This window comes from Anabrus simplex, chromosome 1 (assembly GCF_040414725.1).
Source record: "Anabrus simplex isolate iqAnaSimp1 chromosome 1, ASM4041472v1, whole genome shotgun sequence".
NCBI classification, from domain to species: domain Eukaryota; kingdom Metazoa; phylum Arthropoda; class Insecta; order Orthoptera; family Tettigoniidae; genus Anabrus; species Anabrus simplex.
The window spans coordinates 633,058,917-633,126,174 of NC_090265.1; the positions used below are offsets into that span (position 1 = coordinate 633,058,917).

Here is a 67,258-nt window from a genome sequence, read left to right on the forward strand (position 1 = left end):
AAATTTTGCCTGCCATTCATTCACTCGTTTGTCTAGTCCAACCGCCCTCATTTTCGTCAGTAGTCTCCCATTGGTTGATATGGGGCCGCCGGAGCGGCCTACTCCCACGGTCTACCCTATCAAAAGCCTTATATAATGAACCGTTCTGTTCATGGGCCATTGGAAGTAATATTAATGCAATTAGCATAAGCAGATGAGACCACAAAGGGATGGTATAATATTGTATAACATGACGCAATAGTGCGCGTTTTTGGGAGCATCATAGCTTCAGCTGGGGTACGGTTCTCTGCCAAAAAAGAGGAAGATAAATCAAGCCAACCACTTCACTTCGGAGATTTTCTGATGCCAAGATGTGAGAGAGAAAAAGCGGGAGAATCCAGGCCTGTCAGAAATAAAACTTGAGAGGTCCACAGATGGAATCTAGAAAATATAAAACGATAGGAATGTTGAGAGTAATTTGATATGCCTCATTAAGCTAATTATAATCTCCTCGAATTAATTGATCTTTATCTTGAGCACCGTGGGAACAAAGCCAGCCCCAAACAAGGAACTCAAAGGCCTAAGCGGGGAAAAACTTGGCGTGGCTTGGGATAGTCACTCAAATAAATACTGAGCTGAGAGGACGCGGAGATCATTCTCTACACTCAACTCTGACCGTGAGGTACATGTCGCGTGCCGATCGCGCTTAGATAGAACAAAGCAATTTATACTTGTGGTTTGAAGTTGGAGAACTGTTCTTTGGTCTGTGTGTTTAAGCGAACAGCAAATACAGTAAACGTGTGTCATAAACTGAGCAGAAAGCCGATTAAGATGAAACGAAATAGAAACAATTTTATTCACTACAATTATTCTTCTAATAAGTAGAAATCCAGTGTAGTCTGAACGCTAACTTGTTCTTAAGTCGGTGTATGCTCGAACTGAACAGTATAATCGAACTGCCTTATAATGGATCATTTACACATGGGCAGAAATTAATCTACCGAAACATTAGGCGGTTGTCTCGGAGAAACGCCATAAAATTGTAAATGAATCGTTTTTTTTGAAACAGCACATGTCAATAAATCTTAGTTTGGAGATATCCACCTAAAACGTACAGTGACAGTGACAAGTGCTGTTTCTCCAACAAACTATTATTTCCCAGGCAGAGCTACCAGATAAAGCAATGCAGTGACGTGTGTAGTTTCTGCAGAAAACGATAGATCTATACTTAAAGACTGTATTACTTGCCTTAACTCAATTGTGGCAAAATCTTGACATGTGTCGTTTCAAAAAAAAAAACAACGATTCAAATACATTAATTAGTGTGGCGTATTCGAAAGAATGAAGTAGCCCAGAACTTTATTTGTACGTGGTATTAGGAGTGAAATCCGTGTGTGATCTCACATAATTTTCAGTTTCAAACTTTATGCAAATAAACGTCAGGAGTGCGCTGATATGCGAAATAAGGAAATATGCATCTAACCAGATACAAATATTAACACTGCATTTCCTTCCAGTTGCATTAGATCGCACGAACGCTCGCCCGCAAGTGCTAATAGATCACGGCGTGTGCCCAGCTGTACAAAAGGCGAAGGGAGACTTAAGTAGCTGCAGGGAGAAGAAGGTCCATTATTGTGCGGCGTTGGGTCATCACGTCCGATCAAGACATCAGTAGCTGCTGGGAGAAGAAGATCCATTATTGTGCGGCGTTGGGTCATCACAGTCCGAACAAGACATCAGTACTAGGTGTTCCAGTTAAGAAGACAGAAGACCATGATGAGATTGTTGGAGTGGAACCTAGGAGTGCTGCCCTGTGTCAACGGCAGTAGCATGCCCTGCTAAAAGCTTCAGTCCGCCATGGAGGATCGTTAAGATGAGCAACTAATTAAGGGCAGACAGATTCTGACATTTAAGCATGATATAGAGTTGTAAATAGAATTTTTGCCCTTCAGGCGACTATGTAAATAAATTTTGCGCTCATGACAAGCATGTACTGGTAGTGTAGTTTATTTATTGGTGTGTCATTCTCTATTGGTCATTGTTCTAGGTTGTTTCTTTGTTTGTGTATATAAATTTGTCAGTGAATTGAAGGAGGGATTATTCTGTAAAATCATCAATAGAGTGTGACCTGCGCGGTCTAGTAAATGTGAACGGCAGAACTTGTGTCTTAGGTAACTAGTTAGATAACTGCAAATGTATGCCTTAGAGATATAATTTCATATTAGTGATCAGCGTTGTAAGCTTTAAGATATTCGTGACAGCTCCTTCCAACACTCTCACAGACAATGAGCGGGATTCGAACGGCAGACTATTCAATGCAGAGAAGTAAGGCCCAGGCAAGATATAAGTCTAATCAGTCCAGATATGCTGAGACAGAATGAGCCCTAATTTGTGTAGACACGCAAGTATAAGCTTTTGGAACGAATGTAAATTAATAGTTCTGGTTTGTACGCTCTCATTGTGGGGGTGGGGGCAATAATGGTCTGATAAATTGTTTGTCGTCTACATTTTTGGCGGGCACTTTGAGATGTCAGGGGTAATATACATTTCTGGCTATACAGCAAGAATAATATCCAGAAGGATAAGCTGTGATACATGTTTAGGTCTTCTGCAGAGTAATGAAACAGGTGACCCCTATTTTGAAGAACTTCAGAGAGGTGGGTTACTGGTGCCATCAGATATGATATGAGAGGTTAAATGGCCTGTAATGAGCTCTGAAGATGAGCAATATCGCATGCAGAAAATGAGAATAATAGTTAAGTTTTCGCGATTGATAATGTTATAAAAGGGCCAGGTAATTCAGTTTATTATTTGTGGGCATGTAATGAGTGAAAGAAATCTCGCAGTTCCGAGCCGTTAAGCCGTCAGCTGTGTGGGCCCATAAATCAAGTGTGGAATCCATGATGGCCGCCGTTACTCCCAGTGTCTGGAGTTGTGTCGTGGGGGTGATTTTCTGACGTCATTTGTTTGGGTGTTCAATCCCCTTGCAGAGGAGAAGCTGGAAAGAAAAAACGCTCCGCATTTCTTTGTGTAATTTATTTTACAAGAATTTGGCGATATATAGACTACTCCGTGCATTGTCATTGTGTTGTAATCGCATTTATATTTGTTTGAGGTATTGCATGGATCCAAGACGGGTCGTAGGTTCATCTCCCGAACAGTAAGCGGCGAGATTTGCATGTATAGTTTTTGTACTTGTCTCATAGGTTAGAAACGTCTGATTCCATCTAGACAGGCGGCGTTAGGCCCAATATGGAAGTAATAAACAATTTAGATTCACTTTTATCGTGTGAAGTTTTTGGCAGGCATTTTGAGATGTCAGGGGTAATATACATTTCTGGCTATACAGCAAGAATAATATCCAGAAGGATAAGCTGTGATACATGTTTAGGTCTTCTGCAGAGTAATGAAACAGGTGAACCCTATTTTGAAGAACTTCAGAGAGGTGGGTTAGTGGTGCCATCAGATTGAGTAGTGTGTCTACATAACAGTTACAGGAACATTTACTTTGTTGGCATCTGAAGAGCGAAGACTAGATACCTGGACTGTGAAAATCAAAAATAATTTCTCTTCTCTCTATCCAGAGCTGCTTTTGGAAGGAATGTAAATTAATAGTTCTGGTTTGTACGCTCTCATTGTGGGGGTGGGGGCAATAATGGTCTTATAAATTGTTTGTTGTCTACATTTTCCAATGTCGTGTAAAATAATATTATAGAAAGTAGATCAAGAACACGAATTATGTCGGCAGTGAGGATAAAAAATGGAGGAAGCTGTCAATGTTCCACAATAATTGACCTTGTGAGTATTGTTCTTAATGTGTTCTGTTTTTATTCCTGTAAAGTGTGTATTTATAACTTCTGTGAATGCATTTACTGATGTGTGCGTTTCTTAGTATAATTTTACGAGGAGTGTGCATTTATTATAATCATCGTGTTGGTCTAAATGTAGTGAATATGCGTTAAGTCATTCAAAGTCAGACAACCCTCCGCTTGACATATGGGAACAGCGTTGCCAAGCGTACCTTCCGGCTTTAACTGTAGATGGCTCTGTTTTCAAAACACATTGTTACGTGCCAGCCCTGTCGTAGCCTCCTTCGGTACTTTTTGGACGGGACTAACGAATCAGACCGGTAAGCTCCCGTCCGGTCTAGAGGGCACGGCCAGCCTTTCCGTGTATTGTTCTTGTTACGGGGTTACCCGTGGAATGCAGAGGTGAAAGAAGGTGCGGGCTGGAATGGGTCTATCCGCAATATGAAACCAAAACTTAAAATTGAACCGAAGATTATATTTTCAATAGACAACAAGATTTTACAAATTTTCACTAGGTGAAATAACAAAATCAGGTACAAGATATACTTTTTACAAACGAAAGCACAAGTTCAGGGATCTTAACCAGTTCTGGGCTTTGAACCCCAATTTACAATCCTTGAGCTACCAGCCCAACTTTACTCAGGCATACATTTGTTCAAAGGGCAGAAAACCCCTTCATTCAAGAAGCACTTGCTGCCAACTTTTAACCTCAAGCCTCCCAGAGGCACTTTTCAAACACAAGAAAGAGCTGACCCGCTCTCAATTTTTCAAGCCTATTAAAGGCAATACCAGCCTTTTACACTAAATTGCCATCAAGGCACCGCTTACATCAAATGAAACGGGGGTATCTCGTACCCAACCTACTGGGCCTCAGTGGAAAAGAACAGATTAAGTAAATGTCCCAAAATACCAAGATGAATGGAGGCGTTGCTTGCACTCCTACATGAAATCTTTTAAAACCTAAGGGGCACTAGGCCGATGAAACAGGGGCTATTCCCAAACTATGGAAGTGGCTCGTATGAGAAAACTTTAAGACATTACAGAAGGGAAGAAACAGTTACAAAACTTAGTCACCTCAAACCAAAAATGAAGGGGAGCTCAAGAGGGTAAAGCACTCTCTATCCCCGTTTTACAGTTAAAGATATGTGAAGTTTTACAAAAGCGACGGCAAATTACATGTTTCAAGATAGGTTACACAGTAGAGGTTTCGGACCTTCCCCGCGGTTTAGACTGCTGAGCTAGCGTGAAATAAAGATGTTAAGTGGCCATTACCTTGTTGAAGAGCTGCTGCCGGATGAAAGAGGCGCTTCCCGCCTCCTGCTACACTTCCATACACTAGGCTAGATGTTGATCGAGTGGCCGAGAGACAAGAAAATCAGCAGTTTTTATACTCTCGGGGAAGATTCGAGACCTTTCATGAATAAAACAGCCACACCCACAGGCTTTTATTGGCTAGCTAACAGTTACACATCAAAATTGAAGAAGAAAGACACGATTGGTAAAAAATTAATTTAGAAAAATTTGATTGGCTAACGTCAAAACTGGCTGAAAGAAAATCTTAATATTGCCAACCCACAAATGAAAGAACGAAATTTAGTTATAGGAAAACTTATGAGTACAAAATATCTTCACGAAAAGTTCCTTCACTTCGCACCAGGGTGCATGATCATAGTTTTTAGTAGAGACATCTATAAGAGAATGTCCACACTCCTTGATCAATGGAAAACAAAACAAGTTGAAATCCACACAGTATTGACAACTACGTAATCACAAAATTTACGGTAGTGACATCTTCTGAGAAAACTTATGAGTTGATACAGTTGTTAAAGTTCAGAGTTTCTCCTGTTTAGAGGAGTACTTAAAGGCGGAAAATTCAAATGTGCGGCGTATAGGTGTACCAGCCTGTACAGCCCTCCCCCCCCCTCCCAATGTCCTTCCATGGGGTGACACAGAAGAAGTATTTTAACAAGATTTAATCATCAAAGAAGAAAATTTCTGCTTCTTTGCAAATAGATGGTGGAAGAATATGGAGGAGACATTAAGAATTTCCAAAGTTTGTAGAAGAATTTTGAAAAACCATTTAAAGCATCAAAATATTTTTAAGTCTCCTTTGTTTTGAAGTAGACAGTTAGGAGTTGGTTGAACTCCGGCTTGAGAGTGTCTTTGTTGCCGTAGAATGCCAACCACACGATGAAAATTTTGACGGCAAGACCAGGCGCCGCTGCCGATGTCCAGCCGAGGTCCTCCGGACCCCTCAAGTGCCCTGAGATACCTCTCTCCCGCACTATGAGAGGGGTAGTCGTGGTGAAGGACGCCGCAGATGCGAAGTTTGTTTACAGTCCCCAGATAAGCTTGCGGTTGGTGCGCCGCACTTCAGCCTCCTGGGAGATAGCCTCCGGCGCGCCGTACACAGAAGGACATCACGGGAGTGGAGTGGGCCCTTACCCCACCCCGGTGGTGGTAAGGCGACGAACGGCTGCGGGGCACTGAAACAGTAAGATCTCGGCGGCAGAATAGTTGTTGACATATGTTTTTAGGGTACGATCTTGTTGGAGAGGCAGAGGGGCTAGCGGCGTGGAAAATTTTTCTTTTTGCCACTGATATGGTTTTAGCAGGAGACGGGAGCTTGGTAACGGCCGCGAGGAAAGGACAGCAGAATAACCAGAGGGGAAGATCGTACAATTAACACATAGACACAAGGAACGTAATCCAAGGGCAGAAGGCCTTAAAATAAAACAAAAATATAACCTTCAGGGTTCTTACAAAATGTTAAAGACTAAGTTAGCAAGGATATTACACAGGTTTCACCTGAGACAGGTGAACCCTAAAGATCCTCTCGGTGACTGAATTGCTCACTAATAATGTTACCGGAGTTAAGAAATCCAAAACGGTGCACGGCCCATGAAATCTGGGGGCAAGCTTGCCCGCGGGAACAAAGTTTTTGACCATAACTTGATCTCCTACCTTTAAATTGGTGGGCCTCCGTCCACGATCATATCTTTCCCTAACCTTTTCATGAGAAATTTTAAGATTGTCCTTAGCCTTCTTCCATTGATCTCTAATATTATCTGGATCTATTGTCTCAGATAAAATATCACTAAGAGACCAAAGGTTAGAGAGCGGCGTGTTGGGTACGAACTTAAACATCAGTGAAGCTGGAGTGAAATTATTAGATTCATGAACCGCCGAATTCAAAGCAAAGGCTAACCAATGCACGGACGAATCCCACCTAGAATTATCATCATCATGATAGGCAATTAGAGCCGACCTCAGATTACGATTGATCCGTTCAGCCAGAGATGGTTGAGGAAAGTATGCAGAAGAAGTTACATGAGAGATGGCCAGATCAAAACAGAATTTACGGAAGAGATTGGAGGTGAAAGCTTTAGCATTGTCAGAAACAATATATTGACACGGACCAAAAGAAGCAAAGATGGAATTTAAACAAGAAATGGTGGACTGAGCGGTAGCCAGTTTAGTCGGAAATAACCAGAAAAATCTTGTGAAACCATCTACACACACAAGGATGAATCTGTTGGCATTCCCCTTTGATTGGGGGAAGGGTCCCACGTAGTCGATATAGAGGCGTTCCATGGGGCGCGACGCTTGATGAGAGGACAATAGCCCTTGCTTAGTGGACATGGTAGGTTTACAAAGCCAACAAGATTTACAGGCTTTTACCAATTCACGAATTTCGCCGTCCATATCTTTCCAAATGAACATTTCTCGGATCTTTTCTCTAGTTTTGAAGATGCTTAAATGTCCCCCTAATGGGGTCTCATGGTAGTATTTGAAGGTCATAGGTACAAGAACAGCTGGAACCACAACTTTCATCTTCTGATCATGCCTCGACGGGCAACATAAAATACCATTCCTCAATACATAAGGCACGACATGTTCCCCAGAAGAAAGGGTTTCCATAATAGGAGCCAGCACTGGATCTTCACTTTGATATTTTTCAATATCCCTAAACAGCATGGGGGCATCAGTTAGAATGGCATTAGCCCCCGCAGGTATGAACTCGGGAAGTGAAGAATAGTCTTCCTGTTCAGAGTTCTCTACGTCGTTAGAAAACATACGGCTTAGTCCGTCTGCCACAATATTTTCAGACCCTCTTATATGCCTAACATCAAACTGGAAGGCAGAAATCCTGATAGCCCAGCGGGCTATGCGACCAGTACGACGCGGCCTAGCTAAGACCCAACTTAAGGCTTGGTTATCCGTTTCCAAGTCGAACTTGACGTGTTCCAGATAGAGGCGGAACTTATCTAGCGCAAATAAGACAGCCAAACCCTCAAGTTCATAGATGGAATAATTGACGCGTCGGTTTGGACGATGAATTTCTTCGAGAAATCAGGCATAGCAAGGACAGGGGCATTACAAAGAGCTAATTTAAGATCTTCGAAAGCGGCTTGTTGAGAAGGCCCCCACTCGAATTTGACGCCTTTCCTGCGGAGTAAGTTCAAGGGCGCCGCTCTATTAGCGAAGTTAGGAATAAGTTTCCTGAAGAAATTCACCATGCCAATTAATCCGGCAATACCTTTGAGGTCCTTGGGAGGTTTGAAACCACGGATGGCCTGTGTTCTAGAATGATCCACTGCGACACCATCGGGCGACACAATATGCCCTAGAAATGACATAGAAGGCTTAGCGAAAGCAACCTTGGATAGCTTCATCGTTAACCCTGCCTTACGAAGACGACTCAGGACCTCTTTCAGATGATCTAGATGTTCTTCAAAGGTCTCAGAAAATACGACGACATCATCACGATAATGGTATAAGTACTCGAATTTGATGTCGGAGAAGACCCTGTCTAGCAGTCTCGTAAGCACAGATGCTCCCGTGGGGAGCCCGAAAGGCACGTGGTTGTACTCATACAAGTTCCAATCCGTGGCAAAAGCTGTCAGATGTTTAGATTCTTCGGCAAGAGGGATCTGATTATACGCCTGATTGAGGTCTAAAATGGTGAAGAATTCAGCTTTCCGAAACCATGAGAAACAAGAGTGAAGGTCTGGAAGGGGCACAGATTGTAACACCACCTTCCGATTTAAAGCCCTATAGTCAATCACAAGCCTGAAGCCACCTTGGGGTTTCGGAACTAGGAAAATAGGCGATGAATACGCCGACTTAGAGGGTCGAACAATACCATCTTTCAGCATCTGATCTATGATCTCCTTCAGAGCCTTCATTTTAGGTGGAGATAACCTATGAGGTGGAAATCGAACAGGAATCGAATCCGTAACCTCAATCTTGTATTCAATAAGGTCAGTAACAACAAGAGTATCGGAGAAAACCCCTGGAAACGACTGACACAACTCACGAATACTCTCAGCCTGCTCCTCAGGTAGATGTCTAAGGTCCTGGGTAAGCGAAATAGATGAACATGACACAGAATTACATTTCAATAAGGGGATTTTATAATTACAAGCAAATTTGAACCTGCACGACTGGCTCTGAACGCCGAGCACAAGACCGGTGTGAGACATGAAGTCCGCTCCTAACATGATGGGGCAAGACAAATGCTTAGCCACAAACAATTTTACTTTCCAAGTAAATTTAGCAATCCTAACTTTGGCCAAGATAAGACCTAAAATTTCTAATGGAGAAAGGTTGGCCGAAATGCATTGAACCGAAGACGAACAATACTCAGATAAGTTACAGGCAGACTTTAATTTAGAGTACCATTCAGCCGAAATAATTGAACAAACACTGCCTGAGTCTAATAGAGCGGTGACGGGTTCATTATTTAATTCAATTTTTAGAAATGGTACAGGTGCGGGGGAATCCGCCGCAATCCTAAGACATTCTTTAGGGCATTCAAATTTGGGGTTGGAAGACTTTCTACCATGTTCCGAGCCTGAGATTTCGGATGGTTTACTTGGAGCTGAGCCTTGAAAAGATGAATTTGCCGGCTCAGCCGAAGCCACTAGTCACTTTTGACTATTGGTGGAAGTTGCACCAGAAGTTGAGCAGGAGGGGGTGCTATTAGTATTAGGGCAATTCTTGGTTATATGGAAAAACGAGCCGCATTTAAAACAGCCTTGGGATGACCCTGCTCCATTCCTTGTCCCGCTAGATTTAATCAATGGACACATTGTTCCGAAGATGGTCAGGCGACCCACAAGCATAACATTTGCGGGGTGTGAAGGTTCGGCGGGGAGGAGGCCGAAAATTACTTGACGACGGAGGGGGCTCCTTCGCGACGCGTAAGGTGTCGGCATATTTAACTCCTTCGGCCGAGACAGCCATAGCCTCTAACTCGGCAAAAGTTTGGGGACGCTACGCGAAACACAAATATGACCTGTAGGATGGTGAAATTCCTTCCACAATGGCGTGAACAATTTGATCTTCTGGGAAATGAAGAGCAAATACCCTAGTATAGAAATTAATGTCTTGGATGAAGTCGGCAAGATTTTCATCCAGACGCTGTACTCTGTAATAATACTTCTGTATTGGAGAGGACCTTGCCCTAGCCGGAATGAAATTTGCCAGAAGGTGTGCATGAAAATCTTCAATAGTGGATTGTTCCGCAATTGCTCTAACTATTTTGTCTGAGAGGACACCAATGGAATAAGAGTAAATAATATGAAGGATTTGACATGGGGAAAGAGAAAAGACAAGGGCATGATCCTGGAACTCGACTACAAATCTTAAAATTGAAATGACATCACTGGTAGTGTTAACAGAAAACTTGGAAATACCCCTAAGCAGCATTGCTAATGGATGAGGCAAACTACTGAACCCGGGTGACATAGTAGGTAACGGCCTAGGGGGTGGAGAAGCTGTTTCAGAGGGTGCATTATTCAACACAAATGGAGGGATGGATGTACGACGAACTGACTCGGTTTCTAATGGGGCAGATGTTTGTTGGACTCCTACGGATTTCCTACTTTCTTGCCCCTTGGAAGACTCTTCCTCGCTAGCGATGTTTACCACAGTGGGCTGGTCGGTTTGGGGAGCCGCTGCCCCAGTTAACAATTGATTAACCTTACTAGACACTTTAGAAAGGTGTTCAACAAGAGCACTAGCCTCCATCCCATGAATGTCACTCAACTTAAGAGACAATAGATCACTAACTCTATTGGAAAAATGGTACAATCTAGCCTGTACTCTTTTGAGTTGATTTGGGATGTATCACCTACTTCAAAAAACTAACTACGGATGCTAGCTCAGTAGTATTGTCAGTGATCGTGGAGAGAGCGTCGTCAATATCTTTCTCTCCCAAGGTTGGGATACTAATCGGCAAATCAAGGGAATCTTTAAGCTTGTTGGTGTCTACCGCAACCGTGCCTCCAGATTGAACATTTCTAATTGTTAATTCGTAAATCAATTCCTCCTTGTGCAAATAGCCGGGATGGAGGACATCGCGAGGGCCGGACATGATGACGAAAGATTGACCAATTTAGAAAAACCGGAAGGAAAATTCCAGCAACTGACAAAATTGTTACAGTTCAAATTAAACGCAATGTTTAGCAGTCAAAAGGGGCTTAAATGAGACCCATTCAACCACGCTCTGATACCACTTGTTACGGGGTTACCCGTTCAATGCAGAGGTGAAAGAAGGTGCGGGCTGGAATGGGTCTATCCGCAATATGAAACCAAAACTTAAAATTGAACCGAAGATTATATTTTCAATAGACAACAAGATTTTACAAATTTTCACTAGGTGAAATAAAAAAAATCAGGTACAAGAATACTTTTTACAAACGAAAGCACAAGATCAGGGATCTTAACCAGTTCTGGGCTTCGAGCCCCAATTTACAATCCTTGAGCTACCAGCCCAACTTTACTCAGGCATACATTTGTTCAAAGGGCAGAAAACCCCTTCATTCAAGAAGCACTTGCTGCCAACTTTTAACCTCAAGCCTCCCAGAGGCACTTTTCAAACACAAGAAAGAGCTGACCCGCTCTCAATTTTTCAAGCCTATTAAAGGCAATACCAGCCTTTTACACTAAATTGCCATCAAGGCACCGCTTACATCAAATGAAACGGGAGTATCTCGTACCCAACCTACTGGGCCTCAGTGTAAAAGAACAGATTAAATAAATGGCCCAAAATACCAAGATGAATGGAGGCGTTGTTTGCACTCCTACATGAAACTTTTTAAACCTAAGGGGCACTAGGCGGATGAAACAGGGGCTATTCCCAAACTATGGAGGTGATTCGTATGAGAAAACTTTAAGACATTACAGAAGGGAAGAAACAGTTACAAAACTTAGTCACCTCAAACCAAAAACGAAGGGGAGCTCAAGAGGGTAAAGCACTCTTTATCCCCGTTTAACAGTTAAAGATATGTGAAGTTTTACAAAAGCGACGGCAAATTACATGTCTCAAGATAGGTTACACAGTAAAGGTTTCGGACCTTCCCCGCGGTTTAGACAGCTGAGCTAGCGAGAAATAAAGATGTTAAGTGGCCATTACCTTGTTGAAGAGCTGCTACCGGATGAAAGAGGCGCTTCCCGCCTCCTGCTGCACTTCCATACACTAGGCTAGATGTTGTTCTTGTCTTGTCTTGTCTTGATCGTATAATTTAATGGGCTTCGCTTGGGAGCGGTATACCCAGCCACGCATCCTCTAAACAAACCCAAAAGATGGAGAAGATGAAAAAGAATATGTAGAATGTAAAAAAAGGGAATAAGGAATTCAACTACATATCTACCACACAGGAAAAGCACAAGGACACAAGGTACTAGACTTCACGCCAGAGTGACCGATACTTGGCGACTTCTACCAATCACAAACAAGACCGAGTCGACACATAAGGGGAAAAGGAAAAACAACAACACCGAACCTACAGTAAACAATTAGTGTCATGAAGGAAATTCGAGAGGGCAATTACCGTAGTAGGCGTGGGATCGAGTATCCAACACGTCAATTGAGTGGGTAACGCGAAGTGTGTACTAAAAAAAGGTTGTAACCATTTACGCCTACTAATTTCGAGTAACGGACATTGAAAAAGTAGATGATTAATGGTAGCAATCGACGTTCGACACTGACAGAGGTTAGACGCGACCAACTTCATCCGAAATAATTGATCCGGCGTGCACATGTGGTTAAGCCGCAAACGGACAAGATTCGTAATATGACGTCGAGTATAAGGATGTTTTGTAAACCACGGAGAACGTGGGACATTCGGGAGAATTGTGAATAAGTTCCGTCCTTTTCGACACGCGGGGTTACTCCACTCAGTCTGCCAAATCTGTCGTAGAGTCTCGCAACAACCGCTCCAAAATTCCATGTAGGGCAACATCAAAGAAAAATCCACACCCTGACCATGCGCAGCAGCCTGGGCTAAGCGATCAGCCTGTTCATTACCAGTGATATGGGAATGACCCGGAACCCAGAGAAATTTAATCTGTTTACCTCGTTGATGAAGATCGAAACAAATTTTTCTGAGATTCTGAATGTACCAATGAGAGCGGTGAGTGGGATTGTGTAAAGCCTGAAGTACACTCAAGGAATCAGAAGCAATAGTAGCAGTTTCGAGGCGGGAGTACTTAACGTATAAGAGGGCTTGACGGATGGCGAAAGCTTCAGCCGTAAAGATAGAAGTCTCCGACGGGAGGGAGAATTGTTTACCTAGGACAAGATCTGAGGAGAAAAAGGCCGCCCCCACACACGGGGGGGTACCAATTTTGGACCCATCCGTATAGAAGACTGGTGCTAATGTGTGAACATCCTGTGCCAAAATGTGATGGACATATTTCCGAGCACTTTGTGTCCGGGCCGGGCCAAAAGATGGGACCTCCCCTGACGTGGGGAGTATCATGTCAGGGACATAGTAGTTTGCCTGAAAGGGAAAGATGTAGTTAGCTGTGGACGGGTTACGCAGAATAGAGTTGCGAAGATAGCTAAATTTCCAATAAGCCCAAGCCAGCGCGGGGAATCTGTGTAACGGAGTACCCATATCGTGATAATAGCGAACGAGTAAAGATAATTTAGGGATGAGAGGGTGAGAGTTTAGAGATAAAGTCCGTAGAAGAAACTTGGTTGCTAGCAATTTCCGCCGCAGATTTAAGGGGAATTCCGCAGCTTCAACCAGGGTGGCATTGTTGGGGGAAGATGGTAGAGCCCCAAGACAAAGTTTAACAAACTGTACTTGCAGTGAATCCAAGTGATTCAGTTTGGTCTTGGCCGCCGTGTCGATAAACCCCGAGCCATAATCCAAAGACGATCGAAGAATGTTACGATATAACAGAAGCATCGTACTAGGATCGGATCCCCAAGATCTATGTCGTAGGGCAACAAAGAGTGATGTTTTTGGAAAGGACTTATCCACCAGGTATTTTATGTGAGAGTGCCATAGTAATTTCCGGTCAAGGTAAATACCAAGATATTTAGTAGACTGGACTATCGGGATCGAAAACCCTTGGAAGCGAATAGGCGGGTGATCTGTACGCCGAGCCCAAGAGAAAATCATCGCACGACATTTGGCAAAAGATACCTCTAAGTTATGATCATGGAGCCACTTTCCAAAATCCAGTAACGTCAGATGTAATGACTTATAAACCTCGTCTAGTTGTGGAAGACTGAGATATATCACGAGATCGTCAGCAAATTGGATCATACGTGCTCTGCGTGTAATAATGTTCTCGAGGGACATCGAATAAATTGAGAAGAGAATAGGACTTAAGATATCCCCCTGAGGGAGCCCCGTAGAGGTCAGACGTGCTGAGATTTGTGGGAAGTGTTTGAGTTGAAGTGATCTGTGCCTTAGCATATTCAAAAGGAGATTAATAAAGAGCGGCGGAAACTTATAATTTAGCAATTTTTGGAGTAAAATTTTTAGGTCAACATGATCATATGCTCCCCGTAAGTCAAAGAAAATTGCCAACAAAGGTTCCTTCCGACAGCGTGCTAAACTGATATCTGTAACCAAAAGATGAATGGCATCAGAGGCAGAACGACCCGGGAGGAAGGCAAATTGATATTTTGGTAACAGGTTATAAAAATCGAGAGACCATTTGAGGCGTTCCAGAAGAATTTTTTGGAAAAGTTTCCTAAGGCATTGGCCCAGGTAGATACCCCGGTAACTATCAGTGAGGAGAGGATTTTTACCTGGTTTCAACAGGGGTACGAGATAAAAGTCATTCCATGTGGAAGGGGTTCGAGCCGTCTCAAGGCAATGATTGAAAATGTGAAGTAAAAGTTGCCTAGCTAGAAGGGGGAGTTGCTTTAATACGGAATACGAAATCGCATCCCGTCCAGGTGTCGAACTGTTTGAAGTATTGATAACCAGATTTAATTCGTCTATGTCAATTGGGCTCATGAGCGACGAAAAAGTATTGGAACTAGGAGGGATAACGAAACCATACTGAGGGTCTACCGAATCCGGCGTGAGGTGATGAAAAAAGTTAATCAAAGCATCCATATTGAAATGTATAGTAGACGGTGGATTAAGGAGGCGGTTCGATAGACCAGCGATTGCTCTCCATATATGTTTGGACGGTGTCTGCCTATTTAACGAGGCAATGAATGTTTTCCAAGCTCGGCGGCGTTTATCATTAAAAACCTTTTTCGATTGTGCTACTATGACTTTATAATGTAAATAAGATTGGAACGTACCCAAACGTCGAAAAGAGCGCAATGCTGCTTTCCGGCGTGATATTAAGGCGGTGCATTCCGCGTCCCACCAGCGAGCATAAACGATAGATTTAGGTGGGAAATATGGTTGTAGTGGATGGTAGAGATCGAGATATTCAGTGATAATAGCTGTGAAGGAACTGTAGGACACCGGTTGACCTCCTAAGGCTGCAAACTTGTGGGCTAAAAAATGTTGAAACTGAGAAGAATTGAAGTTGCGCATTCGTCTGCTTACTTTAACCGGGGGTTGAGCGGCGGGGAGACCGTCAGCCAACCCAATAAAGATAGGGAAATGGTCACTGGAATGGGTGTCCTTGACGACCTCCCATTCCACACGGTGCGCCAGATTACTCGAACAGATAGTTAAGTCCACAGCACTTTTATTTGTAGAAGGGGGCGTAACGCGAGTAGGTGACCCATCATTCAAAATCCGTAAATGATGTGATGCCGCTAATTTAGCTATTTTATTGCCCTTAGGGCACGAAACGTCACATCCCCAACTCCGATGGTGCCCGTTTAAATCGCCCCCCAGAAGAAAGGGGTGCGGCAGGTGTGAGAAAAAAGTCGCCCAATCAGCATAAGTGCCTTGAATTCTCGGGGGGCAATAGATGGAAATAAAATGAATGTTGTTGATCACAATGGCGACCGCCTGTGTACCAGGTATTTTATACGTTAATGATACCGACGAGTATGATAGGCTGTTATGGACCAAAATACACGCCCCGTCAAAACCATAATTGTCATGACGAATAACAGTATAATGGGGTATATGAAAATGTTTGGCCGGAGCCAACCAAGTTTCACTAAGGAAAATGATATGAGGTTTGTAAGAATCAATAAGTAAGAATACTTCATGTCTCTTGTGAACTACGCTCCGTGCATTCCACTGAAGAATGATCATGTAACGAGATAATTGATACTAATGAATGGAGTAGTGACTGAACTTCCTCTTGCATGGTGAGGAGCATTTTAGACCATTTAGCATCGTTTTCAGCCGCCCGGGCATAGGCAGAGAGTTTGTTTGAAATAGCTGTAATGGTAGCCGATACCGGGTTCGAGGCCCGGGAACTGTCTTGCTTTGAGTATACAGTAGAATCTACATGCCTGGAAGTGGCCGGGAGGTTCGTCCCCGATATGGAAGGTATAGGATGTATAGCAGTGGGGACAGAGGGAGGCTGTTTGAGAAGAGCACGATATCCCTTGACATCGTAACCTGGCGAACGATCCGGACTCGGTGGAGGCGATGAAACAACCGCCGTAAATTTTCGCTTTCTCGGCGGCTGGGGTTGAGGAAACGACGAAGTGCTCGGAAGCGGAGGAAAGTTGTGTAAGGTCAAAAGGGGATTGAATCTATTGGCTGTCGGAGTAAAAAAGGACTCTGAGGATAACTGAGGGACGGCCAACGCCTGCTGTTTTTTCAGTTCCTGTTGCCGTTTTTGTTCTGGGCATTGAAGTGAACCTACGGAATGTTCTCCGGAACAATTGAGACAACGGCGGGTAGAATTCTTACATTCTGTAGTTTCATGTTCATGTGCGCAATTAGCGCATCGAGGGTGTTGAGCCCTACAGTTTTTTCTGGTGTGGCCGTATCGTTGGCATCGCCGGCAAATCGTCGGCTGGAAAACAAATGGTTCGACCTGGGTACGAACTCGGTAGACGGAAATGAAAGCAGGGAGAGTCTGGCTGCGAAACGTGAGTCTAATGGTACCAGTGGGAATGTAACTGACGCGGCCATCCTGAAAGGAGCGTCGGTTCATTCTCTGTGCTTCGACTAATGGGGCAGTTGATTCAGCAACCTTACAAAGTTCCTCGACCGATAAATCTTTATCAACCCCTCGAATAACGCCTATCTTATAGATTGACGCAGAAGGAATAAACGCTTTAAGGTTTTTTTCCTTTAAAATAGGGTTGGTGAGAAAATCGTTAGCTTTTGTTCGTGAATTAAACTCAATTTGGATCCTATGGCGACCTCGCCGAGCAATTTGAGTAACACCCTCAAATTTACGATCATAAAAATTTTTTCCCAAAGCCATGGGATGGATGCTGCCCAATTTCTTACCGTCAGCAAGGGCCTCCACAAATACTACGTAGGGTCCCGTATGTGTCTCATCATATGTCTGTGTGTCAGGTTTCAGAGAATACACATCAACTTTAGGAGAGGGAGCACGGTTACTATCAGGTGGGGGTGGGTCATTTAACACGAGGGTGTTATCCAAAGAGAACTCACGACTATCTACCTCAATGGACTCCTCCTCCATACGCTGTCCCCCACTCGACTCCGCCATGAGGTTCGGAGCGAGTTGAGAAATTAATACATATAATTACTCACAAGACTCCCACACCACTCCCAAGGAAGCGAAGAAACTTGAACACCTTACCAACACCGAACCTACTCGCACACTGTACCGATTAATACGCTAGCACCGATAGTCACGTCCACTCGCCACCGGGAACCAGCGCGAACTGTAGATGTTGTTCGAGTGGCCGAGAGACAAGAAAATCAGCAGTTTTTATACTCTCGGGGAAGATTCGAGATCTTTCATGAATAAAACAGCCACACCCACAGGCTTTTATTGGCTAGCTAAAAGTTACACATCAAAATTGAAGAAGAAAGACACGGTTGGTAAAAAATTAATTATAGAAAAATTTGATTGGCTAACGTCAAAACTGGCGGAAAGAAAATCTTAATATTGCCAACCCACAAATGAAAGAACGAAATTTAGTTATAGGAAAACTTATGAGTACAAAATATCTTCAAGAAAAGTTCCTTCACTTCGCACCAGGGTGAGTGATCATAGTTTTTTAGTAGAGACATCTATAAGAGAATGTCCACACTTCTTGATCAATATATGAATACATTTCCGGTTCCGCTCCCCTTCCTCTACCCACACAGCTGAAAACAGGATTAAACCAGTTTTTGCGACGTGAAGGCCAGCGCCGTCCAAGCCATTCAGCCTTCTAGAGTACATTCTCACTCCGATCCTTCCAGTATATTATCACTCACTTTAATACATTCAATGAAGAAGTTAGCCACTTGCAAGCCCCACATCTCCCACACCACCACAGCTACAGACACGCAACCTCTGTAATGCACGCACGACGGGAGTCTCGAGACTACAACACACAAACACCAGTGGTCTGCGATGGGTAGTTGTGGCTGCAAGGTTAAATATACGAAACCACACGTCTATTATTATATATGGTTGGCCAATTTCAACCCCCACTTTTCCCACACCACCACAGCTACCGACGCAGAAACACAACGGTCCGCGATGGGAGACTCCAGGCTACTACCACACACAAACACCAGTGGTCTGTGATGTGGGGTTGTGGCTGCAAGGTGAAATAAACGGACACAAAGATGTCTTATTCATTTATTTTTGTAGTAAGGCGCTTTCAACCCCCACATCTTCCACACTACAATAGCTACCGACACACAACCACCATAATGCACGACGGGAGACTCGAGGTTTCTATCACACAGAAGTATCAGTGGTCTGCGGTGGGTAGTTGTGACTGCAAGGTGAGAACACACACACACACACACACACACACACACACACACACACACACACACACACACACACACATATATATATATGCAGTCGGTCAACTTCAATCCCCACATCTCCCACACCACCACAGCTACATACACAAAACTACTATAGTACACGATGGGATACTCGAGTCTACTACCATACACAAGCACCAGTCGTCTACGGTGGGCATTTGTGGCTCCAAAGTGAAATATAGGGACACACGCGTCTATTTTTATATATAGTCGGACTATTTCAACCCCCACATCTACCACACCACTAGAGCTACCGACATGCAACCACTATAGTGCACGATGGGAGAATTTAGGCTGATACCACACACGAAAACCGGTGGTCTGCGATGGATAGTTGAGGCCGCAAGGTGACAAATACAAACACACGTCTATTTTATATGTAGTCGGCCAATTTTAACCCCCACATCTGACACACAACCACTATAGTATATGACGGGAGACTCGGGTCGTCTACTACTACTACTACTACTACTACTACTACTACTACTACTACTACACACACACACACACACACACACCAGTGGTCTGCGATGGGGAATTGTGGCTGTAAGGTGAAATATAGACACACGCGTCTATTTTTATATATAGTCGGCCACTTTCAACCCTCCCATCTACCACACCACTACAGCTAGCGACACGCAACAACTATAGTGCACTATGGGAGACCCGAGGCTACTACTGCGGTGGGTATTTGTAGTTCCAAGGTGAAATATACGAGGCTAATACCACACAAACACCAGTGGTCTGCGATGGGGAATTGTGGCTGTAAGGTGAAATATAGGGACACACGCGTCCGTTTTTATATATAGTCGGGCACTATCCACCCCCACATCTACCACACCAGTACAGTTACCGACACGGAACCACCATAGTGCACGATGGGAAACTCGAGACTACTACCACACACAATAACCAGTGATCTGCGGTGGGTAGTTGCGGCTGCAAGGTGAAATATACGAACACACACGTCTATTTATATACATATATATTGATTTATGATAGAAGAATCTTACTGACATGACCACAACCCAGTGAAGAGCCCTTTTGCTAAAGTGGTATAAATACAGAGTGGCACCGGTCTTTTGGCTACTGTCCAGTGGCCCATATTTGAGTACAGAGATGAAGAAATACATCCACATCCTTTTCTCCCATGGCCTTGATGATTTCAGCTATAATCGTGTCTGCTCCTGCTGCCTTGCAGATTTTCAGGTTCTTTGTCGCCTTTCTGACTTCCTCTCTTATTATTTCAGGTTCTTGGTCATCCGTTTAATATCCCATTATTTTATGGTTAGCTGTGTCACTGAGAACTGAATTACATAATCTATAAAAGGTATGTATTATGGCGGTGTATGCACCGATAATCTAGCTTTATTCGAAGTTACCCGGTAAGCCAGTGATTTAGGCTATGAAAATTCTGGGGCTACAGACGTCGTACTACGTGATTACGCCACAATTAGAGGCGTCTTTGGAGGTATTTACGATATCTGCGATTTGTTTCTGTTTTAAAACGTGCGTGGTACTTGCAAAGGAAGTCTTCGTGGTGTTACATTCGATTCCCTTCAAACTTTGCATGCGGGTAGCTGAGCTAGTGTACATTCCTTTTTTTTTTTTTTTTGCTACTTCCTTTACGTCGCACCGACACAGATAGATGGCGACGATGGGACAGGAAAAGCCTAGGAAAGGGAAGAGAGCGGTCGTGGCCTTAATTAAGGTACAGCTCCAGCATTTGCCTGGTGTGAAAATGGGAAACCACGGAAAACCATCTTCACGGCTGCCGACATTGGGGTTCAAACCCACTATCTCCCGGATGCAAGCTCACAGCTGTGCGCCGCTAACCGCACGGCCCGATAGTGTACATTCCTAAAGTGAAAACCGTATGTGCCCAGATTAACATTTGGGCCTAATGCTGTTTATTTAAAACTAGCGAATGTACCCGTGCTTCGCTACGGCATTCTACATTGTATTCGAATATCGAAGTAAATAGTGTACATGCAGTAAATAAGATTGTTTTAAAATTGCATGTCTCTTAGCGTTATCCAAGAAAGAGCATGGGGAGGTCCCCGTACGTTGTTTCCAATGTAAAGTGTTTGTTATGGATTTGTGATATAACGGCAGGCTCACTTGCCTACTGCCATTCACAATCGAGTTGGGAAGTTTACATTATAATTGCAGGCCCCATTGCCTACTACGCGGACAGAATCGATTTGGGGAGTTTTCGTTAAAATGGCAGCCCCCCTTTACTACTTCCAGACAGATTACAGTTGAGGAGTTTCTATTATAATGGCAGGCAATTACCCTACTATCACTCGAAATTTAGTTGTGCAGTTATCATTATAATGCCAGGCCCATTTTCCTACTTCCAGCCAACTTACTGCCAGTCACACCAAGTTGGTGAGTTTCCATCAAAATAGCAGGCCACTATACCTAATGCCAGTCACATTTTAGATGAGGACATTTCTTTATAATGGCAGGCACCCTTGCCTACTGCCAAACACAATCGGGTAGGGGAGTTTTAAACAAAACTGCATGCTCACTTGCCTTCTGCAAGTCAAATCGAGAAGTGAACTATTCATTACAACTGTAGGCCTTCCTTACTAATGACAGTTACACAGGAGTTGGAGAAGGAACCCTTTCCTACTGCCAGTCAAAGTCGGTATGGGGAGTACTGATTACAATAGCAGACCCACCCAGACCATCGCTACAAATCGACATCAGTGAATATTATATATATTATATAGATCGACATACGAAAGTATATGCGTGTTTACTATATTGAAGACCTTCATTTACAGTTTAACTGCTACTAAACGTACGTCATATCGGCAAAGGTTCATACCATAAGACACGCCGGATTTAGTGGCCTAAATGGCTGGTCCTATGATATGTCAATAATTCTTGGGTCAGATTGAGTTAGAAACGTGGAACAGGGTAAAGGTTTTGTAAGATTATCTCACATTACATTACTTTTCGGATAATTATGTGACTTAACATTGACTTAACATCGATTAATAGAAAAAAATCAAACGTAAAAGGGATACAGATACGGCAAAAGTCATAAGACCAAGGTTGTAGATCATTCCAAATTGAACGGAGATTGTGCAATCCCTTATGTGATAGGAATTTCCGAATGTCTGCACCATCATTAAAATTGCCTGCATATTTCGATATTCTTCGGGGATAAAAAGTGAAAAATTTAATGATCTTGGATGTTTTCCGTTCGTTACAGGCTAAAACGTATAATTTTGTCAAATTTCAATTATCTTCTTTTTCTTTTGGCAGATTATGCGGCAATTTGGATTTTGGGCGAGGCGGGTAAATATTAGGACTTTCAGGAAACTAAACAAAAAATTATGGAGATGGTCATTATTACCCCTTAAACGGAAAGCTGTGCGAAAATTTCGCCAAAATAGTGTAGAGGCACACAGTCGTTACGATCTGATTTATATACATAAGGAATCTGCTCCATGTAAAACACCTTTTGGGCTATGTCCGCTGGACTTAACCTGCAAAAGTGACCATTCATGATATCTCCCTTATTAATCCTCCTGACGAAAAAAATGCACACGAAAAAAAAGGTTTAGAGGTGGAATTCCATCACGTTTGGTCGATTTCCAGGCAGGTTGGTCTTGTTCTGTATATATTGTGGAAGAGTAAAATCACCATTTCGGTTCCCTATAAACCGCCAGTCCATTCCGGAACATGAAATGTTATTTACGTTTACAACCTACCTTTGGACAGGTGGATGCTAAATATAAATTTTGGTTCGAATGTCTTCAGTAGTTTTCAAGTTGTAAGGAATACGCTTTACACGCACCCGCTCGTGAGTTAAGTCTCCCTTATTAATCCTCGTATCGAAATGATGCAAATGAAAAAAAAAGGTTTAGAAATTAATTTCTACCAAGGTAGGTATATTTCCATTAAGTTTGGTTGTGTATGTTTTGTGGAAGTGCAAAATCACTGTTTCGGTTTCGTATAAACCCCCAGTCAGTTCAGGGATTTAGAAACAATATTTGCCCTAAAACCTATCAAGGACAGGTGTATTCTAAATATGAATCTTGGTGGAAATACATCCAGTAGTTTCTAGCACTCGCGTGCATACGGCGTAATTAAGGAAGAAAATAATACAGTTAAGAAAGTCGAAAGTAATAGAAAATGGATTATCACTGAGGACAGCCGGATAACGACAAATATATAAATGCCAAGTGAATGTATTGAAAAATCGAATGCCCCTCAATAAATTATGCTAGTGTGAGTTATGGATATAATAAAGCGGTAACAGAGGAGAAATTTAGGTCCAGTGATTCTTAGGTAAACAAATAAGAAGATGACTAATGGTGTTATTACATAGTCTATTCGAGGGCGGTTATAACCTCCAACGATATTCCACCAATATCCCGCAGATAGGCCGATTGACGCCTCTATTGCCTTCTACCCAAGGAACAACCACGAATTTAAAAGCATGATGAGGAAAATGGCAATACGTTACTTCCCTGCTGGCATACAGTCAGAGACGTTGCCATGGTAACCTGTAGGTTCGTTGTCGGTCTGTCGGTCACTCAATGCAGAGCATGGTACCAGCAGAAAATTGTAAATTTCTCCGTCATGTGAAGAGCAAGGTAAATTATGAACAAAACGAAAGTTGTTTATAATGAAGAGACGTTTCACGTACGGTAAACGAAGTTTACAGAAAATCAATAGTATAAGAGTAAATGGAGGAAAACCATTCTGGTTTTCCTATAAACCCCCCGTCTGTTCAAAGATTTTAAAATGATATGTATATCGAAACCTTCCACGGGTTGAGTATACTCTAAATATGAAGCTTGGTTGAGATCTATCCAGCCGTTTCGACGTGATGGTGGAAAAACCATTCTGGTTTTCCTATAAACCCCCCGTCTATTCAAAGATTTTAAAATGATATGCATATCGAAACCTTCCCTGGGATGAGTATACTCTAAATATGAAGTTTGGTTGAGATCTATCCAGCCGTTTAGACGTGATGGTGGAAAAACCATTCTGGTTTTCCTATAAACCCCCTGTCTATTCAAAGATTTTAAAATGATATGCATATCGAAACCTTCCCCGGGATGCGTATACTCTAAATATGAAGTTTGGTTGAGATCTATCCAGCCGTTTCGTCATGATGGTGGAACAGACAAACAGACAAACAGACAGACAAACAGACACGAAAAGTAAAAACCACCGATTCGGTCTTGAGTTGACCTAAAACGGATAAATATCTGAAATATTGGCAAAACATAAGAAATTACAGACAGCGGACCCCCTACAATTTTATTTATATAGATTGAAAGTGATGAAAATATATGCGGAGACGCACCGCGTAGTAGCGAGCGGCCGAGGTAAGGTGTCTCATACAGATGGAGCGTTGGGTGGGTTCGATCGGGAGAAAAGTATTAGCCGATGAGCAATGCATTATGGCAGGTAATTCTGCATAACAATGAGTGAATATGCACTAGTGTAAAAGCACGAGTTGTATCTTCATAACAGCGTGTATTCTCTCCTTTCGGACACGGAATTCCAAGAGGTGAATGTGTGAAATCCATACGTATTTTCACAACTTTCAGCGTTAAATAAACTCATTAACTATTAATCTAGGTACATAAGGTTTTCACTTCTGGAATGTACACTAGCTCAGCTACCTGTGAGCAGAATTTGAATAGAGCGCAATATAACACCTTGACGATTTACACGAATAGAACATATAATTTGTTTGGTTTGCATGCTTCGAGGTAGGCCTACTGTGTCTAATGTTACACTTTTTGTAATATTTAGTCAAGATTTCTAAACATAATCAGCCATTCAAAACATTGCACATTGTTATATTTCGTTGAAGAACAGTTCAGAACTCAAGCAGCGCGTTTTGACAACATTTTTCGGCGTACGGGTTATGATTGTTTTCATATGGCGACGTTATTTCACACAATAACCGCGGTAGTTACCGGGACGTCGCAAAGATCGCAAAACAGGATCGAAACGTACGCCAGTTTCGAGGGAGATCATTGCCCATCCCTAGTTCACGACAGCCCGCTGGGATGCAGCCACGTGCTAAACTGCCGATATTTTATCCTCACTACTGAATTTGTTCAGAACAAGAACCATTTGTATTAGATGTGTCGTGCCCGATATCGATAATAATAATAATAATAATAATAATAATAATAAAATGGCGTATGGCTTTTAGTGCCGGGATATCCCAGAACGTGTTCGGCTCGCCAGGTGCAGGTCTTTGTATTTGACTCCCGTAGGCAACCTGCGCGTCATGATGAGGGTGAAAAGATGAAGAGAACACATACACCCAGCCCCCGTGCCATTGGAATTAACCAATTAAGGTTAAAATCCCCGACCCGGCCGGGAATCGAACCCGGGACCCTCTGTGATGAAGGCCAGTACGCTGACCGTTCAGCCAACGAGTCGGATAATAATAATAATAATAATAATAATAATAATAATAATAATAATAATAATAATTAGTCTGGTGCAGCTATTGTAAGGCGAGTGTGGGCGGGATCTGCGGTGTATAGGGGACTGACGTGAGTGTTATTACAGTGAAGGAGAGTGTTGAATGAGTCGCAGGGATGTTAGAGACAGTACACCCATCCAGTCCCCGAGCCAGGGGAATTTACTATTTAAGGTTAAAATCTCCGACTCGTCTGGAAATCGAACCCGGGGCCCTTTGAAGAGAGGAGCACTACGTTGACCTTTCAGCCAAGGAGCCGGACATATCGAGTATTATTACTAGTCATAACCAATAACAAGTACAGCACATTATTGAATTCTTTGAGCAATATAACACCAAGCAGAGTAGGTTCGGCTAACGGTAACCGCGGCTTTAGGTCTGCATTCGGGAGGCGGTGGACTGGTCCTACCGACGGATGTCCTGAGAATGGTTTTCCATCTTCTTCACTAAGGCGAACGCCAGGACATTTCCTGTCATAGGCCACGACCGCTCCCCTCTCAAATCACCGCAACCCAACTCCTGGCCAGAGGGAGGGAGGGCGGTACGCTGTAGGAGACCCGCCATACCCATATCAGGGGATGGAATGAGAACATTTTAGTAGTAGTTCAGCAATATCAATAGAGCTTTACTTTGGTGTAGTGTACCGGCAATTATATGCATTATTGTAATGCGAATTGTATTGATGCGAAATAAATTCGATCGGGCAAGTTAGCCGTGCTGTTGGGGCCGCACAGCTGTGAGCTTGCAACCGGGAGATAGTGGGTTCGAGCCCCACAGTCGGGAGCCCTGAAGATGGTTTTCCGTGGTTTCCCATTTTCACACCAGGCAAAAGTTGGGCTGGGGCTGTACCTTAAGGCCACGGCTGCTTCCTTTCCACTCCTAGGACTTTCCTATCCCACCGTCGCCATAAGACCTATCTGTGTCGATGCGACGTAAAACAAATTGTAAAAAAGAAATTCGCACGTAAATTCCCAAGTGCTCAAGTTCCGAACATAATCTCTGTTCATAAGCTAGTAAAGAAAGTATAGGAAACGGGGGCATTTACCGATAAGAAATTGCAGTAGCGCTGAATTATTTCGGAGAAGTTAGACGAAACCTATGCAGATTTACACAATGAGATCTCAGAAACCTCAGTCGGGTGATTCAACATCTGTTCGAATAATTAAACTGAAACCGTTCAAAAACACATCAGTGCAGTGCAAGGACTGAAGGAAAAAAAATGACCCACATCTGAAGAGTTTGTGTTACAGAGGCGCTAAGTAAGTTGTAGGAAAACGCAAAAAGCTTATAATAAAAGGCACATGGGAAGTAGGCTACCCATGATCGGGTACGGTGAACCTGCTAAGGAATTACATCTTTCTGGTCAGGAATGCTCACGGCATTCGATAGTATTCAACTACTGTAAATCATGTGGACGAAATACTAAATTCGTTTTTGTAGTGGAAAATAGCACCTTTTGAGCAGATACTCCTCTTCTCTGTAATTGGATTCTGCAGTATATTGACTCACAGCTAAAATGTTCTTTGATAAGGCTTGGTTTATTCCAAGTGGGGTAGTGAACTCTCAAAACAATCGACACTTGTTTTCCATGAATCCTAACTAGCGCACGAAATCCTTGTCATGACACGGAATGAGCTTATGGTGCAAATTACACTATAATCCTTCCGGAAACAATTAACTAGCATATACGTATTCAAAATACTGTAGCCTTTCTAAGGAGGTAACATACTAAGAGAATGTGCACAGACAGGTTGTACTACGACGACAAAAAACTTTTTATCTTCCGTATTCTCCAGTGTCCACATCTCAAAAGCTCCCTAACGTGTGAGGCACGCTTGATGGTCCACGTTTCTACACCATAAAATAGAATTGACCAGATATAGTATCAAACTATCCTTTGCCTGATTTTTAAATTGAATGATGTAATTACACAATTACTATTCTGATTCAGCAGGAAATAGAGAGCAGCATAGATGGCATATTTAAAATGCACAAAAAAAGTTAGTTTGCATGTCAATTTTTTTAAAGCAAACTCAAACTCTACCTCGTGGTAGGCACAGGTCAACAAGAGCTTTGGACTGTCAAGACAACCGTTACCCAGGGAGATGAAACTGAAAATCCACAGCCTGTTTCCTGTCATTCGACCGGGTTAGGAATGGAATAAATGAAGCCCCCATTTACCGACTAGGATAGAAACTGTTCCGGCTGCCGAAGCCCGTCGGACTCGTCTGGGGCAATTATTGATGACTGACAGATGAAATTATATTGGACAGTAGTTGGAATGAAAGATGACAGAAAACTGGAGTATCCGGAGTAAAACCTGTCCCGCCACCGCTTTATCCAGCACAAATCTCACATGTAGTGACCGGGATTTGAACCACGGAACCCAACGGGGAGAGGCCGGTGCGCTACTGCCTGAACTACGAATGATCAAACGTAATTAGGGTAACTAAGTCTATGCTCGGATTTACAAGAAAGGATAGAAAGAGGGCTGATGATATAGGAGCAGTTACAAATGTTAGTGGCATCATCAGAGTGTCAACCGTGAAACTGCAGTGGGCAGTGCATGTAGCCCGAAGAAAGGACGATGGTTGTTCTTGATTGGAGCTCAAGAAAGAGAGACCAAGAGAAAGGCTACCATATCGATGGGATAAGGACATCCGAAAGATCGCCGGAGTAAACTGGTAAAACACAGCTCAAGATCGCATGTGCGGAAAAGACTACTTACTAAACACTTATTTGAGTTGCAAACTTCAAGAGACCACATCCACTGATAGAACTAGCTGATTGTGAAATCCGATAAACGGTGTAGTGCATAATGTGTATGCAATGTATAGACCTACAAGTTATCCCAGCATTTGTCTGCACATCAAATATAGCAAGTACAGAAAATCACTTCTAGGATGGGTACAGGTTATAGACATGAAACCAATCATGGGCGCCCGCAAGGGGGGGGGGGGCAAGGGGGGCACTTGCCCCCCCGCTGGAATTCTAAAAATGTTGATGTTCAATTGTTTAATATCATACCAGGTTATTTTATAAACTGAACTTACTGACAGTCATCTAGCATTTGTTATAACTGGAAATTTCTGTAAACAATTTAATGTTGCTGACGTTATATTGGTTTTATGTTCAAGAAAATTGTTAATGTGCCCCCCCCCCCTGGAAAAGATCCTGCGGGCGCCCATGAAACCAATAATATAAAAGAAAAGACCGAGAGATATCTGATGACTTTTTCACGGAGAAAAGCAGATTGTCAATACTGTGTGTTCAATCTCCCTTTATTTGCTATAGATTTTCAGAAATTCAAAAACTGCGTAATAGGTTCCTCAAATTTTTATATAAATAGTTTCATTGTTATCATAAAAGAAAGGTCGTTTCTAAATAAAGAAAAGTTTTCCTCATGGACACAGGTGTTTTCTCTTCAGAATACGCAGAGCGAAGTTCTACGAAACGTAAAGAATGTTTGCTTGTTTTCTCGACATGACCAAAGCCCCAAAGTTACATGATCGTGTCTATCAATACACGCTGTGAAAGCATCAGTCTAAATATTAAACAAAACTGTACTACTACCGGTGGTACTACAACTACCGCTTTTCCCACGCCTTGCGGGGTCGCGAGTGCGAACTGTGCCGCACATGCGGATTTGGCCCTGTCTTTATAGCCGGAAGGATGCAATCACTATTGCGTGTTTCTGTGGTGGTTGGTAGTGTAGTGTGTGAATATGAAGAGGAGTGTTGGGACAAGCACAAACAACCAGTCCCTGAGCCAGAAGAATTAATTGCATGCGATTAAAATCCCCGACCCGGCCGGGAATCGAACCCGGGATCCTCTGAACCGAAGGCCTCAACGCTGACCATTCAGCCAAGGAGTCTGACTATTAAACAAAACTGAAAATTTAACACAAATTTTCAAGCAGATCACTATTGCACCTGTGAAACCTCTAGTGCTGTATTTTTTAATATGCAGTGGTCAGACATATTGTTCAACAAGGATCAGTGGGAAACTACAAAGCAGAAGCTAATTGTAGTTCAAATACAAAAAGGATGATTTGAACATACTCTAAAAAAGGAATCAAGACTAGATTGGAATCCACAAGGAGCACAAAGATATTGAAGACTATGGCATATGAGGAATGAGGGATTAAATGGAAGTAAAAAAAACCGATATACTGAAATGGAACACTTTTAGTCCAATGCTCCATAACAAACAGGAAAGCAAAGTGCATCATAAAACATAAAATCTGGCAAAAGCAAGTATTATAAATGAACTATAAAGATAACATGGAAAAACTGAAAGTGACGATGCATTAGGCTTATATGACATGAAAATATCACATATCCTTTTCATTACTGGCTAGGCAATGTTTATGCAGGAGCTTCATGGAAAAATAACAAATATCATAACTTATACCTAAATCTTCAAGTTACTAATAAGGATGATGAGGTATAGGAAAGAAGCAATACATAAAAATGCTTTGAACATTATTTATTCTTTGATATGAAACTGCAAACTATGGAACATCTCTGGACATGAGAAACAATCATTACATTCAAAGACCAAACTCATTTCTTGTTCAAATATCTAAATGTTGAAGTAATAACTGTATAATTAATATAAAACACACAATGACCTGAAATGAGCATGCTCATGATTATTAAATATGCATAATGGTGAAATGTTTTAGAACAACAAAAGATACAAAACAGATATATTTTCACAGAAAAATTAACCTTCTTTAGAAACACAGTTTGGTCTTTGAACAATCAACACCTCAAGCAGTATTTGCATATAAAGCATAGCAGTATCAACATATTTGGCATTTTGTTTTGCAAATCAGTGAATACTAACAATACACCCACTGAAGCAAATGTTAAAATCTTGTCCATCATTTGAAAGACATTCAAAGTATGGATGAATAAATACGTGTGCTGAATTTCACCCATACCTCAACAAAGGCAGACTTACTTTTCTTTGCCTGATAAATCTAATTAAATATTCAACAAACTAAAAGGAGAAAAATTAAGCATTTTTTAAAAAATATTGCACACTGCACTGCAGATTAATTCAGTGTATGTGTGAATTCCATGAAGTAAGTTAAGTAGAAGTTTAATAGGAATATCCTGTGCATATTTTTATTGTACTCACAAATCCACAGCCTTGCTGGTTATATTCCAGCAAGGCAAAGTTACATACAACAACTAGCTAATGATCTCCAATATGAAGACATTAACATAGAATAATATTTATTGTAATCTGAATCAATTTACTGCCATTCTAATATTCTATTATTCACAGAAAATTCCATATAGTACAGGTAACTAAATGGCAGCAATGTTCTCTAATGTTCTCACTTTCATCAAGTAGTCTACTAACATAAAGCAATTTCGATGACAAAGTTTGCCTCACACAGAGACAAAATAAGATAGGAGATCATACTAAAATGAAGTACAGCAATGCAGACAGTCCATCAGGAAGAACAATGTTCCAAGTCAACCTTTAACCAAGGAAGCATAAAGAAAACAGAAAAGTAGCAATGCTATCCCCCAGAATGACTGCTCAGGATAGTACACTTAAGGCGCATCTGTTTTCCTTAACACTTCTAAATCAAGAACTGTAATGTTAGGTGTAAGGCATTAATGAGCTATCGTCTTTTTAACATCTCTCTCCTATTGCATACTCCACATAACCCGACACCCACAAGACTAAACCTACTACACATGATCACAATACTCGGATATGTACGTTATGTACGAGTCGTGTGCCACCAATAAGCACATTATAAAAATGTTGTGAGTTTATAGCTATTGGGGTCCAAAGGGATCTGCCAGAAGCCATTAGATGTATCCAGTTCTGTAAAAACTGTTACATTGGCTGTACTGGCATGCACATATTCTTTACTTAGCCAAGCATATTTTCTGTTTAAATAATTCTGCAATGCCAATTTCTGTTGAAATAATTCTGCAATGCCAAGGGTCAGGATGAATATTGGTGCTGACAGTTTGCCCAGAGATGCAGTGAAGATATTCTCCTATCTCTCTTATGAGGACTTAGCAAAGTCATAGTTTGAGTGCATTTGGTGGCAGCAGGTGTTCTTGCAGAAAGGTACCGTATATGGAATTATATTATGTACAAGCCATGTGCCAGCAGCAAGCAAGTTATAAAAATGTTGAAAATTTCACCCCAGTTGCGAGCTCCCAATCTAGTATCTGTCACTGCGGACAGTACTCTCATTCAACTAATCAATGATTCATGTCCTAACCTTGAACAACTTTACATATATTGGGTGATAATCTGACATTTAATAGGATCTTATAGCTTATTCAAAGAAGCAGGATTTTCTGCAGATACCGAGTACTGTATTTCTTATTGTGCTAATGACAACCTGTGTGTATTGCTGTGTTTATAGCACTTCTAACTAAATCCACATATCAATTTTATGCATGCTGTACTCACTAAAGCACACTTGTACAAGTCAAGATGTATCAACTCTGGCATTAGCTGGAGGTGTCTGATACTTCATCAGTAAGATGATAGTCGTATATGCACAGATGTGCGAGTCTTTCCAAATAAGGAGCATACTCCAAGGTAGCATCTATCAGTACACGACAGGCATCAGAGTAATGTAGTAGGCGAGTTTCAGCTTTTGAAGCTGTGTCTTCACTAAATGCAGTACTAACTAGCTCCAGCTCTGTGATATTAGGGAAACAACTGAATACTGAGGAATAATCTCTCAGATCAGGAGAGTGAAGTGCCAGTTGTGAAATATTTTGCAAGCTTTCAATATCTACATTATCACAAACTGTCCACAAATTTCTCAACTTTGAACACACAATGTTTGATGTAATGTACAAGCAGTTCCCAACTGATCTTAAAGCTAGTGATGTGAAGAATAGAAATCTTATGTTCTACAGGAAATGTGCGGTAGGCAATAATGGAGTTATGTTAAAAGACGATAGCTAATCAAATTTGTACACCGAACATCACAACAAAAAGCACTCGCTGTAAGTTAGTCTATATTGGTCCAAAACTTAGAAAATTAGATTTTCCACCAACATCCTTTCTTTTTCTTCTATAAACCTCCCACTGTATGAAAGTTTCTACAATGGCATCGAATGCTATAAACTGGACCGTTCTGCACAGCAGAAATAATTACTACAAAACATAGCACAATACAGAAAACTAGATATTAACCATAAGACTTTGGCTTTTTCTAAAACTTAAACAATGGAATGTGAAGTAAAATTTAACTGGCTTTAAGCATTTTATCTAAAAAAATAAAATATATTTTGTGTCAGTAGGTACCTCTCAATCACATGTTTCAATTCTAGAATAAGACATTTAAATTGACTGAAATGGAGATGAAGTAGTAGTTCTATATACTTCTATCAACAAGCAATCAGATATGCCAAAAACAAAATTCAATAAGGAAACTTAGACAAGTTTATTATATGATCACAGCCAATCTATATGAACACAAATAATTTTATTTCCAATGTGCTGTCTAAGCCAAGTCCAGTTTGAAATTCTATTAATATTCTGAACAGTCCAAAAACTTATCATATCCACGCTGCCAAAACATGAAAAGTACTTATTATAACCTCGTCAATTATTATTATCTAGCACAGTTTCTAGTCACTGGCTGGGTCTGATTAGCACCTTAACAATCACATCAAAAGTGCTCCTCCAGAAGAATAAACAAAGGAAAAGAGAGCAAATCAAATAATACTATCATATTGCTAATTATTCTGATGCCATACCCACTATCACTGACTTAAAGCTTTTCTATTCTGATCCCACAGCTACATCAGGAATTATAAGCCTAACTCAAACATGCTACCTGAGGAGCATGGTATGTAATAATTATAGATTTAAAATGAAATTTCAGTGTAATAAGGTTTGTCAAATTGTGTAAAAGAAACATATGTGACAATGTTCAATCACAACTCAAGAGGCATAGGCGTCTGGCAAGAAGTTATCTTAACAGGCAAGTACACCTATGTACTGGTCACAAAAAAACATACCACACAATAGACTTCACATAATTAACGAGACTAACATGAGGTAAACTTGTGCGCACAAACATGTACACAATTATAGGAAGCATCAACAGATAGGAATAATAAATTACAATTTGTTCATAACATTCTGTAGTACAAAACATTTTATGATAAAAATATAACCAGGCTATACAATTACCACCCAGTTTCACAGACAAAAAAAAAAAAAAAAAAAATGTGAAAACAATCACAACCTAAAATACTGCTCTACAAAAATGGCATCCTCTCTATCAAATAAACAAGGCTTGTTAAATATTTCTTGAACTTTGAATAATTAACTTGTCACTGTGGCAATCTCATAGTAATATTGAAACATTAAACATGTCATGGCCATCCATAAAATTATTATTATTTCTTTAAACACAGTGTATGAATAGTTGCAGATAAACGTGCAAACATTTAATTCCTGGTTGAAGGTAACCAAAATAATCATTGGAGAATTTACAGCAAATGCCAACCAGCTATAAGCAAACAACTCTTAAGGAAAATAATTGTGCAATGGATTTTTTTTATATATGAACCAGTTCAGCTGGTTAGATATAAAAATAAACAATACATTGACAAGATGGTAAGAAATGTATACAAAAATGCACAGTGGAATGTTATGTTCCAACTGACCTGTAAAATAAGTTATCATTAAAAATTCTAACTATCAATGTAAATTTACATTAGGCACACCAATGAAATGTACATCAAGAAATTAAATCATGAAAAAAATAAAATAAAAAATCCCTGCCTTTATGAAACAATAGTTGCAGGTAAAAGTAATAATAGTTTTGTCAAACTATGACTACATAAACGTATTTTATGTTAAGTGGTTCATATTTCAGACAGGTACCTATTCCACCATAGATAATGGGATGGCATGTTCATTTGTTGTATTGAAGAAAAAAAAGTTTTTTTGTTCTATTTGGTTTGTAGCTAAATATTTCATAATGTTCATAACACAACAGTTCAATTACCAAAAGCATAACGTATAAAAGCTGAAGAAAAAGTGTGAGCTCCAGTTCCACCCATAAGCAAACTGAAAAGAGTTGTGGCCCCACCCAGCACGGTCCTCTGAGATGGCAGTATGCTAGTATTATAGTTTGGGACAAATCATGACAACCTCGCCTCACACCACTACTTTCCAGCGGCAGCTCAGTGTCTATTAGTGACTTATAGGATTTACTACCTCTACAGCAGCCAGAGTTGCTAAATCGGCTACTGCACTCTACACAATAAAAGGATAAATACTACAGAGTGTGAAGAAGAAAGTGGTTTGGCAGCCTCTCCAAAACAAACAAGGATCACTTAGAACTCGTTAACTCAGCAGGGTGCAGGGTGTGATTGACTATTGGCTTCCAGCTCGCTTCTAGGAACTGAGGCCGTCATGTTTTGTCCCCAACTATACAAGTGTGCATGGTTATCTCAAGTTTCCATAATGATCGCCAACTGTTCTGCTATTCACCGTCAATGTGAAAACGTTGAGACAGTGTAGTTGCCACCTTATTGCTTAACTACTTAGGGAGCATTATGTGCAAAATAAATTGTGTGTGAAGAGAGCGAAGTGGGAAAGCTAGATACTGCATCCAGCCCACATATTTAAGGACCGATCTTCCTCACGTAGACATTTCTTTAGACCACCTAGACAGCAATGCTTTTTCAAAATGGAAGAAGTCTATCCCTAGAAAGGCCAGGAAACAGACTCCTGATTATTTTACAAGGGATATTAATTTTTCCGATAACTTCTTTGTAAAAGTAGATGCTTTTGATAAATGATGAAAGAGTAGAGGCTCAAAGACAGAGGTAGAAATTAAAGGCAGAAGCAGTCCCCCATATCTATCCTAATCGGCCCAAATCTTTTCCAAAGACTGTTAAGAGACCTAACTCTTTCATCGAAAGAGAATCCCTGTGGACAAATGTTTCTTTCAATAATAAGGCCCTAACCAAAATGTGTTGGTGATGGACTCATAAGCTTGGGAGCTGAAGATACCCCTGATGTCATAAATGCTAGAAAAATAATTGCTTTGTTATAGCAATTTGATCAACAGATTTAAGCTAGAATATATTTACTTGAAAAAATATATCTTGGATGTAAAATTAAACATTAACTTCACTTAAACAAAACAGTTTGCCTCCTCCCAGCGAAAACCAGACAATTGTAGTCTATACAAATTCAAAGAAATGCCAACTAAAAAATAAAATAAGATATAGTAATGACTAACGAGTTTCTTTTCGATCTGCTACTCTTAAAAACAAATTCTCCCAAACAAACTGCTTAAATAATGTCTTCTGAGGCTCACTTATGAAAATTGGTAAAGGTTCTTAAATGCCTTATGGCATAAATTATCATGCTACTGCTGTCATAGCACAGTTCTTTTTAGCAAAAATGAGGAGAATGAATGAATCTGAATTTCAATTAAGTTAAACATTGGGCAGAAGTTCAATTTAATTCTAATTTTCTGAAAGTGGGTGGCTTCATCGATTTGGGAAATTTTACTCCTGAGGAGAGCAAGGATCAGTTTGCACATTGTACTCTACCTTTCATGTCTGTTCTCTTATTTTTATAACTGGATACAACCCATAACTGGAACACTAATCCTGGTACCATAATCAGGAAATTTCTCATCCAAGTTATCATACAACTAGAACAATATGATGTTAGAATTAATGGGTTCATATCAGTTTGTAGCCAGTCTAATAAGTTATTGAAATTCTTAGGAATACCCGGTAACATATTAAAACCTAAAGTGCTCTATACGAAATCCAGCTGACTGAAGTAAAAGACTGTGCGCATTTTCAGATGCAACACATATTTAAATGTGTAGTGAATCATTTTAATGATAAAATGTAGGTATATTGCAATGATGATTGCTATAACTCATTTTATAGGAAAGTTTACGAATGTGAAATATCTCAACCTAGTATAATAACAACTTCAAAAATTAAATTCCCAGAAGAAAACCATAATTTTAATTTTTTCGACTGCAAATTTTAAAAATATTCAAGATCTTTCCAACTGATGAGCCCAATGCTACACTGGGGCAAACCAAACCAAACCCAAACCCCATGGCGCAACAGCCCCGAAGGGCTATGGCCTACCAAGCGACCGCTGCTCATCCCGAAGGCCTGCAGATTAAGAGTTGTCGTGTGGTCAGCACGAAGAATCCTCTTGGCCGTTATTCTTGGCTTTATAGACCGGGGCTGCCATCTCACCGTCAGATAGCTCCTCAATTGTAATCACATAGGCTGAGTGGACCTCAAACTAGCCCTCAGGTGCAGGTAAAAATCCCTGACCTGGCCGGGAATCGAACCCAGGGCCTCCGGGTAAGAGGCAAGCATACTACCCCCACACCGAGGGGCCGGCACATTGGGATAAAATGCTGGTAACTTCACGATTGAAAAGGCCTAAAAATTGAATATTTTTGAGATGTCCACCTTACAATACCATGCTGGAATTGATCAAGTGGAACATCCCCTTCCTTGAATCTAGATACTGAATTAAGGTGGACATCTCTCTCAAAAAAGATTTAATATTTGATCAATTACTGTCAATACAGGCTTTTAACATGAAATGTATTTCATGAAAGGCCTAAAAAGCTTGAATGTTTTTAATAATTATCATTATTTGTACCCTAATTTATTCCAACAAATGGATGTTTGATTGGCATTTCAGATCTATCGCTAATGGGATAAAATTTTATGGAGTGTTAATTCAGAGGTTTTAAAAGGTAGCAAAACATTTGAAAATTTATGAGGGATCTCTACTCTAACTCATAAAATTCATCAATTCCTATACATCATTGTTTAAAGAATCAGAATTACTTGAAACTTAAATTATGTGGCAAAACATCCTCTGAGATGATTAAATAAATGTGCTTCTCGAACATCACTGGAATCCTCAAAAGTAAATGTAGGAGTGTTTGGATGATTTAAATGTAATTACAGTGAACTTGTCACAATTCACATACTGTGAAGATCATCTATTTGTTTTACTACCCAAACTTGTATTCTGCTACTTGAAATGCAGATTATTATTTTTCTGCACAAAAGAGGTAAGAAGGGAATTATCTACTCTGATGAATGCATTATCTACTCTGATGAAAGCAAAGATATCTGTCAAATCAAACAAATGGTCCAGATACTGGCCTTCCATAAGAATGAGTCCTATATATCTATTTCTTATGTAGTTAGCAGTTGTTATGCCTGCCACTATTCATCACACTAGGTCTCGATTGTTAGCAGCACCATCTGAGTGGTGGACCACTGTAACTCGTGCAGAGCTCACACTTCTTATTCTATACATTATGCCAACAGTATGCTGTGACATATTCTAATACAGAGGTCAAAATATGATTTACAATCAAGATTCTGACTTTTAAAAATAATCTATTTAAAAGGTACCAGTAAAAAGACCTTTTCCTTAATTCTGGAAAAACTTTCAACAGTGATAGCTAACCCACACATAGCTTTTCCTTTCTTTATTTATACTGTCTGTTACTAAAATATGGAATAACATATCACTAACAAATTTTTTAAAAACCCTTATCAGTTGAACATAAATGCTTGAAAAAGAATGAAAATCTTAGCAAATCTAAAAACTAACAGTGAACCCACTTGATGACCCCTGTGAACTTCATAGCACATAAACAGCCAAGAGCAAAACTATGAGATCAGTATTTCTTGTAATAAAAAAACAGAACAAAAGTGGTTAGGAAATATTGAACAAGCCATGTACCTAGGTGCTAAGGTGACTATATAAAATGCAAATTAATTCCAAATGTAGTTGGCAGGACTGAAATACAATCCAAATCATAAATGGGATTTAATAGTAGTAAATTATTGCAAGTCAGTACTTTCTACCCAGAATTGGACTCACGATATTCAAATAATTTATGGATAGCCTCAACACTAATGCATTTCATTCCTCTTAAAGGAATAATAAGATAGCCTTAAGCTAAACCATAAGACTTCAAAAGGTACAAATACCTTTTATTCAGTGAATTTTGGCTTTAACACCAACATACTTCGTGGATGTTATTCCATTAGTAGTTACACTCTTAGACTTTTTACCATTGGCAAAGTATGCCTTGTAAAAGAATCTAGCAAAAAGAACGAAGTAACTAAAGTACATGGCAATAGATAATTTAATATTAGTACGCGAAATGTGACATTCTTGCTGACCACTTTCTAAAATCTGATGGGCCCATATATTAACAGCACAGCCAATGATCATCTGTGTTAGCTGACATGTGGTGATAAGCATAGCAAACGCACGAGGTGGGGAGTAGCCCATGGAGCGCAGAGCATAATACATATACATTATGGAATGTACACAGTAGTTCATGACGATAAACCAACGTGCTGATGCTGTGTACTCTGTGTACGAGTACCACGAATACAACAGAACTGTAATGTGATGATACCAATGAAGAAATATTAATGGCTGCTTCCGCAGCACAATGAAGACTGTATCGCCCAACTCTGGAAGTTTTGACAGTACAAACATCCATGTCCAGAATCCTGACACACGGTCCTGTTCGATGAAACTGAAGAAGAAAAACATACGTAAGATCCAATATTCAGTTAAACTTAAGAATACTACATTGATAACTCAACTAATAAAAACATAATACCTTTATTGCAAGATACATTACACCAGAGTAAGCTAGTGTAAACTAAAAGTAAAATGTTAAACATATCAAGAGAATATTGTTTCTTCTTTTGAATCACATTACTGTAAATAACCTAGAGTAACTAATTTTAATAGAATTTCTAGTACTCCTACGACAAGAACATTGACGATTTATACACATTACCAACGCTGTAGTAACGAAACTAATTATATATGATGTGGTCGTACAGTGCGAGGAACTTTGATTGTGTCTGTTCACTGAGAATGGCGCTAAGAGACACAGACTTAATGGAGATCCCAATTATGATTTACTGATGCAAATTCTTCAAAAATATTGATAAGAGAGAGGACAGACAGTTAAGATAGAGTAAAATAATTTAAATCCTGAGCACTGTATGACCACATTGTAGCCTACACAAATGTCTTTCTAATCATAACATTGGTAATCACACAAGACAAAGTAATTCCGTCCCGAGAGTCAGCTGCTGTGGATGACTATTCCCTAAAGGTTGAAAACACTTCAACAAGGTTATCCAATTACCATTAAAATGCAATACTAATCTAGTATAATTAACTGTAATTATTGTCATCATGATGAATATATAAACACTGAAAATTATAATGAATAGAAGCAAAGTCGTGTAATGTAGCCTAAACTTTTTAACAAAAGGTGCAAATTCTGTGAATTATCCAACAATAAAAAACTGGTGTCAAACCGTTGCACTGATGAGCATGAGAAAGGACAGCTGGATAAAAAGGAAGAGCTACAAGGTAAAAAAAAAGTTTTATCTAATTTTTCAAAAATTGGTTAGCTATGCTTACATATCCTTCAGCTTTTATGGATGAAATAAACAAGTAATTAATATAATGTGGTGTCGTTCAAAATAAATTACATCCATTCTATCAACCATGGGATAACATTCAGATATAAAAGAGGAAAGTTTATGAAAAGAGAAGATGTGCTATACAGTCAATTAAAGCAAAATTCTTTCAATTCTGTGACAATGGTCTCTTAGTTTCAATTCTTTAAAGAGCGTGCATCATTTTGAATGTGTAGAAACAAAATCTTTGAGGAACAATCAAAGCTTCCATAGGTAATAGCACAATAAGCTACCATCCTTGGTGACACAGGTTCAGATTCCTGGTGCTGCCAGAACGTTAAGAATGGCAGGAGGGCTGGTATACATGCAACTTGCCTCCATTGGGGGTGTGACTGAGGAGAACTGCACTGCCTCAGGATGAGGACATGAGTTTACTTGATCAAAACTCAAAACAAGGGATATTCAATATTCTTGTACAAGGAGTGATGCCATAGAAAACCCAACATTTGTTTTCTACAAGGAACTTCATCATCATCATCATCATCAAGGGAACACTACAATGTGCCATATAAGAACTGTAATTTGTAGACCTAGAAAACTTTAATAAGCATAATGATGTAGTAATACCATAAAATCAACAGTACAATTTTGGGTCTAGAAAACTTGATTATTCAACTGAAAATAATTCTAAATATTCACTATATTCTTGAACTAAATTCATGCTAGACGTTACATCTGATAAATTTATGAAAGAAATCATGTGTATAACTATCAGTGACTACCATTTTAAGTGTTCTTTTTGAATTCAGCCCAAGAAATTTATTTATAACTAGCATTTGAACCTGTTCTTCGCACAGGAATCTGTACTGTATTACACGTTTCCTTCAGGAATTTATGCAAAAAACATGGTTCTATTCACAAGTTTATTGCGACATGTTAAAATTATATTTTCCTATGAAAGCACATTGCAGTAACGGGAAATAATATGAAGCGGAAAAAAGTTGAGAGAGAATGAGGATGATTCCAAATTTATTGTACAATTCTTGGTCGAAAGTTGTGCGAAATTCTCCGTGGTTCTCAGGTTTCATATTGTATCTCTGACCAGTGGCGGGGTGCTCTGATGCTGGCGACACCTCCCTTAATATCTGCCCTATCGAAAAGAGTAAAATTGCTCTTTAGATTTTCCCGTTACCCCTCCTTGAAGTGACATGCACGACCTGTCCCACGGTAATTACCTGCAATATTATCCGCCCAACTAAAATCCAATTTTTCGTAATCGTCTGCGTTATTATCCATTGTACAATAAATATCTACATGGCACAAAGGAACAGAAATAACATTCTTAAACGTTTGTTATATACTGCCTTTTGACAGACTTATTGTTAACAAATATACTTGAGAACAATCTTCCTAAAATACAACTCCATGCGATAACCATGACGATCATATTTCACCTGATAACACAATCCTACGTGAGTAGATTCCAATTACATAGTCTGGTTGAAATAAGACCAGCAGTTCTCCACTTTTAGGAATATACAAACAGATAGATAACCAGTCAGACAGACCAAAGGGAAAAGTTCTACCTCATGTTTCCACGGTGTTCAGTTACATTATGTATAGACAAGTTACATTAGGTAAGGTTAATCTTTAAGGCGAGCGAAATATAATGCATCATCTGATTTTCCCCCGTTATGAGGGCTATGCCGAAAGTTTTTAGCAGAGTGTGAGAAAAAAATTTATTTGCGAAACAACAATTACAACTTTTCAAAATACTCTCCATTAGCAGTACACATTCTTCCATTCTCTAAAACCACTTAGAAAATGTTTCAGTCCAAGCTTCTTTCAGGATGTCACTTAGTGCACTCTCGTACGCTGCAATGGCCTCTTCATCTGACGAAAACCGCTGCCACTTATTTTTTTCCTTGCTCTTAGGGAACAGAAAGAAGTCACATGGGGCCAGGTCAGGTAAATAGGGGGGATGAGATAACACTCGCACTTTTTCCCTTTCAAAAAAGTACATTGTTCTGGCAGACCTGTGTGCAGATGCATTATCGTGATGCAGCAGGTGCCCACTCTTGGACTTTGGGTGCTGTGACCTCCAAATGGCAAGGACTTCAGGAAGACAGTCATTCACATACAATTCAGCATTGACTGTACGACGTGTGTCCAAGGTCACAGAGGTGAGATGCCCCATTTTCGTAAAAAAAAAAAAAAAAAAATGTTGCCACCATCTTCCTTCCGGAGCTCTGACTTCGAATTTTCGAATTTTTGTGGGTGGTTCCTCCCCTGGAAAGCACCACACAGCAGACTGTATATTCGTTTCAGGGTCATAAGGGTAGACCCATGTTTCATCACCTCTGACGATACTGTAGGTGTCTTCAGACTGCCCTCCATTGAATTTTTCTAGCATGAAATGACACCGGTCCACTCTCCCCTCCTTTTGGCTTTCTGTCAGGGAATGTGGCACCCAACGGGCACATCTCTTGGTAAGGCCTAAATAATCGTGAACGATGGTCTGCGCTTCTCTTGACCCAATATTTAAGGTCCCTTCAATGTCACAAAATGTAAGATGTGGATCTGCTTTGATCATTTCCCTCACAGCATCAATGTTTTCTTGAGTCACAGCTGTTGCTGGGCGACCGGGACGAGGTTCATCTTCAATTGACTGCCGACCCCTTGAAAACTCGCAAAACTAATTTCCAAATGTGGCTCTAGAAGGGGCAGCCTCACCAAAAACGTGCAGCAAAGAAGAATGGCATTCTTCGGAACTTAAATTTCTTTTGATAATCATAAAAAAATCATTGCTCGAAAATCGCGGCGCGACAAATCCATCTTGCACCGTGTCTGACTCAGCACTGCCTGTGCTTTCTTCCCTTGCTGTGGAGGAACTACCGCTAGGAGGGGTTGCGCGCGCATGTTCCAAGGTCGAAAAACATTGCTCTTTCAAATGAAAATAATCCCATTGTCCTCAGAATTACGGTTTAGGCGCTGCTAAAAACTTTCGGCATAACCTTCATATGGATGATTCAAATAACTGAAGGTCTGCGAGGGTGTCTGTCAATGGCTGCAGAGCATGCAGACCGTAGAAAATAGTAATTTTCTCTTTCATTTGAAGAGTAAGCAAAATTATGTACATTACAATTATTTAAAATGAAGGGGTGTTTCACATATACTCTACAGATTTTACATATAATCAATAGTGTAACAGAAAATTTTAAAAACTCTTCTGGTCTTCCTTTAAACCCTCCTCTACTTAGTGATTTTTAAATGATATGCAAATCAAAATGTGATCCTGGATGAGTAGACTCTAGATATGAAGTTTGGTCGATATATAGTCAATAGTGTACGAGATAATGGTATCTGTGAGTCGTTTTTGATCAAGTAGGTCCTTCAGAAGAACATTTTGTGTTAAAATATATTGCTAAATCTTTCCTTAATCTCCTGGCAAAATATGGTAAACAGTAAACACTAAACTTTCAAAATAGAAGATGAAGGTTCAGCCCTTCCTCAGGCCAACTGATGAATTTTAAGGTACTAAATTGTTTGCAGGATGTTGATTGTTAGGTTTATTTACTCATTCAGTAGGTTCTCAGACACAAATTTGGCATCATTGATTACTGTCTTACCATATGAGATGTTCAGTTCCTTGTTCGCACTGTTATTGAGAGAGAGATTCCTGCACATAATTAAGCTTAAAACGAGATTATTATTATTATACATAAAATTGTTGGGGGTCCGCTGTCTGTAATGTCATTTGTTCCACCATAGTTTGATATAGGTCTATTTATCAGTTAGGTGAACTTCAGATCATATCAGTAGTTCTTGGCTTTCGTGTCTGTTTCTCTGTTTGTTCCCACCATCAAGGGTGAACGGCTGAATAGATCTTGACCAAACTTCATATTTAGAGTCTACTCATCCAGGAGCAAGGAAGTTTCAGTATTTTTAATATAAATACTAAGCAAGATACCCGTGCTTCGCTACGGCTTTAAAATTAATTATTCAAAGTTTCACATTTTGGAGAGTCCACTGTTACCTGAGCTGGTAAATTATGTCCTCAGTTCGTACGTCAAATAATGTTGGAGGAGTGATTATTTTATTATCTACCACCCACTTGAACCCCATACGGAAGAATTTGAATGTCTTAAACCATATCTGATTTAACATCTAGGACACAAAAGTGACTAACCTCTGAAATTTTGATTTTGTACATCAAACAGTAAGGGAGGAATGAATACCTTTTTAAGGGGTGAACATTTTAAAATATTTATTAACATCTAGGATATAGAAGACTATCCTTCATTAAAAAAAAGTTATGTTCGAGCCTGAAACGGTTTTGGAAAAATGCATTTTGTGTTTTTGAGAGTCAACTACCATCTAAACCTCTTAGGGGAGAAATGTTTTGAAGTATACGGTATTTTACACCTAGGACATAAAAGAAGACCCTCCTCGTAAAATTACAACTTTGTACGCCAAACCATTTTGGTGGGATGAATAATTTAGTTTATGGAGCTAACCTCATTCGACACTTTAGTGGTGGAACATTTAAACATATTTCCTATTTCACACCTAGGATTTAAAATATTTATCGCTCTTTGGAATTCTGTCTTCGTATGTTGAACCGTTTCGGAGGAAGGAATTAATATATTTGTTTTTTGGATCTGAACCCCCATTTAACTCTCTCAGGGGTTAAATTTGTTTCAAACCTTCTGTATTTAACACCTAGGATATCATATGACATTTTAACTTCATAATTCAAACTGTTTCATATAAATGTATATTTTTGTCTTCATTCCTCATCCCAGAGTCAAAACCCCTTAGGGGTGTATTGCTTTAAGTCCATTTCTTATTTGTATCCTCATAAAAAGAATTCAACTTCTTTTACACCCCACTTAATTTCATTCCCTTCCCCCCACCACCAACAAAAAATGTGCATTTCTTTATTTTTAAGAGATTCCAAGTAACAATTTTCACGTCTGTAACATCTTCAGTATTTGATGTTAAGTATCCCCATAAAAAGAAATCAACTTAACTTCACTTCTCTTCACTCACCCCACTCCCTTAAGTGGATTTACTGCAAACAAAAAAAATGTGTTAATTTTAAAGGGGATTCCAAATACTCGTTTTCATGTCTAACATCTTCAGATTCTGAGATTTAAGTATCCACATAAAAAGAATTATACCCCTTTTCAGTCCTTTTTACACCTCCCCACTGAAGTGTTTTTTCCCAAAACAAACAAATACATGTTACTTTTATTTTAAAAGATTAAAAATACCAATTTTCACATCTGTAACGTGTTACATTTTTGATATATACTGCATATATGCTCATTTTAAAAATGTACGCCCTTTTAACACTTCCCCTTATGTGGATTTTCAGAAAACAAATTATGCATGTTCCTTTACTTTTGCAGCATATTCCAAATACCAATTTTCAAGTCTGTAACACGTTACGTTTTTGAGATATACTCATTTTAAGAATTCACCCCCTTTGTCGCTCGTGTCCACCACCCAAAAACAAAATATGTGTTTCTTTATCTTTAAAGGAGACTTCAAATACCAATTTTTATGACTAACATCTTCAGTTTTTGAGATATAGAAGTATCCACATAAAAGTTATTCAACCCCTTTTTCACATCTTCATCCTCCTCAACAGGATTTCATGAAAACAAAAAAATGCATGTTTCCTTATTTGTAAAGGAGATTCCAAATACCAATTTTCATGTCTTTAAAGTGTTCAGTTTTCAAGAAAGAGATACACTCATTTTAAAAATTCACCCCCTTAGCGAAGGAATTTCCAAAAATCCTCCCTTAGTGAGCACCTATGTTGTAATATGAATGTATGCCCAAAATTTCATTTCTTTATGTCAAGTAGTTTCGGCTTGACGATGATGAATCAAACAGGACAAGTTATTTTATACTGTATATATCTATATATAAAAATGTAAAAATTGGTATTTAGAACCTTCATTAAAAATAAAGGAACACGTATTTTTTTGTTTTCGGAAAGTCTCAATAGGAGGTGTGAAAAGGGGTTGAATGCCTTTAATGAGGATACTTATATCTCAGAAACTGAAGATATTACGGACCTGAAAATTGGTATTTGGAATCTCCGTTAAAAATAAAGAAACACACATTTTTTGTTTTTGGAAAATCCAATTAATGAGGGGTTGAAAACTGGGGTGAATTTTTAAAATGAGTGTCAGCAGCGCGTTTCAGTGGGAAACGATATATCTTCGTGGCAAACCACTCAGATGGGCGTGGCTCAGGGAGGAGTATTGTCACCACTTTTGTTCTCACTGTACATGAACGACTTATCTGAGACGCTGACCAACTGTAAATATCACCTGTATGCAGATGATATTCAGTTATATATTCACACAAAGCCTAATGACTTAAACAATTCAATCACTAAGTTAAACGAAGACTTAGCAAATGTTAATGACTGGACTAGCAGACATGGCCTGAAAATGAACCCATCAAAATCACAGGCCATCATAATTGGCACGTATAAATCTCATGCTAAAATACAAAACACGTCTATACCCAGTGTTATGCTCAGTGGAATACCAATAACATTTAGCGATCATGTAAAGAACCTTGGAGTAGTATTTGATAAATATTTAAGTTGGTCGGAACATGTCACAAAAATTTGTCAAAGAGTGTTCTACTCATTACATTCTACAAAAAGGATGAGGGACTTCCTTCCAAGAAACACAAGAAAATTATTAGTACAGAGTCTAATATTTCCAATATTTGACTACCGGTACGGAGATGTAGTTTATAATAGTATGAGCAAAACACTTTCATGTCGACTACAGCGAGCCTACAATGCTTGTGCCCGATTCGTATTAAATATCCCAATCCAAACTCATATTAGCCCTTTCCTCTCTCAGCTGTCATGGCTAAGATTGACTGAACGACGTAAATACCACGCTGTTTCCCTTCTCCACAGTATTCTGCAAACAAACAAACCAGACTATCTTAGAACAGACTTTAAATACCTCTCCCCTTCCGATAGAGCTCACTCAAGGTCATCCACACGTTCCCTCTTGTCCATTCCCATTCACCACAGTAACTCGTACAACAACTCATTCATACCTGCTACCATACGTTCCTGGAACTCAATCCCAGCTGAAATTAGAGGCACAGGCAATCCGAAGTTATTTAAAAGGAAATGTTTAATGTGGTACACAAATATGTAAAAAGTAGATTTTACTAACGTAAGAATTTAATAATTAGCTCTTAATTATCAATAATTAGCTCTTAATTATCAATAAGGATACAAAATTATAGAGGTTAAGTAAATTAATTTTAGTGATTTTTAGAAATATATTTTATGTACATTATTCTGTAAATTGTATAAAGCTGTTGTATAATATGGTTTGGCATAATAGCAGGCTTCATAGCCTGAGCCCCGCCATATAAGAAAGGCAATAAACTAAACTAAACTATATCTCAAAACTTTTAAAGTGTACAGATGTAAAAATTTGTATTTAGAATCCCCTTCAAAAATAAAGGAACACACATTTTTGTTTTTGGAAAATCCCAGTAGGAGGGGTGAAAAAGGGTGAAAAGGGGGTTGAATCCTTAACTGAGGATACTTATATCTCAGAAACAGAAGATATTACAGACCTGAAAATTGGTATTTGGGATCTCCTTTGAAAATAAAGAAACACTTATTTTTTTGTTTTTGGAAAATCTAATTAATGGGGGTTAAACAGGAGTAACAAATTGGGATGAATTTTTAGAAAGACTATATCTACAGTATATCTCAGAAACATAAAATGTTACAGATGTAAAAATTGGTATTTGGAATCTCCTGTAAAAATAAAGAAACATTGGTGATTTGTTTTTGGAAACTCCACTTAAGGGGAACTAAAAAGGGGGTGAAATTTTAAAATGATCATGTCTACAGTATATCTCAAAAAACTTAACATGTTACCGAAGTGAAAAAATTGTATTTTTTATCTCTATTGAAAATAAAGAAACATGTATTTTTTTTCTGAAAAACCACTTGGGTGGAGGGGTAAAAGTGACTGAAAATGGTGTTGAATTCTTTTAATTAGGATACTGATATCTCAAAAGCTGAAGATGTTATAAATGTGAAATTTGGTACTTGGAATTTCCTTTAAAAATAAAGGAATACGTATTTTCTGTTTTCGGAAATCCACCTAAAGGGAGGAGGGAAATTGAAAAATTAGTTGAATTATTTGTATGAGGATACTACTATCTCAAAAACGAAAGATTTAGCAGACGTGAAAATTAGTATTTGGAATCTGCTTTAAAATTAAACAAACACGTATTCTCGGAAAATCCAATGAAAGGGGGGGGGGGGGAGGTGAAAAATTGAAAAATTAATTGGATTAATTGTATGAGAATACTTACATCTAATAAAAACTCAAGTTGTTACAGACGTAAAAATTGATATTTGGATCACCTTTAAAAACAAAGAAAAAAGCGTTTTTGGGCGAAATCATTTTGGGGAGCGGGGGTGAAAAGGAGTTGAATTCCCTTTATGTGGACACATATCTCAAAAACTGAAGAGGTTAGAGTCGTGATAATTGGTATTTAGAAGATCCTCTACTATTAAAGAGACAAGTATTTTTAACAGGAAATTCACTTAGGGGAGGGGGAAGTGAAAAAAAAGTGAATTCTCTTTATGGGGATACTTATATCTCAGAACTGAACGTAACAGACATGAACATTGGTATTTGGAATCGCAATGTACTTATTCTGATCATAAACTGATCATTTTTTATCTTTCCTCGGTTCGTTTTCAAGAACTATCTTTTCCTTTGGAGTACATAAAGTTAGATTACAGTGGATTCTCCTGGCATATAAATAAAAATTTAAAAACATTTGAAATAAACGATATGAATGGCATTGACCATGCAATTGTTCACCTCTATAATAAGGTCAATAATTCACGGAAGTATATCATTCGTGTTGCCAGAATCTTGCGCACTTTCTTACGCGCGACGATAGTGCTGGTCACATTGTCAGCAATGATAAAGGCAGAGGATGTAATTTACCGCCAGAATAACCTAAATTCAACTAATATCACGCACCCTAATAATAATAATAACAATAATGTTCTGGACCGTCGTGAAAATGTGCGGACCGCGCTGGAAATGGGTCCTGGCCGGGTAATGACTACGACTGCAGTCCGGCCGCGGGTTCAGTACCGCCAAGGTTCCCAAGACAACACCACGCCGGATCTCCTCAAGGATTTGATACATATTGAAATGCTTATAGGAAAAGGTGGCAAAGATTTAGAGATCCAACTGGCCGGGTGGAATACCTGGCCCTAGCGCGGGAAGTACGAAATAGATTGCTGGAAAGAAAGATTGAAAAATGGGAGGAACTTAGCCGTAATCTCTCAGAAAATGAGTTAGATCGCGAATTTCGGCGGATTATATATAAAACGTTAAGCATTCAATTATAAATTTCATTATAATACCGTAGCGAAACACGAATATCTTGCTAGTTATATATATATATTTTACATGTTTTATTTATACATTTGTGTATTTAAAACACTGTAGGGTAAATGAAAATAAAATCCACAGCCTGTTTCGTCATTCGACCAGGTCAGGAATGGAATGAATGAAGCCCCCATCTAGCAGCGAGGATAGGAATTCGGCTGGCTGCTGAAGCCTGTCGCACTCCTCTGGGGAGATGATTAATGAATGACGGATGAGATGAAATGATATTGGAGTGTGTTGCTGGAATGAAATATGACAGGGAAAACCGGAGTACCTGGAGAAAAACCTGTCCCGCCTCCGCTTTGTCCAACACAAATCTCACATGGAGCGACCGGAATTTGAACCACAGAACCCAGCGGTGAGAGGCCGCCTGAGCTACGGAGGCTTGTAGGGTAAATAATAATTGTTTATTAGAATAAAATAGTAATAGAAGTAGGGCGTTATGAGTCACTGTGTCTGACAGCTGGGCCAGGCGTCACACAGCGACCTCGAAGGATATCCCCCCATTTAAGCCCCTTAAGGACTGATGTAAACGCGCTTTAAGAACATTGGGATATCCTTCAAATATTCCCTCTTTGATGATTGATCATTGTGGTTATTTACTACTTTTTTTATGAACTACATACATCAGATTCATACTATGGATCATCAGTACACAGTGATATACAGGTTACTCTCATAAGGCTCAATGTGTTCCAGATGAAATAATTTCTTCACGGCCCAAATTAAATTACTTGTTTTTGCACATTTGAACAACCATTGTCAGGTTGCTTGCCTGTAATTTGCACATAATCTTTTTATTATTTTAAAACATTGTTAATTTCTATGAAGCAACCTGTACACAATTGGAACATTCCTACCAAGTTTTTAAATTATTCTATTCTCATTATTTCAGAAGACTAAGTGTCAAGTGATAATTCAAGAATCTTAATGCAGACTAAAGTACTGTATTTCACAATGTATTTTTACTTTTAGCTCAGGGTTTACAAACCCCATTTTATTTAAAGATTGCATCCTTATTTTAGTTTAATGAATAGCTGAAGATTACCGAGTTATACGGTTGAAACTTGTCCTATTCATAAAAAAGTTCATGTATTGATTAGGTGGAATAAAACATCAAGTTACAAACCAAGATTGTAAAACATGAGGTCTTTTCCATGCCAACATTGTACGGCATGGAGCGTCGAATGGACCTTTTCCCGCCCTTCAAACATCAGACTACCTCTGAAGGGTTTGAACCCGCTGTCTTGAGATTCGGAGGCCGAGACTATCGCAGATCATTTTCAACCACCTTAGTCTGCGTCTCTATTATCCACTTCGGTCTCCTTCCTCTTCCATCCTCTTCACATGTCCAAGCCATCTAAGTTTATCTCTATTCTGTCTTAAAGCTTTTCCACTCCAATTTCCTTCCTGACATCTTCATTTCTTACTTATCTTTCCTATCTTAAAAATTTCATTTCACTGACCTGGATTTTATTCTCCTGTCTTTTTGTCAGTGTCTTCTGCATATGCTAATACTGAACAGCAGTACATCTTACACATTGCCTCTTTACACTTCATTGGTTCTTCCTACCTCCATACCACATTTGTCACATTCTGGTAAAATGCATTTCCCTGTTGAATCATTTTACAACCAACCCTGGAACTTGTGGACCTGAAAATGGTTTTCTGTGGTTTTCCATGTTCACACCAGGCAAATGCTGGGGCTGTACCTTAAGGCCACGGCCACTTCCTTCCCACTCCTAGCCCTTCCTTGTACCATCGTCTCCAAAAGACCTATCTGTGTCGGTGCGACGTAAAGCAAAAAAAAAAAAAAAAAAGCATTAGTTCGCTTCCCCGGTACTTCAACCTCTTAACATTTTTTTAAGTTTTGTCCCCATATTTTTATAAATCCTTTCCCTTTTCTCCTCTATTCAACACCATTCCACTCCACTCCTTTCCATGCTGATCTTTCCATAGTTTTCTATAATCTCTGTCAACATGTACAACTGCCTTTATATTTCTTCTCTGTCTGCTCCCTATTCCATTATATAATCTGCAAAGAGAATTTTGTTACCTTCAGCTCCCTGTCTATATTTTTCCTTAATTTCCTTTACAATTTCATCCATAACCATTATGAATAGCAGTGGTGACAGTAGAATTCCTTGTTGTAGCCCCAATTTCATTCCAAATCACTTTGTACTCCCCACATGTGCTACCTATCATGAGAAGCAATTAAAAGGGGTAACAAGCGATCTCAACTTGGGAGCATTGGTTGGCAACCATGGTTCCTTTGGCTTACTTGTGTTAAGGCACCTCACCCTCATCTTTCCCATCCAACCTCCCTTGGACAATTCTTGTTCTTTTTCAACCCCAATGGTACCAGGTTTTCTAGGCCTAGAGAATCTTTCATTATCACACATTTTATGGCCCTTTCCTTTATAATGCCAATACCTTCATTTTTTTAAGTGTTGGATCTCTTAGATTTTTCCCCTCTGATTAGCGATGATAAAAGATGGTTGCCCAGTTGTACTTCCTCTTAAAATAGTAACTGCCACCACCACTCTGGACACTGCTGCAGCAATCTTTGTACAACAGTGCTTGCACATATTCTACCATTTGTTTTCCATTTCTTTCCACACTTTTGCTATGGAGCCTTTTCTAAATCAAGGAATGTCATCAGCTCATCTCTTCCATATTCATAATGTTTTTCCATCAACTGCCTCATACTGAAGATGGGGTCTAGTGTTGAATTTCCATTTCAACAGCCATAACTTATTGCTCTTCTTGTAATTGTCTTTGAACACCATTTTATAATGCACTTAAATACAATAATTATTTTGTAATTTATATTAAGGTTATTTCTTTAAATATTTCCATGAAACTCAAGAAACAGAAACATTCCTAAATATCTTATATGGGGAACTGTAACTTACACAGACCATTAAGAATGTTTTGAACAAATTTGGAGCTTCCAATCCAATCTGAAAAATCTAATGGAATAGCAAACTACTGGTACCACTGAATCTGGCTGCGATATCCTATAATACAAAATCAAAAACAATCTATTTAATTTCATTTAAACTGATAGTTCTCATCCCTCCAGGAGCTCAGGAGTTTGCAAGACATTTAATAATTACAGGACATCAGATGAGTAGAGCACTACTTAAATTTAATTGCACCATGCTGTTCCAGTCTTCTTTCATGACTCGTCTTCATCAGTATTCCCTGGCTCCTTTTCAACACTGACAATACACGTCTTTGTGTAAGGAAGAGATGCCAATGAAGTTCTCTTATATAAGTGCAGGTTGGAAAGAAATAGGGGAAGAAATGGTTGTGAAAGTAAGAAGAAACTTATTAGGAAATTGAATCTAGTAAAGAAATCAGCTAAGGATAACATGATGGCAAGCATAATTGGTAGTTATACCAATTTTAGTGAAAAATGGAAGGGTATGTAGAGGTACTACGGCAGAATCAGGTTCAAGGACATTCCAGGAATTGTTAATAAACAAGGGGGAGTGTGCATGTGAGGATCTACAGAAGGCAGAAATATTCAGTTAGCAGTATGTAAAGATTGTTTGTTACAAGGATAATGTCCAGATAGAGGTGGTGACTAATATTAACAAGGTATTGAAATGTATCTATAATAACAAAGATATTAACAATAAGATACAAAAGTTGAAAACTAGAAAACAGCTGGAATTTATAAGATTTCTGAGGATATACTAAAGACAATATGTTGGGATATTGTACCATGTCTGAAGTACTTCTTTGATTACTGTTTGCATGAAGGAACTACACCAAATGGATGGAGAGTTGCTATAATAGCCCCTGTGTATAAATGAAAAGGTGATGAACATAAAGCCAAAAATTACAGGCTAGTCAGTTTGAAGAGTTTCATGTAAGCTACCGGAACACATTCTCATTCTATTAGGCATGTTTGCAATATTAATAACTAATTTGATAGAAAACAGTTTGGATTTAGGAAAGGTTATTCCATTGAAGCTCAACTTGTAGGATTCCAGAAAGATATAGCAGATATCTTAGGTTTAGGAGGTCAAGCGGACTGTATCACAATTGACCTATCGAAGGCGTCTGACAGGATAGATCATGGGCAAAAATTAATGTAACTGGACTACACAACAGAGTGGCTGAATGGGTGGATATATTTGTAGAAAACAGAACTCTGAGAATTAAGAGTACGTGAAGTTTTTTTCAATTTGCTTCATGTCGCACCGACAAGAAAGCGGCTGTGGCCTTAATTGAGGTACGTACAGCCCCAGCAGGGTGAAAAATGAGCTGATCCTGTAATCATTAAGAGGGGAATTCCTCAAGCCAGTTTTACAGTTTTTTTTTTTTGCTATTGGCTTTACGTCGCACCGACACACATAGGTCTTATTGCGACGATGGGACAGGGAAGGGCTAGGAGTAGGAAGGAAGCGGCCGTGGCCTTAAGGTACAGCCCCAGCATTTGCCTGGTGTGAAAATGGGAAACCACGGAAAACCATCTTCGGGGCTGCCGACAGTGGGGTTCGAACCCACTATCTCCCGAATACTGGCCGCACTTAAGCGACTGCAGCTATCGAGCTCGGTTACAGTATTATTGGACCTTTATGTTTTCTGATATAGGCTATAAACGATATGAGTAAAAAAACTGGAATTGGAGATAAGGCTTTTTGTAGATAATATAGGCCTACTGTATAAAGTAATAAATAAGTTACAACACTGTGAGCAGCTGCAAAAAGATCTCAACAATGTTGTGAGATGGAGAGCAGGCAGTAGTATGATGGATGATAAATGGGGTTCATAGTCACGTTGAGAGTTTCACCAATACGAAAAGTCCTCTCAGTTTTAATTACTGTGATGATGGGATTAAAGTTCCTTAGCCTATGGGGATCACTGTAAGTACGAGGTATTAATACAAGGGAAGATCTTCATTGGGGTAATTGCGAAAACAGGATTGTAAGTAAAGGTTACAGATCTCTCTCTTCACATGGTTTATGAGGGTATTTAGGATTTGTAGTAAGGATGTAAAGGAGAGGGCATATTAGTCTCTGATAAGACCCCAACTAGAGTATGGTTCCAATGTATGGGACCTGCAGAATTAATTCCAGAACTGGAAAAAGAAAACCAAAGTAAAGCAGTTTGTTCTGGGCGATTTCTGACAAGAGTAGCATTACGAAAATTTTGCTAAGTTTGGGCTGGAAATACCTGAGAGAAAGGAGACGAGCTGCTCGACTAAGAAGTATATTTTGAGCTGTCAGTGGAGTGATGGCATGGAACGACATTAGTAGACTAAGTTTGAGTAATGTTTTAAGTAGGAACGATCACAATACAAAGATGAAGTTGGAATTCGAAAGGACAAATTGGAGTAAATATTCATTTATAGGAAGAGGAGATAAGGGCTGAAATAAATTAACCAAGGGAGATGTTCAATCAATTTCCCAATTCGTTGCAATTATTTAACAAAAGCCTAGATAAAGAACAGAGGGAACCCGCCACCAGAGTGAATGCCCTAAATCAGGTCAGTGGTGACTGATTGATTGATTGATTGATTGATTGATTGATTGATTGATTGATTGATTGACTGATACACCAGGCTTACAATGAAATAAACCATTTTGCAGGATTTACTGTCCCTTTTTGAAAATTTTTATCATAATGGCATCGTGCAGTGTTTTCTGCCTCCAGACATTTATCTTTATAGAATAACTTTTACAAACAACACTTTGTAGATAAATAGTTTTATTTATTTACAATTTGCTTTATGTGACACTGACACAGATAGGTCTTATGATGACGATGGAATAGAAAAGGGCTAGGAGTGGGAAGGAAGCGGCCGTGGCCTTAATTAAGGTACAGCCCCAACACTTGCCTCCTGTGAAAATGGGAAACCATGGAAAACCACCTTCAGGGCTGCCGACAGTGGGATTCGAACCCACTATCTCCCGGATGCAAGCTCACAGCCGCGCGCCCCTAACCGCATGGCAGATTAAGGTGCAACCTCAGCATTTGCCAGGTGTGAAAATGGGAAAACCATGGGAAACCATGATCAGGGATGCCAATGGTGGGGTTCAAACTCACTATCTCACGAATGCAAGCTCTCAGTTGCTCGACCCTAACCGGATGGTCAATTTGCTTGGTGTAAATAAATCTAATTAGATAAAAGACTACATGAAGTGGGATTAGTCACGAAGAGTAATCTGAAATAAGATCAATAACAGCCCTTTGCCTTTACTTAGATTAATCCTGTTCCACTAACTTGACAATAAGGTAGTGCAAGAGTTCTGATTTTTATTTATTTCTTTGGTCCTTTGTTTATCATGCAGTAAACTACTATGGAACTTAAGTGTAAGTGATTACTGTAAGTAAATGGCAGGAGCAGTGGGCTTCAGGATAAATGCCCAGAAAACAAACGCAATGAATATCAGCGTGAAGAGCAAACAGATATTCAGAGCCAGTCATGAAGACATTCAAGAAGTCGAAGAGTTTACATATCTTGGCACTGTGGTTACGCAGGATGGAGGAGCAGCTGCTGATGTCAAAATGAGAATCCACAAAGCAAATGTGGCATTCATACAACTCTATCCGGTATGAAGGGCCAGAGAAATTTCAATGAAAACCAAACTTCGCATTTTTCGAACAAATGTAAAAACAGTACAGTTATACGGTTGTGAAACCTGGAAAGTTACCTCAGAGATCACTCAAACTACAGGTATTCGTAAACAGATGCTTTTATCCGGGAGATAGTAGGTTCGAATCCCACTATCGGCAGCCCTGAAAATGGTTTTCCGTGGTTTCCCATTTTCACACCAGGCAAATGCTGGGGCTGTACCTTAATTAAGGCCACGGCCGCTTCCTTCCAACTCCTAGGTCTTTCCTATCCCATCGTCGCCATAAGACCTATCTGTGTCGGCGCGACGTAAAGCCCCTAGCAAAAAAAAAAAAAAAAACAGATGCTTAAGGAGAATTAAACGCATTTTTTGGCCAAAAGTACAAACGAAGATCTTTGGTGGCACTGTGGTTACGCAGGATGGAGGAGCAGCTGCTGATGTCAAAATGAGAATCCACAAAGCAAATGTGGCATTCATACAACTCTATCCGGTATGAAGGGCCAGAGAAATTTCAATGAAAACCAAACTTCGCATTTTTCGAACAAATGTAAAAACAGTACAGTTATACGGTTGTGAAACCTGGAAAGTTACCTCAGAGATCACTCAAACTACAGGTATTCGTAAACAGATGCTTAAGGAGAATTAAACGCATTTTTTGGCCAAAAGTAATTTCAAACGAAGATCTTTGGAAACAAACAGAAAAAGAGCCCATTGGCATACAAATAAAGCAGAGGAAGTGGAAATGGATCAGCTACACACTGCGGAAGCAGCAGAATGCAGTGGAGAGAAAGGCTCTGTTTTGGAACTCCCAAGGACAATAGAAGAGAGGTAGACCCAGCAAGTCATGGAGACGCAGTATGACGGAGGAGGCAAAACAAGGGAAGACCTTTGCAGAACTCAAGACCCTGGCTCAAAACAGGATACGCTGGCACTGCTCTGTCGAAACCCTATGCTCTGCAAAAGAGTAAAAGGACATAAGTCAAGTAAATAAGCTATTCTTGAATACCGATACACATTCTTTTATCGCAGGCCTAGATCATTATGACTCTCAATGCTCACTCACAAACAACTATGAATGAATGAAATGTTACTTTTCACATCTAGATTTGTGATCCCGTCTACTTCTATGCCATCTACTTCAGGATCTTCTTTCTTTCTTTTAATGTCGCACCAACCCAGATAGTCCTTATGGCAATGATGGGATAGGAAAGGGCTAAGAGTGGGAAGAGAGTGACTGTGGCCTTAAATGGGAAATAACAGAAAACCATCTTCAGGATTGCAAACAGTGGGGTTTGAATTCATTATCTCTGAAATGAAAGCTGACAGCTACGTGACTCAGAAACATTAAATGAATGCAAGTCTGTCTCAACTTTTCATTCTCTCTATGGCACATTTCATATTGTAATCTTCACCTATAATATTGTAGCATTATTGATTGATATATCCTTCCAATCTCTAGACCAAAAAGGCGGACGAAGTAGTCTCAGCACCCCCCCTTCACAGTTGTGGAAGAAGCGTTTTCCAACCCCATAAGGGTTTACTGCAACCCTGAAGAAACCCAGCAAACCACGTGCTGGCTCTTCTCCAAAGAGTACGCAATTGGTAGGGAAGAGCTAGAGGCTACGACACCCTTTTGCTTGATCCCTCTACTGGGAACCTGGTTCTCACAGGGTAAACTCGTGTCCTCATCCCGAGGTGGTGCAGGTCTTTTCAGGCACACCCCCAATGGAGGCAAGCTGCATGTACTATTGCGACCACATACGAGTCGTTCTGCCATTCTTAAATTCTTGGCAGTACCGGGAATTGAACCCGGACCCCCGCGGACGGCAGCTAATAGCACTCACCATTATGCTACGGAGGCAGACCTCCCAGGGTGATGTCCTTCTAAACAACCACCATAGTCTGTCAACAGGAATCTCGTCTGCGACATGGACACAACACTACTTCCAAGCACCAAGTAGCTGCAGATGGTGGAGCGAATGGGGGCGTTTGTACCCTATTCCGTTCCGAGTAAGTGCGTATGTATTCAGCTGGATGCAATTGCAGTTCACACTCTGTTGCTAGTTAGTGGTATGCAACGTATACTTGCCACCAAATGACAGTCCTCAAATCATGCCGTGATGGCCGATGAGGTGCTGACAGTTAACATGCCAAGTTTCTCAGCAGAAGTTTGTAGAGAGCTGATCATGCTGTGCTATAACTGTACGTTTTTACATGGCTACAGTTCTTTCCCAGATAGAGTATAGAGTGGAGTATGGTTCAGGATAAAGAACTGCACTGAACCGTTTAGATGGTATACACTATATTGGAATTAGGCTGGCAACCAGCACATTTTGTACTAGCTCGATTCCCAACCTACTCGCTGAATCGAGAGTTCCACTTTTAAGAAAAAGGCGGCAGCAGATACTCCTCATGTATACTGCCAAAATTTGTGAAATTCTGCTACATCCAAGCTATCAATGCCTCTTTGATACCCAATACCACCAGACATACAAAAACCAGCCAAATACCACATGATCAGTTAGGATTTGAATTAATAGTGTCATGAGTTGGATGTGGCTATTGGTAGTTGTCTTGAATGGAAACCTAGCGAGGTGCTCTGTGGCTAGTCCTGTGACCAGATATACAGCTAGATTTACTCCATGGATGTACAGTGAACCTCTGCTCATTGGAAGTATTTCAATCAATCACCACTGATTTGCAGTTTGGGCATTCACCCAGGTGACAGATTCTCTAGGCCCTATCTGTTGTTTACCTAGTCTTTTCTTAAATAACTGTAAAGAATTTGGAAATATATTAAACATCTCTCTTGGTAAACTATTCCAATCCCCGATTCCTCTTCCTATAAACAAATATTTGCCCCAATGTGCCCTCTTTAATTCCAACTTTATCTTCATGTTGTCATCTTTCCTACTTTTAAAGACACCACTCAAACTTATTCGTCTACTAATGTCATTCCACGCCATCTCTCTACTGACAGCTCAGAACATACCACTTAGTCGAACAGCCCGTCTCCTTTCTCCCAAGTCCTTCCAGCCCAAACTTTGCAACTTTTTCGTAACGTTACTCTTATCGGAAAGTACCCACAATAAATCAAAATGCTTTTCTTTGGATTTTTTCCAGTTCTCGAATCACGTAATCCTGGCGAGGGTCCCACATGTTGGAACCATACTCTAGCTGGAATCTTAGTACAGATTTACACTGCCTCCTCCTTTAGGCCCTACATCCTTACTACAGCCCCTAAATACCTTCATAACCACGTGCAGAGATCCGTACCCGTTATTACCGGTACCCTTTAACTTATGATCTTCCATTCCCATCACTTGGCTGCAATATCCAATGCTTATGTTTGTCCGTGTACGTACACTTTACACTTTGCTCGTACTTTCAATGCCTGGCTTCCAACTTCTAAACTCACCCAGCTTCCACCAACAACATTACTTTAAATTACTAACTCACGTCGGCTGTGTGAACATTGAAACCGTAAAATGCTAATAGCTTTTAATTACATTATGTAGATATATCCAGGTTTTGCCTTTTATTTAAATAGTAGGCCAATGTCATCCTAGGATGTTACACTGAAAAGCTTTAGCAAGACACATCTGAGGCTGATTTTTATACAGGTACCGTACAACACTGAAAAGCTTTAGCAAGACACATCTGAGGCTGATTTTTATACAGGTACCGTACAATAAGTTTAACTATTTGAACTGCGCCTATAGGCTAACATTTAAAATGAGCCTAAAGAAAGTAAGGAATATTTTAGTGAGTCCCAGCAAATCTTAATAAACTACCTAATAATGTCTTGAAAAATAGAAACTTAGAAATATGACCTATGAGAAGTACTTTTGAATACTTTAGCAATGTCTGAAACAAGTTAACATAATGCAGTTTAACAGAAGAAGTCCTTCGTCTCTCGCCCATGACATTTTAAAGGGGCGGGAAAAGGTGCTGTCGACTAAGAATACCGATAATGTCAATATAGACTGCCCATGTCACTAAAAATGATCTCTAAAATAAACTCTATAACAAAGTTAAGATCGGAAGGATTACCTTGGAATGCAGACGGAGTGATAGAGACCATAATTCTTAAGGACATGAAAGAACTCAGGTGCTGTCCGGCATGCTCCAAGAAGGCTGAAAGCAGCTAAAGCTGTGTTCCAGAGTGACAGTACTCCACGAAGCTCAAACCGAGGACGACTCTGCATATAATGCTGTCCACCAAATATTAAAATCATGTATATTCCACAAAAGTAGAATCCATTCGTCCAATTTTTAATCATCCATACTCGTGTATCTTGATGCTCGAATTCCTCTTCGAAGTTGAAGACGTACGAATAGTTAGGTAAAGTTACCTCCATATAATTCATGTTGTATAAAAGTTTAAGCCTTCAACAAGAAGTACGAAAAATAGTAGAATTCTTTAACGTGTATTTATATGTATAACTTTACAAAATTAAATGCCCTATATAACAGGCCGACGGGCCGGCATACGTTACAGCAGATAGGCCACTACCGGCAATGCCCTAAATGCATCAGTTTAGGTTATAACAGAGAATATATACACAAATTGTGACAACAAAAGTTTTTTCAATCACTCACTCTAGCTTGTAAACCACATGTATAACCAATCACTCCCCCAGCACAGCCGTAACATTTAATACAAGCACACTAACGTACAAATGCCACTGCCGTAACCCGCCCCATTGACTACACCCATCACTTTTAACAGTTGCCGACAGACTGCACCGCTGTAGTAATGATCTAACCAATGAAAAGTACGAGCCAAGAGTAGGCAGAGCATTCTGGTAGCCATGAGGATAGAATTCTCTCCCTCTCCTCGTTTGTCGCCAATCGTAATCGTAATCGTAATTTACCACAGTAGTCGAGATTTGGTCGAGATCTGTCGCTATTCAAACGTAAGGAATCGTACAGAAGTCAAAAGCGATAGTTTGTTTAAGCTATATTGTTGTCACTAATACATGAAAGTACAATTAGAAGTTGAAATCATATAAAGCAACAAAGGATGATGTTACACAGAAGATTCGGGAGTTGCAACAAACAGACTGAAAATGAAAATCCATAGCCTGTTTCCAGTCATTCGACCGGATCAGGAATGGAATGAATGGACAGGTTCCTGTTTGATAATTCTCGAATATATTGTAGTACCGGTAGATGTCCACCTCTGTGGTGCAGTGGTTACTGGGATTAGCTGCCACCCTCGGGGGCCCAGGTTCGATTCCCGGCTCTGCCACATCTCGTACGAAGACTGGAACGTCCACTCAGCCTCGAGAGATAAAATGAGTACCGGTAGAGGGGGTTCTCTTCCCACCTCAGCCTCGAAGTGGTTTTCGGTGGTTTCCCACTTCTCCTCAGGCAAATGCCGAGATGGTACCTCATTTAAGGCCATGGCCGCTTCCTTCTCTTATCCTTTCCATCTTCCCATCCCCACCACAAGGCCCCTGTTCAGCATAGAAGGTGAGGCCGCCTGGTACTGGTCTTCCTTCCCAGTTGTATCCCCAACCCAAAGTCTCACGTTCCAGGACTTCCCTTGAAGCAGTACAGGTGGGATCCCTCGCTGAGTCCGAGGGAAAAGCCAACCCTGGACGGTAAATGGATTAAAAAAGAAAGAAATTAGAGCAGATAGCTATGATGCAACTCCGCATTCCGGAGGCAAGAACTCGAGGAGGTTCAAACCCCACCGTCGGTTGTCCTGAGAATGGCTTTTCCTGGTTTCCAGTGTTGCCAAAGCCAAAAGATGCGAAAACCGTGCCCGAGATGAAAATGGACCGTATTTTCACCAGCAGGACGTCTTCGTCCTAGCCTTTTCTCAACTAAATGGGGTCGACAAACTTTCTTCAGTTCATTTCTGCCATTTTTGGCCACCTTGGCTCATTTTGGTTTTGGCTGGTGGAATGAGGTCTTCGGCCTTCTTGACCCTGACGCCATGCGGTATTTGAAATGAAATAACCCAGAATCAACAGGGATTTGAACCTCAGTCTTTTGGGTGGGAAGCCAGCAGCTAAGCCACTGGGCTAATCAACTGCGGAGAGAACTATATGTCTCACAAGTGGATCCATCATTTTGCACAAACTGACTGGCTAGATCAGACACATCAACTTTTGGCGTAGGTAATTAATAATTTATTTTGGTGTTTCACTTCACTTAGATTGACTTAACCAAACACATCATCACTGGAGTGCGGTAAAGGTAAGAAAGAGCTTTATAGGGAATCTCGTCAGAATTGTCTTTTGAAATTCAAGTGGCTCCAAAATGCATCTGGTTTTGTACAGTTGCTAATTTCTGCCGCTAGACTAGTTAATTTATTTGTATACTGGTACGGTGAAAGCAATCCATATGCAAGGGACGAAATGTTCAGCCACAGTTAAAAATATATCGAGCAAAAATCACTAAGAAAGGGTACTTCCTTTTCGAGGTCTGGCGGCAAAGCACTTTTTTTTCTTAAGATAACAATTGAAAATATAAGTTATGCACAGAAACATTCACTAAAGTAATAATAATGTTATTTGTTTTACGTCCACTAACTACTTTTTAAGGTCTTCGGAGACGCCGAGGTGCCGGAATTTAGTCCTGCAGGAGTTCTTTTACGTGCCAGTAAATCTACCGACACGGGGCTGTCGTATTTGAGCACTTTCAAATACCACCGGACTGAGCCAGGATCGAACCTGCCAAGTTGGGGTTAGAAAGCCAGCGCCTTAACCGTCTGAACCACTCAGTCCGGCATTCACTAAAGTGGCATAATATTATATATGCTATTAACTCGAACTCTAGAGGAAAGCGGATATTGTAAGTCAAGCGGTTTCCCTGTGTAGGCACCGACTAGAGTAGCCTTCGGCGTAATTGCGGCTAGTTTTACTAGCCTTGCAGCTCTCCATTTGGTAGGAGGAGGGACTGGTCCCAGCCGCGGTTTTCCATTCTCCTGTACTAAGGCGAATGCCGGGACAATTCCTTTATAGGCCACGGCCGCACCCACCGCACCTTCTCCGCAAATCACATCAGCAACACAAATCTCCTTTGTCTGAGAAACGGCATTACCTGTCCGGCTACAGAATACAAACATTTACCCAACCCCAATTCCCACCTGGTGTAGGTAGAGTAATCTATCGTTGTAGGCTTGTAGCAATAAACGCCCAGCGATCATTGTTAGGTTGTAACCCTTACCTTACATCATTTGTCGGCAAGATAAGTATTGAGTTGTGCCTGGGCTCTGCAATAGCTACAGTAAGCTACGTAAAAGTTTCAGTGTATTTATCATAGTAATTTTCATTAGCAGTGACAGCACAGAACACCAGTAGCCTATGGAATCGAATGGCGGATGACTTTTAGTGCCGGGAGTGTCCGAGGACAAGTTTTGGGGGCCTGGTACTTTTAAGTACCGTCAGGCGTATTGGAGGCTTCATATTCGGATAGATAAGAATGGTAACATTTTGGAATTATATCACATTTATTGTCTCAAAATATTAGTAGAACATGTTTTTCATACCTAAAACTATTATAAAAATGTAAAAGCAAAATTTAAAGCAAATACTGTATGTGTAATAAGAGTGTTTCCTAATATTATTGTTCATATGTAGAACATCTTGCATACATCATATACAACTGACACATTATGATACTCTGCAAAGCAGTTCTTTTTTTCATTGCAGCAAAGAAACACACTACATGTGGCACACTTTGAATGCGGTCTTGACTGCATCTTCTTTCTCGAACACACCTCACATCGACCACGATTTTTTTACAAAAAACAACAAAATGATTTCCACGATTACTTAGTCTTGACATCACTGGGCACAGAATATTCTGTTTTCCTCCTTTTTGGTAGACAACTTTGCTCTGGTGACTTGGGTGACCTCATATCACGTGAAAGTTTTCCTGGAAGAGGAATTTCTTTCTGGTCCACCAGTCCTAGGGCCACATTACGCCGGAATGCCATTAGAGGGACTTTTTCATGCAGATTACAGTATATGATGTAGGCATTGACAAATTCTATCTCAATCATTCCCCAAAATAATCTATGCTACCATTTTTTGGACCGACGGTCTAAACCATATACCCCTCGAAGTCTGTCAGCATGGTCTACTCCACCCAATATGCATTGTAGCCTTGCACAACAACCGGGCAATCAACAGTAACATTACTTCCATCCTTCTGTTTCCTAGAAACAGTTGTGGCTTCTGTTCCATGGAAATTCGATGCTAAGCACACACCTTCACTGTCCTTCCATAGAAAAACTCTGATGTCCATCGAAGAAATTCTATGGTCAGAACACCCCATTTTCATTTCTTTTTCAGACATAAAATTCTGTGGGATTTCCTTTCTAATCATTCTAATGGTTCCACATGCTAGAGTATTTTCATCTTTCAACCTTTCAAGAGGTGGGAGAGAAGCAAAATAGTTATCAAAGTACAATTTTCTGTGTTGCCCCCAGAATGGCGTTGATAGGCTCAGCACAACTGACAACTTTTTCCCCAGGCCCATGATTCCATAATTCTGGAATTCTTGTTCTAGGGACTGATTCTTCCCTTGAGAGATGTCAAATTTCACAATGTAGGCCTGCAATGCACCACAGTTTATAATCCCTTTTTATTGGTTTCATGGGATTGTACTGCTCGATACTACTCCTTCCCTTGAACAAAATCATTGACTCATCGATGCTAAGTTCCCTTGTTCCCTTATAAATGTCTGGAAAATGACCATTGAATGCTGTTACCAATGGCCTAACTTTGTGAAGCTTGTCCATGTTATTTTCTGGAATTTTAGAATTGTCATTGATGTGTAACATGGTGAGTATGGTGTCAAACCTGTCACGGCCGAATATTTTGCATCAGTAAAGTCTTACTTTCGGTTTTGGATATGACTAACATGAGACCCTCCATATGGCCTGACAACACTTCTAAGTACCTCGCCATTTACTAGCTATATATCATTCTACACCAATTACAAATTTCATCAATTTGAGTATCTTATTGCATTGCAGAAGCATACTTATATGCACTAAGACCACTTGCAGGTCGAATGTAACAATAGGAGCTAAGAAATAATCAATCAAAATGTCATTTGTTTACAGTGGTAACACTATGACTACACTCCTAAGAATAAAACGATCTCCCACGTTTTTCATCAGTATCAACCTCAAAAATGAAATATCTCTGTTTCAAGAATTAGGTTCTTGAAAGTACCATGAGGAAAATACAAGGGTAGGATTTACTGAATAATTCCAAAACCATGAAATATGAGATGGTACTTTAAAGTACCGTCAGGCAACAAACTTGGACTGGATGTATTTTCGAAATTTGTTCTTTAGTTATTGTGTCCTCAGCAGGGATGTTAGGGAACACTAACACTTTTCTGCTGTTTTTATATGGGCGCAAGTATTTGACATCCACATCCCTTGAACTAATATTTCAGGACAGGCCAAAATACTGTCTGTATGCTCTTTGTTCCTCAACTTTTATTTATAATCTGCAACAAGGAAAGCCTCTTCTTGCAACATTCATTGTGTGCTTCATCGCATTCATTTTCACTGCTGCTGCCAGCGCCATCACTTGTTTCTGTACTGCTTTCATCTCTTCCCAGGAAGAACATTTTATTTGAGGCGGCGGCGGGAAGTAGCAGGTTGTGTTGGGTTGGAGCATGGCCGGAGGGTGACGAGCTTCCTTGAGCATTTCCTTCTTCCTCATTTAGCATTGGTTGTCTTCCCATTTTTTGGATGTACATTCCGCACTTTATTTTGTAGGATGGACCAAGGCATACCATAGAAATCAAATGGTTTCCTATAAGACAACTTGCCACTTTTAATATTACGTACGGCTTTTTCTAATACCGGTAATTTTGGTTCGTAATTACCACTCGAAGCAGCTTCTTTCTGCCTCTGATAATTTCTAGGCACTGTTCGAAATCACCCAGACTGCTTTCAATTTTCAGTAAAATGTGCGTAAAACACTATTTTTCACTAAATCACAGCAAAATTCCATAGCAATCAGTTATAAACACTTCAGTCAGTTGATCTCACTAAGAACTATAGCGGTAGTTATAATGTATTCCTTCCGACCGCGACAATCGAAAGTATCCACTTAATGATAATGAATGAACTTTCAACAATGCCAGTGCACACGGGAAATTTTCCAAAGTATGAAGTTGATTCGTAATTTAAAAAAAGCACAGAACGCGGGAAACATAACCTCAAGGTCAAACTAAAACGCGCGCAGAAGTGCAAAGCACCGACGGCTCGTTGCTATGCGACAAAATACGGCAAATCTACCATACTGTCCGAAACCATCTCCGTGTCCGAAATCGCCCCGTTTGACGGTACATATCCAAATTTTATGGAAACCTACCATCCCTAAAGGAAATCAATTTCTAAACTTTTTTTTCTCATTTGCATCATTTCAATGTGAAGATTAATAAGGAAGATATCATCAGCACAAGTCCCAGCGGGCTCAACTTAAAAGAGGGTGTGCGTAAAGCGTTTTTATTATAACTTAATTTGAAAACTACTGTCGATATTTCAACCAAATTTCATATTTAGCATCCACCTGTCCAAAGGTAGGTTTTAAGGCCCGTACCATTTCAAATTCCCGGTATGGACTGGGGGTTTATAGGGAACCAAAACAGCGATTTAACTCTCCCTCAATATATACAAGATTAACCTGGCTGAAAATCGACAAACCTTGATGGAAAAAAATTTCAAAAACATTTTTGCCATGTTCATTTTTTCGATAGGAGGATTAATAAGGGAGATATCATGGACGGTAGGCTATGCAGGCTTAGTTCAGCAGATAGGCCTATAGTCCAAAAGGTGTTGTACGGTACGTGGAGTTATATAAATAAAATCAGAACGACCGTGTGCATGTACGTCGACTACTTTGGCAAAATTATTGTACCGTTATCCGTTTCAGGTGTAATCATGACAATCTGCATATTTTTTAACTTTAGTTTCCTGAAAGTCCTAACCCCCCCCCCCCCTGCCCCAAATCAAGATTGCGGTACAATCTGCCAGACGAGCTAGAAAATTGAAATTTTATCCTGTAACCGACGGAAAACTTTCAATATCTTTACATTTTTCACATTCATCTCCGAAAAATATCATAATACGAGGCAATTTTAATGACGGCGCGGAAGTACATTTCAAGGTATTTTGTGATTAAACGGTAAGTCCTATCACCAAATGGATGGTACAATCTAGTTCAATTTGGAATGGTCTACAAGTTTGATCCTATTACTTTTTGACGTATCTCTAT

At 40.0% G+C, this 67,258-nt stretch overlaps 1 protein-coding gene across 1 annotated transcript; it reads right to left on the minus strand.

Annotated features, from left to right (window-relative positions):
* Positions 1-29,891: 29,891 nt before the first annotated feature.
* On the minus strand, positions 29,892-60,726 carry Baldspot (elongation of very long chain fatty acids protein baldspot). The gene is made up of 2 exons (XM_067135716.2): positions 60,051-60,726; positions 29,892-39,009 (listed from the first exon to the last, which is right to left on the minus strand). The coding sequence occupies exons 1-2, from the start codon at positions 60,365-60,367 to the stop codon at positions 38,457-38,459; spliced, it is 870 nt and encodes a 289-aa protein (XP_066991817.1). The 5' UTR covers positions 60,368-60,726; the 3' UTR covers positions 29,892-38,456.
* Positions 60,727-67,258: the final 6,532 nt, after the last annotated feature.

Excerpts from the sequence above, each read along its gene's own strand:
- Baldspot (XM_067135716.2), bottom strand. The coding sequence starts at position 60,367 with ATGAATTATATGGAGGTAACTTTACCTAACTATTCGTACGTCTTCAAC. Across the intron at positions 39,010-60,050 it reads CACTCCGTCTGCATTCCAAG|TTTCATCGAACAGGACCGTG; the intron begins GTAATCCTTCCG and ends TTTCTTCTTCAG.